The following is a 72,089-nucleotide window of genomic DNA, read 5'->3' as shown; positions in this document are numbered from 1 at the left end:
TCCAGTTCATAATGAACAAAAATCACAAACATTGCCTATAATTGTTTTAAAAGCGTGAAATAAGAGCCAAGCAAGGAAAAGGATAGGACCTTTTTGAAAAGGGGCTCTAATTTGGCAACTTTTTTTTTAACTTTCTGTCATTTAGGCATAAGGAGCATTATTATCTTTCTATCATAAACTTGACAGTTCATGTTATGGTTATTGTTATGGACTTATTTTTAAAATGAGAATCCTATTATCATAATCAAAAACCTCCAAACAAGCAGCAACCACAAACGCTCTCCAATAACTGAATAATGTAATAGTCAGTTACTAAATAAAAAGAGCAAATACCGGGAACTAATGGTGCCAGATCTCGATCCATTTCTTCAAATTTTACTTCTTATTCCACCTTTTATTTGAAATCTTCAGTCAGCTCAGGTGCCTTATGAAAATTAAGGAGAGCCCAAACAAGCTGCAACCACAAACCCTCTCCAATAACTGAATAATGTATAAAAAGAGCAAATACCGGGAACTTATGGTGCCAGATCTCGATCCATTTCTTCAAATTTTACTTCTTATTCCACCTTTAATTGGAAATCTTCAGTCAGCTCAGGTGCCTTAAGAAAATTAAGGAGAGCCCAAAGATTATGATAGTTCTTCAACCTGACATTTACCAGCAGGAGATATATTAACACAACTCTCCTAGCAAATGAAATTTGAATAAATTGTACTAGTCTACAAAATACTACTACAGTTAAAAGCTTAAAACTATAAATTGTACTTGTCTACAAAGTACTGCAGTTAAAACTGAACAGAATTTCAGTAAAACAATTCATTTCTATAATAATAAATTATTCTGGCACTACAAGTACAGAAGGATTGGCAATTTTTCATCTGTTTGAAAGAAAGAAGTCCGAAGTTCTTTATGGACGATGCCACACCAATATCAGTTCAAGATGGAACAAAATCACAAGCACATTGTTTGAAATACTTTTCAGAACATGAAAACATTCAGAAACAAGCCATGTAAGCTACCAAAAAAGATCTCTTAGTGAGGCCCAAAATTCAGCCCACATATGGAGAAAATTGTTATAGCAAAGAGACAATCACTTTTATGTATTGGACTCAATATAGCCAATTAAGTATGCAGCTCTCCTATTACAAACTAAGAAGCTTCATAAAGTGCAACTGAGTAGGCAAAACTCGCTTTCAATTTCACAACACAACACAACACCAAGACATAGCCATGAACCCATAACACATGAAAATCTGAAATGATCAAAGTGGACCCTTAATCAGCATATCACAAGTGACCATTATAAATAGCTAGGATCTTGCTAACGATCGGTCGGGGCATTAGATAACAATTTAAGATATTTCTTAAAATGGTATTAATTTAGGAATGTATGCCGAAATCACGCATCAATTGGTGTAATTTATGTTCATTTCAATTTAATATTTATGCTTCTAGTCATGTTATCTAACACCCCCAAGGCGTTAGTTAGCTTTTGCTGAATAACTAACACCAACAATTAAAACTGACCATTGGCGGTAAGTCTGATGCTTTAGAAGAAAGATGGGAAAAGCTCCATGTGAATGGGCAAGATCTATACTAGCATACTTTTCTGCCCTATAATGCATTTCTTATGAGAAAATCGGTCTGATAAGGCAGAAGACCGCCAGCCATATACTTGTTTTTCATTCAACAAAATGGCTTATGACCATTACCCATAATGACAATAAGTATATCAATTACAACTAAGATCCAGTAAACTGATCAACATAAAATACAGTTAATGATAAAGGATAGAAGATAGTACATCAAGGATTTTATTCTCAATCCTTGCACTCAACAAGATGCTGACAGCTTAAATATACGGAGTCAAGTAGTGGTATTTTTTAATCAATACAGAACAATTATTTTCTTAATCATAACATAAACACACCACTCAAAGTAAATCAGACCCAGGATCTCGTAGAAGTATAACTACGTGTCCTAAGGGAAGGACTATCATGAAAATTTTCCATGTTTTAATCCAAAGGGAAGTGTCAAACCAAATATGACTATGTGTCCCAAGTGTTGGACTATCATGAAAAATTTCCATGTTTAAATCCAAATTGATGTGTCAAAGGTCATAACAAAGTACCCATGTGGCCATGCTAGAGCATTGAGAATTAACATAGGAGATTAGGAACCTAAGGTGAAATGAAAGGTCCAAGCAACGTAGACTCCACCAGAGTAGTACAAAGTAAGTTCCAATCATAGTAAGGTTAAACTAACAAGACTATAAAATAACTCCCAATTCTAAAACTAAAATCACAACTCTTGCTTTTCTAAGTAAACAAAATCAGTCGTTACAATGAGTACTCTTAATATCAATAAAGTTCAAAATGAGAAGCCAAGTGTATGCCTTTGATTAAGCGTAGAACTTCTTAAGTTGGTCTAGATTAGTTAGGCTCCGGAATTCATTGCCATCCATGTTGACTGATTGTGGCACTCCTATACTGATCTCATCAAGTGATTACATTAATTTAATTTAGGTTTTGGATTATGTATTAGATGCACCTTCCAATTAATATAAGGATTGCAACAGCAATCTCGTTTTACATAAAGATTCAGCTAGCTTAAGTGATTAAGTCTATTACGGAGTAACCACATACATGCACACAAACTCAACAAAGCCCTGAATTGTATGTAAGTATAGGAACCTCGTTACTCAGGGGTCAAGGCCACATTATTCTTCTAGGGAGGAGGCTTGACATGCACCGTAATGTCACATTGGTTATATTACTAACATACCAATATGCATACAAACATTTGGAATCACAAATAGGGTGGAATAAATCAACCAGAAAATCAAATTAGAGCTCGGCCAGTCAATACTTCATCTCCTTTACAAAATTGATAAATAAATCACAGTTTTAACATTATAAGCCCATATCCCATATATCAAATAAATCAATATGGGCACAATAGGAGTAGTAGTCATCCCTGATCCCCACTAACTACGACCTGAAAAAACCGAATTAATACGTGATTGTGGTTCATTTTTGCCTAATCTAACAATATTAGTTAGCAATTGCCGATTCGTACCCATATAGTAATACTAGGAGATACTAGTCAGATTATAATTTTAAAACATGCTATAAATTGTTGCATAATGTTTACTAGGGTTTTGTCACATATTCACATAGATGATGTATCCGATGGAGCAGATCATCAAATGAAGGGAGAAAGTTATTTTTTTTACTTAATTATTTCAATAATCAAAATTATAATTCATCCTTCACTTCATACTACATGGTTTTTGAACTTTGATGTACTTTAAACTCAATTCAAATTGCAATTTTCACATATCTCATAAATAAATAAAGTAATGTTAATTATCTATAATTACTAATAATTTAGTGTGCTCAATAAAAGGCCAAAACTGTTTTGTAGGAAAAAGGCCATAAATTTTGGGGAAAAATAAAAGAAAAATAAAATTAAAACTCAAAAGGTAAAATTGAGGACAAAATGCCATTAAATTAACGAACCAAAACAGGGACGAAGAAAAAGGCAGTGGATTACCTCAAGCACAAATGATGAGTGAAATGGATGGCTTGTAGAAAACCGTGTAAAATGAGGAGAAATCAACCCCAATTTCTTTATATCAGACAAAATTAACAAGCAAAATGAGTTTATTTTTATCTAAGATTGTAATTTATCCCTTAAAATTTTAAGTATGATCATGGTTTAGCAGGATGACACTGCAACTACTGTGATTGTTTAGTCTTGTCAAATATCAACGCAATGCTCGAGAGCAAGGAAACACTAAATGGGCAGAAATTTTTTATGAGCCAAAGTCAAAATATTACAGTAAGTATAGGCCCATACTTAGTAAAGTCCATACCCAAATTCTTTTTATTTTTTTTTATTTATACTGTTATTATTATTTTATTTTTTTAGGAAATCATACTGTTATTATTGATTTTATATTGTTATTTTTTTATTATTTCAACGCGATGAAGGAAGAAGAAAAGAGGAAAGAGAGGATTTTTTATTATACTATTATTGTTGATTTTACACCGTTAATGTTGATTTTATACTTTTTTCGCTCCTTGGTATGCTCCATACCTGGTAGTGGTCCAACCTCGTGATATTACATTGTTACTAGAACGACAATGAGGAAAGCAGATACATTATAATACTGCAACACAATACAAATCGGACACGAAAACATCGAGTTAGTGGCAAGGGTTTCTGACATAAATAGTTAAGCAAGTCAACACAACACGACACGACATGTTTATTAAACAAGTTGGGTTAATGTTGAGGTTTCCAACCTACTCCCTCCGTTTCGCGTGTTAATCGCAACAATTTATTTTTACATCCGTTTTATATTAATTGCAACACTTCTATATTAGAAAGAACCTAACATTATTTTATAATTTCTCTCTCCCACTAACCCTACTTTCACAAATATTTTATTATTTAACTTTCCTACCAACCACACTTATACTATTATTTCTCTCTCTACCAACAATACTTTATATTATAAAAAATCCTCTTTTAGGCCCAACCCTATAAAATTTTTTTAAACTTTATAAATACCCTAGTATTGCAATTAATACGAGTGGAGTGAGTATTTAACTTCTAACACACGAAAGTAACATGACAAGTCACGTTTGCCAACTCCATTATATTCTCTCTTTCAAAAAATATACCCTGATTTGGCTGAGCACCTATGTCAATGCAGAATTTATCTAATAATATCTCATATAACTACTTTATTTCTTATAGGTAATGATATAAGACTATATGTAGCCTTATATATAACATTAAATAGACTTCTTAAAATGGTATAAAGTTGAGAATTTATGGCAAAACACACGCGTAATTTGGTGTAATTTATCTATGCTTAATCCTTTTCCTTTTAGCTTCTTATATGTTTATCATTTTTCTTTTCTTATAAATCACTGACATTATTCACTCATTTTGAAACGGAGGGAATACTCCCTTTATTTCTAAGTAACTTGAGTAGTTTACTAGTAGACGTTTATATATATATATACACGGTAAGATACGGGGGGGGTGCCCTTCCTATCACATGAGGGGTGGGGGTGAGGATCAAACCCAGGTCACTCCTAGAGGAGATGGAGGGACAAACCGTCCCTCGTGATCATCTTTCGACATCATACATACATACATATATATATATGAAAATATAAATTAAGATCAATTCAAATTTAACAGCATATTATACGATAATAATATAGTCAAGGTAATTTGAACAGGTGTTGCAAATCTTCATAATCTGCCTCATTAGGAGTTACATATAACATATCTTTTGTGTACTCCCTCCGTCTCTTATTTACATGCCTATTTCTCTTTATTATGTGAGTAATAAATGTTAGAAATAGGCATGTAAATAAAAGACGGAGGGAGTACCATCTTAGCCAAATCAAAACTATTCTACAAATGAGTAGTGTTTGATAAATACTCCCTCCGTCCCATAATATAGTTCGTGTTTGTGTTTTTTCATGGTATTTAAGAAATAGAAAAAGAAAGTGGATGAAGTACATTAATAAAAGTGAAAAGTACAATTATAGACAAAAGTTAGAAGGAGAAAGTGAAAAAAAGTATAAGGCATGTGCAAAATTCAAGGGTAATTTAGAAAGTACAACGAATAAAGTTAAAAAAGTGAGGGTATGATAGTCTTTACATACTATCCAAAAATAGAAATAGGAATAACATTTTGGATCTCCAAAATAAGAAAATAAGAACTATATTATGGGACGGAGGGATTACTAATGTATAATAATGTTTTGAGATTGAACCAAGTAATCACTATGATGCAGTATTGATGATGAATCAGTGAATACAAGCATTTATTGTAAGAAAATTGTTTTTGTGAATGCCCTTTAAAAGAGGCTACACGAGAATGTGTATAGTCTAACGCAATAGCAGAGACAAGGGTCATGAGTGTGGTGCTCTTATGGCCGGGCAGGGCAGCCTTACTGTCCCAATCTTCAACGTCTGTTCCCTGAAACAAAGAGTGAGCACGCAGTGCTTCCTCCTTCGTGATCAACCCATGCTCCATCTAGTCTTAAGCAAACACTTATACCCCCACTTGATCGAGCTTCCTTCCACACCATCATTCCTAATAGCTTCTTGATGGCTTTAACATTCTGATCTTCACTGCAAGAATGGAAGTGTCCTAAATGGCTTATCAGTGTGATTCATCGCTCTATCTAGAAATTTAGCCAATGCTCAAAAATCAGATAACACCCCATAGCAAAAACAGAGCAGTTTAGAATTCAGATTAGCTAGCAGGAAATAGAAGGAACACTCAGCATATAATATCCCACATCAATGATTGGCAAAAAGATGATAATAGCTTTGGGGGTCAATGGGTGATCAATTAGGATCATAGCTTAAGTAGTAGCCACCATTGCGCTTCAGGAGGTATGCCTATACCTCATAATCTGTGGCATCAATGGACCCGCGTTCGTGTAGACTCTGCCCCACTCCAGATACAACCTTTTTACTCTGAAACCACAACATACTGTCAAAAACATAGGTGATAGAAAAAACCATACATACTGTCATTAACTCAGAATTGCTTCAACAAAAGCTCAAGGTGAAACACAAGTTTTGACAGTTAGATAGTAAGTTGAACTAAGTATTGGTGGGGAGTGCCAGGCCCATGCAGTAGTGCAACACAGGGGCAACACTTGAGAATCCCAGCAGCAAGCTACTGTGGTGGATCCTCCCCCTTAAAAAATAAATTTAATATCGTTGTGGGTCATTGACCCACGTATCAGATATTAAACTGACAAGAACAGATACTACACTTGATCTTAGCCAAAAGGCCGAGAAAGGTATGATTTGCTAAGCTCAACAAATGTCTATTTATTTTCTGGTTGAGGCTGCTTAATGCTTCACCTATCTAATGTGGGATCACCAACTCTGGAAATCTTCCCATCTCTACCTGAACAGAACTATCGGCAGTTGGAAAAAAGCAGGATAAATAGTGCACTAAGTAAAAAAAAAAAAGCAAGGAGCATATATGGGAATGGGATAATGTTCAACTTCGGATGAAATTCATCCTCAGACAGATCTCATGTTTGTTTGCCATCTAAAGAGGAAGTCTTCAAATGTGGGTGACCTCAAGTTATGTCTCTGTCAGGATTTTCAAGGCACACCATGTCTTGAACCTAAGAGATTGCAAATGAGTTTATCATCATTAGTACTGCCTCTATCCCACTAAGATTGTCCTATTTTTTTTAATAAATGGATGTCCCATTGAATTAGCCCATTTCATTTATGGAATGTTTTTCCCAGTTGTCAAACCATGTGTGTCCACAAAAAGACAAAAAAGAACCTTCATGCCTACTCAATTGAGCTAACTCTTAAAATAGTGGGAAAAAAAGTTGGAGCAATCTTAGTGAGATAGAGGGTGTAACGGATATAGCAAGCTTCAATAGTCCTAAACTTAAATTTCTTGTAAGTAATTTTATTATCATTTGTGACAAAAAAGGCCACATATAACGATTAAACTCTTCATTAAACCATGCATTTAAGTTATAGGATTAACCATTTTACCTGTTTTGTCCAAGATGAACCTAATAACATCATCACAAAACTACTATAGTGGTAAATCAGAGCGTGAGGGTAGCTATTCCTTATGGTCAATGTATCTTTGTCCAATGTGATATTGGGCAGTGATAGGGGTTTAAAGGAAGTGTAGAACACTAGGGCCTAGTTTCAACTAAACATATTATATTAAATAAAAATCATTTCCAATTAGGAAAGTTCAGTTGTAACATCAAATATCAGACTGGTTGTTAATAGTGTGAAACAACTTTCTCATATATGGAAGTACTTCAAAACATTTGTTTTTTCACCTTTTCCAACACACCTCATTCAACCATTAATGTGTTCATTTATCTATTGGTATATAGGGTTGTTCTGGATAAGGGTTTAGGGATAGTAAGGGCCAGTAATGATCTTCTATCCAGTCTTGAGTGCCTATATAGTTAAGATACATTAACTAGTATAACTACCTTAGAAACTCGCTCAGATAGTTAAGTTATAAAGGCCTAAATGGTTCGATAGGAGTGTAAAGTGTAGAGTAAAGCTTTTTGTTATAAATGTTGTGTACCTTTGGAATGTTGTGGGCTTGTGGATTGGGTATAGGAGTCAAAAGGTAAGTGTTATGTGGTTATGGGCCCCCATGTGATTAGTAATGAAGCTAAAAGCAACTGCCCAAATGTCACATAGAAGAGATCCTTGGGACAGGCTGGTACTTGTGATCTTATAATCATTATGTAGTAATCCCGTAGATGTTGCCGCTATACTTTACGTGTGGATGTGAGTCCATATGACATCCCATACAACCAGCTACCAAAAGTGAGTGAGTGAATCTACATGGCAGGTGTGGCCACTTTGAATAATCAATTCCACTGGTTGATGGTTTCACATATCATCTAGTTATCTCACCAAGGGCGGATAAAAAAGGATACTATTACAATTAATCAGAAAAGGGAGTGCATTAGGATGATAGGTCTGTGAAGCCCACAAAGTTTTGAAGTCTGATACATAATGCGTATTTGCAGACATATGGTTTAATAAAGTATAATTACTTGTAGTGAAAAGCAAACCAGCTTGTAAAAAAAAAAAAAAAAAAAAAAAAACCCAGTCCCACGTCGTGTAATTTAAAAACGCTAAGTACAACTCTCTATACATATGCTTCACTCTGCTGCTGAATTCTCCACGCAGCCATGCAGTAAGCACAAAGCGAACTATTCTTTCGCCTTTTACTAAAGAATACCGTGTGCTTGCTGCATACAATGGCATACGTTTATTTTTGGAGGGTGTTCCTTAACTGGAGCTTCCAGCAAACTTACTCCAAGTATATAGTGCGGTCTAATTCTATTCAAAAAGATACAAAATCTATCTTTCCTGTTTAAGGCATCAGCATTGACTTTAAGGCTGAGAGAGCTAGACAACCCCAATGTTTTAGATTGAGTATAGGCTTTAACCTTATTCCAGTAGCAAATCCTATACCTCCAAACTGTCTGTAGACCTTCACAAGGACATGGCTAATTCAACTGACCTTAGTAGGCAAACAGCCCCCCATAGAGTATCACTTAATGACCAACCTCTACAGCTCCCCATCGACCTTCGTATCACTTAGTGATCAACCTCTACAGCCCTTTCCGTCCACATGAAGGAGTTGCTGCGAATAGCCTAGCTGCAAAAGTGTGAATTGCAATTCGATTTGGTAGGGCACAGTGTATATCAATCCCCCCCCTAACAAAACCTGACACCACCTTCAAGTCACACTGAAGTTCATGAGGAAAATCTAGTTGTCAAGCATCCTTTTGTCACAACAACTACAATGAGTTGAACATAGACGGTGCACTACCCATGCACCAAGAGATATTCAACCACTATTGGTCAATATAATATATCATGCAGGGGTTAGCAGCTTAGCATGCAAACCGGTAAAACATCAGAGGTCAAATGCAGTACCCATCCCCCCCCCCAATCCCCTTCCTGCCCCCGCCCTACTAAAACTAGAAATACCAACGAGCAAGACAGAGATACAAAAGAATCATCTCTGCTGTTTATAATGAAGATGCGAAGCGAGGTATCTAAGCGTAAGAACTATTTTAGATACAAGTCAATGCAATTCAGTCATCTGAATCTATTTTTTCCAAGATTTCATAAGGCACAGAATCTCTGAGCTTAAAGTAGTGATATGTATATACTCCGTAATTTCTACATTGGGTACAGAAACAATTCACAGATTGATCAATAATGAGGTACTTCTTATATAATTATTCCATTTCCAGTATTCTGTACAAGATCGGAGTGTTGATAAAATGATATAAATATGCATACATGAAAGATTAATATTCACCATATAGTTATGAAAGTCAGTTTTGTAAGGTGATATTGTCCCACATCAATTAATTAACAAGGGGCGTATGCGAAAGATGACTATAAAATAAAACTGATTATGAACAGACAAATTACTTACCTGGACGGGGTCAATGGGCAATCAAGAAGACCCATGGCCTAGGCAGGTGGCCTCCATTGCACTTTAGGAGGGGTGCCTGCTTAACATCTTCCCAAGAGGAAGAGTGTACGTCATAATTTGTGACAGAGGGGTGTATGTCATAATTTGTGACAGAGGGGGCCTGCGTCCGCGCGACCTTCATTGCGGTACTTGTCAATAGATTATCTGAAAAGAATACATAAAACCAAATAAATAAGCAATGCTTAATTACATGGGAATCAAATTGACACAGAATCAATACATCAGACACTGTTGGAATTGATTAAACTCTACTAGCTGTGTGAAAGTTAATGAAAAATCCCAGTTCCTTTTAATAATGATATAGTATAATTGAGTTACTGGTAGAATCACAAACACAGAGCAGTCGTCACACAAGTAGGACAAGTTTCAGAGTGTAGTTAGCATAAGTGACATAGTAGATTAACAAGCTCGTCTCAGCCTGTAACTACTTTGGTTTTTTAAATGATTGTATGGGAATTTCAGTCAAAAGATTCAAAACTTAAACCAGACAATTAACCAACCAGCTAGGTTGGAGAGGTAAAATCTAACAGTCCCAACAGTACACAAGCAAAGAAAAAAGATTTCAAACTATAAAGCACAAAAAGGATACTCTGATACAGGTCAACCGTCAACAACCATTTATGCGCACAAGGCCTTGAAATTTTTCATCGACAAAGGTTGGGTGTACACACTCCATTCACAACCTCAAAGAACTCATGCAAAGGAAATTCACCAAACTCACAATGCACAATTAAGTAGTCGTCCGTCTTATCATTTGTGAGCATTACATGTGAGGAGAAACTATGAAGAGTCCTATCTGGTCTCTAATTCTAAAACTCAATACTATTACTAAAAAAAAGTCCATTTGTACATAAGCATCCACCCTTCTCACTTAGCCTCATTTAAAAGGCCAAAACCAACGAAAGGGAGAAATTAGTTCACAAAATAGATTTTCTGTAGAAGACACCAGAAGAATCCCCCAACAAAGCTTTGTAATGATTCAAAATTTTCCCCAATAATGCAAACACTTCCAATCACTAAGCATATTGCATCAAGGTCCCTCTTGAAAGATGGAAAGAAATCTTGACAGCTTCACCAATTTCAACATTTTATATTTATTTCAAGCATGGCAAAGTCTTGAATAGCTAAATGAATTGAGATTCTCGGTTCAGTCTGGAATTATAGTTACCAATTAAATTCAGAGAACATCAATTGACTGTATACTAGGGAAAAACAGTGCAGTTCCCCATAGATAACTTTGGAATTAGAAAATAGTTCTGAATCCTTTCCCACATCAGTAATAAAAAGAAATACTTGGAGGGATTCAACTATAAGAGGAGCATAAAATTGACAGTATAACATACTTACCTGGACGGGGTCTATGGGCAATCAAGAAGGCTCATGGCCTAGGTTGGTAGCCTCCATTGCACTTTTGGGAGGGTGGTAGCCTAACATCTTCCAAAAGAGGAAGAGTGTACGTCATAATTTGTGTTAGTGGGGGTCTGCGTTCGCGCAACCCCTGACCAAAATTATCCCCAATTTTTTTTATAGTGCTGGTCATTAGTTGTGATGGTAGGAGCTTTTGGACATTAATCTATTTGTTTGAATCAGAAATTGACTCTAAACCAAACATAAACATGGCACGGTTACCCATATTGCCAGCTCTAATGCAACCCCTAATTAACCAATTTTATCCCCTAATCTCTAAAATATAAATGTTAGGCTTTCTTATGTGTCATACCTTTTACCATTCCTGATTTTTCCAAGTAGTAAGCTAGTAACCACAACTGTAATGTGACGTGACCGACTACACATCCATAAACTAGGTGCTAAGTTTCCATAGAACCTACTGAGTTTTTTATTTTCACATGGAACATTTATAGGAATTTCCTTTTTGTTTTTTTTGGTAAAGAAAAATTAATTGGGTTTTCATGTGCTTATTAACATGTTATACTAATGCTATAAACAGTGACTGTGTTCACTTCATGTGAATCCATTCCTTATTAGAAACACTGTTCTCACACATGCTGTAATGGAAGATCAATAGTTAAAATGTGTCATATAAAAACTCCAGGTTCTGGTGTCATTAAACACGGACTGCATGAACTATGGAATTTAAGTAGATTTTACAGATGCTATGCAGAGGGCCTGAGAAATCTCTATATCCACCATCTTTTAGTCCCCATGGCCAAGCGGTATTACAATTTCATATTAAGCTGGAAAAATTCAAATGTAAAACCATAAAAATACAGAAATGACGAGGAAGCAAAAGCCAGCAGATGATATTGAGTCTCTGAAGAATTATTCCCCATAAGACAACAAGCACATGCATTTCTTAATTTGTGTGGATCATGTTTCCATGCGTTGGAGCAAAATTATCGCAATATGATGTAAAAGACAGGCACAACCGTCCCACATCAGTCAAGAAAGATAATCTAAGCTAGGACCTTGTGGTATAAATAACGAAGCCTGTTACAGCAATAATCACGCAGCCACGCAGTGAGCACAGAGCGAACTATTCTTTCGCCTTTTACTAAAGAATACCGTGTGCTCGCTGCATTTAGTGGCATACGTTTATTTTTGGAGGGAGTTCCTAATAGGAGCTTCCAAAAAAACAAGTGCAAGTGCTTTTAAACAATAATTAACATACTATTCAAATCTGAGTATCAAAGATCAATTTGCCAAAGTGTTGAATGATATATTACACTTTAACTTATTCCACAAAACAAGCACCAAGTCCACCAACTCAATCACAGAGAATCAGATAAATGAGATATGAATTGAGTAAAAGTTGTAATCATACCTTACAGCAGTCTGAGGCATCGTGGCGCTCAAGGACTCGAGGAAGATATAGGCCCTGGTAGAATTTAACATAAGCTATACGTGACAACAATTTAAACTCTCCATATCAGGGTTAGAGAAATAAAACTGTTAGTCACGCAGTTAAATATAAAAGAGACTGCAGAAGGAGAACATAACCTGCTAAAAGGAGCCCCGAAAGTCCCAAAAAGAGAAAAAAAAAAAAGAAAAGGGACAAATGTTTGGACTGTATCTCAAGGTGGCATCATTTCTGCACACGAACCAGGATAACTGTCAGTACAACTGCATTCATTAAGATGAAAATGCACATGAAACCCCTCACACAGAAAGTAGTTTTCTATACTACTGTTACTCAGCTAGTATATAAACCACATAATAAGTCATAGTTTGTGGGTGGGAGCCTGGGCTCTTACAGACCTTACCTTAATATATCAGAATAATAAACTTGCAGTATGTATCCTCTATAGTTAAACAAAAGTTGCAAAGATGGCATTGACAGCACAAAATCTGCAGACTAAATGGACCATGTGAAAGTATAGTTATACTAACAACCTCAGTAGTGCTGGTAAAAGTGTAAGTTCCATCAATCAGGACTCAGGAGAAAACCAAACACTACAGAAGAGACAGCAAGTCCATTTTTCTAGTTCTTGCCAGCACCAAAACCTCAGCTCTAGTTGTTCGGCACATTCTTTGGTGAGTCTGGTCACTTTGAGTTCTACTGAATTGGATTGGACTGAAGAAACACCGTACATTTGTGTTATTTCCACACACAGAATACGCACGCATTCTAATTTATCACAAAAAGAATGGTGTATATGCACACAATATTTGATTTGGATAGTATATTATTAGTATGTATCAAATTGGTAAATATAACCAGAAATTTGGCAGGTTTTATTGGAGTTTCTTTGTTGGATCCTCTTGATTGAAGATGTCAATGAGTAGTTGAGCAAACTATTGTTTCACACGTTACTAAAGGATACTATCTTCTAGTTGCATTAAATGGCATAGATCAGTTGTTGAACGGGTTCCTTCAAGAAGCTTGTAACAAGCCAGTTGTCTCTGGGACTAAGGTACAAACAAATCACGAACTTTACAATTCGAACATGTATTTGCGTAGAATATTAGAGGATACATGATGTAACCTATTAACTTTTCATGAAAAATAACATTTCTTAATCCAGTATATTTTAAATCCCCTCTACGATTAGGAAAACCACAGAATCTGATCACACAATAATCAGCAGGAGATTCCTTTTTTCTTCTTCTTAATAGTCAACAGTTCCACTCCTAGCTAGACTCTTGAATGATCCAAAAAACGAAATCAATTCTAGAACTCTACAAGAATATGGAAGAGTAATAAGGAGGCAAGTTCTATGTTGTCTATCTCAAGAGTTATGACTTTACAGTAGCTGCAACCTCTATATACTAAGAATTCCCTAATACAAATAGACAATAGAATCTAGGGAGAATAACCAAAAGTTGAAGTAGGTATTTGTGGGATGCGCCAGCCCATGCAGTAGTGCAACTCATGAGCGGCGCTTAAAGACCCCAGTAGCAAGCTACTGTGATGGGACTTCCCCCTAAAAAAATAAATTTAATATCGTTGTGGATCAATGAGCCACGTATCAGATATTAAACTGATAAGAACAGATACTACACTTGATCTTAGCCAAAAGGCCGAGAAAGGTATGGATTGTTCTGTCTCATCTCCTGCTTTTTATTTCCTGAAGTTGTCGTACCCTTGCTGTTCTTCTCAATGTGGTACAGCATAACAGCAGTCTATATTTAAGAGGTCTTGTTCAGCAGACTTCAGGAAAAATTAGTATAAAGTATTCTAATGTCTGGACTCTGGAATACATCAAGAAACAATGTATTAACTATAGAGCTGAAAGTCATGATGAATTTGATGGACAAATACAGAAAGTTTGTTGGATTCAAGACTTAAAGATGGAAGTCTAGAAAGTTTCATAACACAATCGACGTCAATAATTTGGCTGTGCTTTCACCCTACAATGGCACTGCGTAATTAATTGTTCCCTCTGTTCAAGACTCAAACCAAACATGTTTTTTATGTTCCTTAAATGGCTCAAAATATCATTTCTATCTCTCAATTTTGCATTGACAATAATGCATCCATAGAGTACCTACCAACATCTAGTTTTCACAAGCACTAAACCTTATTCCCTCTGGAACATTTGGTTAGGGCATTCCATCACAAAGAGTATATAGGCAGCTTATTTCATTAAACAACCTATATGTCTCTAGCATCTCTACTTTGGATAGCAATTCATGTGCTTGCAATAGCAGTCACCAAACACCATTTTCTTTCCCTTCTATATCCACTATGGCACCTCTTCAATATATATATACCAACTTATATCTACAAAATATTTACAGCTAATTAAAAACTTTAAGGATTGACTATGATCCTTATCAAGCACATAGTGTGAATATGTATGTCATGAGCCACATCAAAGCATACCATGTCCATAAAAAATCAAGACAGCTTTAGAAATACTACATATATAGCAAGGTATGCTATTAATATTTTAAACAAAAGAGGAAGACAAACAATAAAAATTGTGAATAACAGCAGAAGCCAGAAGGGGAATAATAGAATAAAAATAAGAGCAGGAAAATAGATTTTGACCGTTTCCGGATTTTGTGTATCATCCTGTTGTAGAGGCCATGCTAATCTTCACAGTATAGTTCCAAATTATGGGATGTACCTGAAGTGACAATTAAATGGTGAAGTCAGAAAACTATTTAATGAGGGCTTTGCATATTTCAGCACCACAGTAATGTATGTTGATGTAGAATTGCAGATTTAAGTTACAATACCACAATGGATTTCCGGTAACATAATTGTCATAAGAGCCCAACAACATATCAGGAATTTGCATTGCCAACTGCCAAGACAAATCTTTTCTCATTGGATCCACCTCTTCACCAGTCACTACATGTTCCACAACTATTCAAATTGTTAACCCTAATGAAACGACAATTATTTGATCAGACAGTAACCAGACGGAGTCAATTTAACCACCTATCTTAATTGCCTGATTAAAAGTTTTACATAATGGCAAGTGGCTTTGGAGCATTTGTAACTAATAAAGAACACTTCTTGAACAATTGACCATCAAACCATGGTAACATGTTACTTAAAACAACATAAATTTGTCCATGCCATCATAGAGTACGGAATACAAGTAGATACAGTTTCAGAGATCCTGAAAAACTTTTGAGCTGAGTATTGGTGGGGTGTGCCAGGCCCATGCAGTAGTGCAACGCATGGGCGACGCTTGAAGATCCCAGTAGCAAGCTACTGTGGTGGATCTTCCCCCTTAAAAAATAAATTTAATATCGTTGTGGGCCATTGGCCCACGTATCAGATATTAAACTGATAAGAACAGATACTACACTTGATCTTAGCCAAAAGGCCGAGAAAGGTATGATTTGTTTAGTCTAATCTCCTGCCTTTTATTTCCTGAAGTTGTCGTACCCTCGTCGCATCTTTTCGATGTGGTACACCACTCCTTAACTATAGGCCAAAAGCAGGGCTAAGAGAAGGATTGGATCATAAAAGACTTGAAGAAGCCAGGATATAAAGCAAACAGCATGAGAACTCAGCTTTCAGTTCCATGGAGGAACACCATAAAAGAGAACTAAAGAAGTATGACGGTCCAAAGTAGAAGCTTCATCAAAAGACTATACATGAAGATTAAAAATGATTTTGTCAAGGAATCATATAAAATAGAGTTTCTCTTTACCTTAATTACCTAATCTTATTGTACTATATTAGACCTTATATAAGGTACTATATAACCTCATAGACCTTATTATCCCTTACCTTATCTTATCTTATATATCACCATGTGACCTGTTTTGAAGCAGAAAACCTTCAAGCTGTGTGTGACAGCTGCTGCAACAAGTCTATTTCAGAATGATCAAAAAACACCAACATCTCAAAAATGTTGTAATTTAACAAGAACCAAGTGTAACCAAGGAAAAGAGAGACCCTGTAACATATAAACAGTTCAAAATTTTCCAACAAATATGATCAAACATTTATCCTTGCACAAAGTAATCTCTGTACTGATAACAAACTGTCTGCCTACTCTTAATATATGCAATATGCTCCTTAGATAGAAATTTGATACAATGATTTGGTGAGGAGTGCCAGGCCCATGCAGTAGTGCAACGCATGGGCGACACTTGAGAATCCCAGCAGCAAGCTACTGTGGTGGATCCTCCCCCTTAAAAAAATAAATTTAATATCGTTGTGGGTCATTGACCCATGTATCAGATATTAAACTGATAAGAACAGATACTACACTTGATCTTAGCCAAAAGGCCGAGAAAGGTATGATTTGTTTTGTTTCATATCCTGCCTTTTATTACTTAACGTTACCGTACCCTCATAATGTCTTTTCGATGTGGTACAGAACTTCAGTTGATTGGGAAGTCAATATCATTCCTTATTAGGAGTTCTGTTCACAGAAAACTTTAATAATTCAAGAGTACATGATAAAGAGTGTATTAGTAATAATAACTCAGAGTACATGATAAAGAGTGTATTAGCAATAAAGACCCAAGTCCTGGAATCTTGTGGGTTTTGTGACGAAAATAAGGTTTATCACACATAAATACTCCATGCGTTCACAAATAATCTTCTTGTTAGATTTGGACATACATACATATTAAAAAAATTATTAGGTTTATCACACATAAATACTCCATGTGTTCATAAATAATCTTCCTGTTAGAGTTGGACATACATATTAAAAAAATATTAGCGTGGAGTGAGAATGTGAGAAAAATAAATGTAATAGAGGGGTCCACATCACATGGATTGATTGAGTGTAAAATTTTCCATTTTCAGGAAGATTATTTGTGGACATCCTAAAAAGAATGCTGGAAAAATCATTTGTGAATAGAGGGAGTAGTATATAAGAGTAGGTTAGCCGCTAATGTGCATTTCCAAACTTCCATCATGAGCAAATGAAGAAAGGTTTATTACAAAATCATCCTTCGGTTTTATAGTCATTGTACTATTTACATAATCCAACTTTGTCCATAAGTTTACTTCCTTCATTTCTTTTTAGTTATTCTACATTCCTATTTGGAATGTTTGGAAATAGTTATTCCATTTCATTTTTTTGGTAATTTTAATTTCCATAAATTGACCTACTTTCTCTTACCTATGATACAAATCCATACAATGTTGCACCATATTTTGATGAAGAAACGAAAGAGATCAAACAATTCCCTGTCTTCATAAGACTCGTATCTGAGGAGGGATTAAAGGATTTGGCATTTACTGATTTTGTCCCATACGTCGATACATTCAAAAGAATGTCTTGACGAATTTTCTAAAAATCATATAAAATGTCTAAGAATATTCCTTTGGCACACTCTACATTTTCACACCTCTTTAACAAGATTAAAGAGACGATCCAATTTTTTTTTTTTTTTTTTTTAAGATTGATCATAATAATCCCAACTTTTGATGGTTCGTGAATAAAAGTCTCACCTTTCCATGATTTTCTAATAATCCGAACTTTTGAAATTTGAACTCATACTGATTTATTAGTCCCAACAGTTAAAAAAAAAAAAAAAAAAAAATATTGTAGGCTTGTAGCACATTATCTATCCAAGTGTCACAACTAATTAGTGTAATTTGTTTTATCAATAATTATTCAAAAAAAAAAACCTCCCCACCACCGCCGACCTCCTTTCCCACCCCCCACCCCCCCCCCCCACACCATTGCCGACCACATTCTTCTCCACCACCTGACCTAAACTCTCCTCCCCCCTCCACCAGCAACCTAATACCTAAAACCAACACCCCTCTCTAAAAAAAGAAAGGTAACTTGGGAAGTCACGTGATTAAGTGACTTAGATTTATGTTCCAAAAATTAACCTCATAACAGGGTAACCACTTTCTCCCTCTACCCACCCTCTCTCTACTTCAACAACAACATGCAAGTTAAGACACGTAACAGATATTCAACTGATAAGAACAGATACTACACTTGATATTAGCCAAAAGGGCGAGAAAGTTATGGTTTTCTTAGTACAAGTTACCTTTTTTTTTTTCATGTGGTAGTGACCTTTTCCTTCCACCTTTCTGATGCAGCATAATCAAACTTGAAATTGTCCGCATGGATACCTGGAGAAATTCACAGTCAGCAATTAAGATGATTATACAAAAGTAGATAACTCACAGAAGGAGAAGTATTTGTTACAAGTCAAAATGTGAGGTCACAAAATATCTCCAACTGATCAGTTTCATCTTTAGCAATGGTTCATTCTCAGTTTCTCACACAAATCTCATTTTATTTGCCATAACTATTCCAATTTAACCGGATGTATTTCAGATAGCCCAAGATAGATAGAGACCATATGAAAGTAGAATAAGGATCTCATGATCTGCCTGTTGGGTGAAATAGCACTCAAGATGAAGAATCCAGTGACCTCACCTTGTTACTCTGCAAGTAGAGTTAGTAATATCTTGCCTACTAAAAAAAGTCCTATGCAACTGTTGCATATGCCAGGTGGTACAATCCACCTTTTCTTAACCAATAAAAAAGAAAACTTTATTTTTGAAAGAAAAAAAATTGCAACCCCCCTATTTTTCCCCTTTTGCAAGAAGACAATCAAATCACAATAGAGTGCTAATTTCATAGTAGAGAGCATGTAATGCAGTCCACAGCAAAAGAACTTTATATCACTGGAGTAAAAAACATTTAGAAGCAAAACACATATTAAAAGCAAGGGCTTTAGGTTAAAAAAAATTTGGACCATTTCTCGATTTGTGCGTGTCATCCTTGCGCAGGGGCCATGCTAATCTTCTCTGTATCGTTCCAATTTTATCAGATGTCTCCGAAGAGACAATCTCTGTCTAGAAGCCAGGCTTAATAAAAGAAGCAGTAGCTTTGTATATAACCAATGTGGGACTAGAGAATAAAGCATTTGACTTGTAACCAAGTAGCAACCATGAAAGATCTCCAATAACCTACAGTACTGTAAGTTTTCTCTAGGGAGGGGACAGCAAAATAGAAATATATACAAAGCATATGAACAACACCGGCAAGGCGACAACCTCCTTTATTTTGGTTCTCACCCAAGTTGTGTCAACTTTGATTTATTATCTGAGGCAATAAAGCAGTAAGGCTATGGATAACACAACACAAGAAAATAGGATTGATCCACCTTAGAGGGGATATTTGGCAATAAGGCTCAACAGCTTGCGAAGATAACTCCCCATTTGACTTTGTTTGAAGTGTTTAAAACAAAGATGGATAATTTTTTTTTTAAAACTCTGAGGTTTAATGTGAACCAAATTTACACACATGTTGCTAGAATTTCATTCCAAAACTTTGATTTTCTATTACCATACTAACAACTCATATATATCCATCTATAAACTCTATTAATTATCAATTTAGATTAAATTTTTGACAAGGTATACTTAGGAAGCACTCTCTATGCTCTTTAAAATTCTTCTTTCATACTTCAAGTGTAGTAGTAGTTAAGGACCCTAACTAAAGCATTAAGCATACATAGTCCTGCCATTGAGAAAAACAGTTGTTTATACAACATACACTGGTGATGTCAAATTTGCTAGAGTAAATTTTAACAGCCTAACACCTTTAAAACTGTTTTCCAAGCCCTGAGTCTTAGGGGTGTATTTAAGCCTGTGTAGTAATGTGATTCACAGGCAATGCTCTAAGATCCAGGTAAGCAAGCTACAATTATGGAGCCTCCCCTTGAATTAATTTAACATCATTGTGGGTGAATGACCCACAAATCAACTATTCTGCTGAAGTGCTGATAAAAACTTAATAACAGATACTAAAATTGATCTTACCACCAACAGAGAAAGAAAGCCATAACATTATGCTTTCTTTAACCTTACAATCCTCTATCGAATTTCTGATCATTCCAGCCTCAACCATCGCCTGCCTGTGAGAGACAGAGTCAATATCAAAGATTAAGCCTGTAATTCAACATAAACAATTTTAAGATGATTTCAGACACAATCTTATCAGATACAAATTAAACAGCAGCAGCTAGTGCCTTTCAACACACACATGCGTAGTTAGGAGCCTACTTGTTTTTCATGAAGTAAAGGATTAAGAGCAGATACATGGAACAAAAACTAGAGACAAAATTTATTGCCAGTAAGCACTGTCCAAAAAAAAAAAAAAATCACTCATCAAGATTCAAGAACTAGCAAAGGTTAGTGAACAACTACCACAATAGATAAGCTTTATCTTTGACAAAATTCCCAGTACAAAGCATTATCTTCATTTAATTAAGTATTTAAGTGAGTAATTGGCAAATGTTCTGATGGATGCACTAATAGTAAATGACAAAGAATGACACACAAAGTCACTAAGTTATGTAGTTCACTAATAATGTGTTAGCTAAATTTAAAGGCACAGGGGAGAACAATCTCACCCCATTACGTCATCCAGTTCATTGCAACTACAGCTGATTAATCCTTATGGCATATTACAAGCCTACAGCCTACTAAGGCATAAATCATGTTTCTTTGTAACCATATATCATCATTTGTTCAAATTGTAAGAAAAGATAAAACCAAATATCATTAGACCGGAAGCTAAGAATAAAAGCATCCTCAAACAAGCTAGGATAATTTATATTATATACTTTGTACTAGTCCCAACAAATGGTAAAGAATGATACCCTTATTATAGCAATAGCCTTACCACCAGTTACAAATAAAACATGTCTCCACAAAAGCCAAAATCTTCAGTTTATCCAAGTGTCAAAGAATTGAGAAATTAGAATAAACTGTAAGATAACTAAAATAAGTAATAGCATAATCACAACATTTTTTTTCTTTACAAGCAATAATCATCTAAAGTACTTCTACTCTCTAAAATACCACCGAAATAGGAACCAGAAGCTGAGCTGGCTGAATAAAAAAAAAAGGATATAGATGATATGATTCTGTACTCTCTTCAAAAACAAAAGCAGACCATCAACAGCTTTCAAACTATAATAACTTCAATAAGATCTAGCTTGTTAAACTTTTACAACTGAACAACCTCAGTATGTAATGCCATCGAACATAACCACATTGACTTTCAATTCAGTAACTATTACTGATCTTACCTAGCATAGTCTTCTCAATTTAACAGAGCACATAATATTAAGCCCCTGTCAAAGCAAAGAAGAACTGTAACATGTTTATGTGGTTCTCTCACTTTTCTGTATAATGCAAGCACTCAAATTATATTTATGAAAGAAATCAAAGAAAAACAACAGTGGCAAACACACATACAAACTTTAACGTAAAAGAACAATCTCCTCACCACACAAAAATCCCATTTACAAGCCTCCCTGAACACAAAAATCCCAGAACCAAATACCATCAATAATGTGAAATCTAAACAGCTTTCCAAGAACCATCCACTAAAGATCCTCTTACAAGTAGATAGTATTTCTCTCTTGTATAAAAGCAATTAGTATAGAGGAAATAAACTAGAATAAATAAACTCTTAACAAAAGAAAGCTATATAGATTATTCACAATATCAGCAGTTCTATCTTCAGAGCATCAGACACAAGTACCACCCCATGACCCAGCCACAGACCAGGTACCAAATGGTCGACGGGGTTTTGAACTCGGTTCCTCTACTCCATACTTGTCTAAACACCATAATGGACCACTACATTAATGTCATTGGCTTGTAACTTTTATCAGTGTAGACAGGTAGAATTTTGTAGATCATATGGTAAAGTCTAGCTAGGAAATTAGTTACAGCTATGTCTAAATGGCCATGTAAGCTAAATTCAATGCCAAAAGCACCTTGTTGACTTTTATATGGTTATACCAACTATATTGTCCCATTTTGAGGTTTTTCAGCAAAGTTTTAGGAAATTTGTTTATTGTCCCACATCAATGAAATAACAGAAATGTAAAGAGCATCATAGATATAAAATGAAAGCGTAGAACATGAATAAACATACTTACCTGGACGGGGTCAATGGGCGATCAAGAAGGCTCATGGCCTAGGTTGGTGGCCTCCATTGCACATTAGGAGGGGTGCTAGCCTAACATCTTCCCAAGAGGAAGAGTGTACGTCATAATTTGTGATAGTGGGGGTCTGCGTTCGCGCAACCCCTGACCAATTCTACTTCCAAAATTATAATGCATGTTGTAATTTGTGTTATTGAGAGACTGCTTACTCAGATGATAAACAACACATTCTGCTCACTCCTGATTTTCATATAAAAACAAGCAATAAGTCCAAATAGGCAATTGTAATGTAGATAGCCCAACATATATTATACTCATTATGTCCACAAATAATCTTTCCCGTATACCTTTTCAGGATGTTTGCAAAAAAAATTCCTATTACTTGAAAAAGAAAATTTTCTCACTCAAATCATGTAAAGTAGATCCCTCTACAAACTCTCTTTCTCTTACTTTCACCCTACTAAATTCCTTAATGTGCGCCGAAGCCTAACAAAAAGATTTTCTCAATGTAACCATAGCACAAACTCTAGCAATCTAGAGGAACCAGATGAATCTCTTTATTCACCGTTTTTCAGCCCAGATGGCCTGAAGCCCTGAAGTATATCAAGGTTCCATTCAGCAGAAAAACTCAAAAGTAAAACAAAAGGTTCAGAACTTCAGATATATTGAATATCTCCTCTTAGGATAAAAAAGGAAAAAAAAAAAGTGTTTGGATACATATCTAGGAAAGTAGGAAGTAACATTCAACAAGTGGCATTGTCACTCGGTAGAGTCCTCTCACTTAAGAAAGCAAGAGAAGAAATCTTTTTCTTTGTCGAAAAGTCACAATAGTTACATTCCTACTCTCTGAGATTATTTTTCACAGATCACAAAAAGATACAAGGGAAAGTCACAAAAGTCCCACATCAGTCAAGAAAGAAGATCAAAGCTCGGACTTTACGGTATAAATAACAAAGCCTGTTAGAACAAACTTCACGCAGCCACGCAGTGAGCACAGAGCGAACTATTCTTTCGCCTTTTACTAAAGAATACCGTGTGCTCGCTGCATTTGGTGGCATACGTTTATTTTTGGAGGGAGTTCCTTAAAGGAACTTCCCACAAGCCAAGTGCAAACTAGCTCTCTACCTTATTAGTTGTCAAAGATAAAGAGGTGAATTTACATACAAGCACCAACTCAAACATAGAAAATCAGAGTTATAAGCTTAATTTGATACTTGCTGAAAACCTGAAGTGATAAGCTTTTTTTGTGATACTTAGCAACAGTCTCTGAGGAATGGTGCTCGCTCAGGGAACTACAGGACCCTGGTGAAAAGAATGAGAGCCGTGTAAAGTAATAATAATGTATCAAAAAACTAGAGCTGATTTAAGTTACCCATCTACATTAAGAAGGGAAAATAAAAATTAAAGTGACAGTTATTCAGAAAATAGGCTTCAAGGTTGGTGAAGGAAACATAAAAATTCCAGAGAGAATAGGGACACATATATGAACTAAGTCTCTTTTTTTTCTGGTATCATTTCTGTGTAGGAGCCATGTTATTCTTCCATTTCCCAGCCTCATTCTGTTCAATGTCATCGGATCCTCCTCCCTTTAGATTTATTTTTCCTATCCAATCTTCTAAGTACACCCCAGCCAAGTAACTTCCAAAGGTGTGCCAATTCTAGAGCAAACCTCACAGATTACTTTGACATGGCAATTAAAGGAAGTATTGAATAATTTACCATCTAACATGCCGGACCACTTCTAGCAAATATGATCAAGTCAGAATCATACATAAGGATGCCACATTGCCACAACAATTCAAGTTCGGAAGGAGCACAAGTAACAAAACAACAAGAAAATGCTTGAGAGTGCTTGGCTCATGCAGTATTGCAATGCGTGGCATCATGATCATCTAAGATTCAGATGTTTATCTTATAGCTCCAAAAGGAAAGGCATTGGCTGATAGTAGATTAAGGACCGTCATTTTTCTTTTCTTTTTTTTCTTGAGTAAACAACGATGTCAGATGAAAGACATCAAAAAAAGTGGAAGTATAAAGCCACTGAGTACTGGCCTAGACGATGGAGCAGTTTCCAGAAGAGGAATTTTTTTCCATAGATTTGAACAGAAACAATTTTAGCCTATCCAACAATTTACACTGATTGATAGGGTAGTTAAGTCTAATGGCTTCTAGAGCAAAAAGAGGAGAGGCTTAAATGGAACAAGAAAGATCTTTACAAACACACTTTTTTACCCTATAATGCATCGATGTCATGCTCTTTCGAGAAAATCGTTTAAGAGTTAAGACTACAAAACACACTTAATTTAAAATCAACATAATGGCATATGGCCATCATCTCTTTAGCATAATAGCGATCGCAGTTAAGGGCTCAGTAATTCTGCTATTCATGCAGTTACTGATGGCTGCTGAAGGTTTGAAGGAAGTAGGTTGAAGTTATCTTCACAGTCCCCAGTTTGCACTTAACAAAGATTCTGACAGCTTGATATATGAAAGATATCTGATTTTCCTGAGGGGTGGGGCGTAATGCAGATTGCCGAAGCGAGAGTAGCTATCATTAAGCGGGAAAGATGTGCTTAGGAAGAGACAAAGAGTAGCTCGACCAGGAAAAAGAAAACTCCCTGAAACCAAGGAACTTTCATTACACAGCAAATGAGGGAAGAAAGAAAAGAAATTCACTTAGCCGGGAAAAGGCAGTTTTTGTCAGGCAAAAGAAAGATATAAGGCCAAGGGAAAATACACGGGATTCTGGGAACAGGCCGCCAACTTGGCAACTTCTATGATCAGCTATTGAAATGATTCACTAGACCAGCTGCAATTTTTTGGTTTCTCATCCAAAATTTAACCCTTTGATTAATAGTCTGAGGTAATGCATAAAAATAAAAAAATAAAATAAATTTATGATCTTATGAAGAAAAATGTATTAGTGGAAGAAATCCAAAATACCAACAACAAAGTAACATTACAGAGAACGGCTTTATGCAGCCCAGCTCTTACTAAAAGCTACATCATTCAGAACGTGCTACACTTATCTCAATCACACACCAAGTGCTACGATATCAATAAAAAAAAATGCAAAAAAGTATGTAAAGTGAAAAGAACATGGGCATCATTCTGTTTAATCTCCCCCTATTAGCAGCCCTTAACGTATATGACAAGGCAGAACTCAAATCCTAGCCTGGATTCTATGCTATAGTTATAAGTTCTCAAATTCGGGCAGATATCCTATGAAGTGTAGACACAAGCTTGGACAAAAGAAGAAGGCTGCGGTAGACATATGACAGGCAGTGCATAAAATATGTATTACATTTATGATCATGAGCGAAGTGTAGACAATTATCCAATAAAATTTCTCAGGAAAAATACAATATTCTGGTTCCTGTACCTGTCAAGAAAACTCGATTGGCCAAGAGACATTCCCCAAACCATAAGTGATTGGGATTCGAAAGCTTCAAATTATAAGCATTGTCCAACAAAGCACGATATCATATACCACCAGAACTGGTGTTTATAAGTGTTTATTGGCTAATGGTGGTAAAGGCAAAGATTACAGAACAATTACATTCTTTTCCCCAATAGATTGAGTACCAATCATAACTCATAAGCACTCTACTATTGTAACAAGTTTCGAGATTAGTTAGGATAAACTAGCAACACAAAAAACTATTTTGAACTTTGATTTCAACTTATAACTTTCTTTAATCATCACCATGAAAGGACATACTCATGTGGATAATGGAAAAATGGTTCAAAATTTTTACTTGTACAATGTAGTACAACAATTTTCTGCAAATATCAAATGCAGCATATCACTGCGAATAAAGGCATTGTATTACTTTTTACCTCATAAAAATGCAATACTTTGTATTAAGCTATTAAATTGAGCAATTTCACTTGATTCCAAATTTCCAATTACTTTTACAACTCGAATTCATATAAGTCCACTAACATCTCATTCAAATTGCAATTTCCATCAATCTAAAAGTAATACTTTGTATTTCCAATTATCATAAAATAAACAATATTTCCATGGTCACATATATTAGAGCCTAGGCAAAAGGGGTAGTTCAAAACCAACCTTTCTTTTTTCTTTGATTTTCAATTAAGATGTATATGAACAACTAAACTTCTGTAGTTATAATTTAAACTTGAATAACCCTAATTTTGCGTTATCTAACTCATTTCTTCTAAACTTATTTTATACGAGCTATTTTTATTTTTTTTCCTAAAATAAACAGAAATAAGATGAACTAAACACGACTTAAACCATCGGACCTCTCAAATTCTAACTACTACTCCCATATACGCGTAACTTTTTATTTAAAACTACTCCGTAGTATAATCACATTAAAATAAGTAAAATGTACGAAAGTATATACAATTAGGAGAAAATGTAACGCATCAAAACCATATATCACGATTATAAGCTTAAAAACTCGGCCATTTCACGATCTTCTATCTTTAATAAAATAATCAACTATAACTGCATCCCATAATTTCACAAACTATGAAAACGGTATAATTAAAACAACATAAAAAATAAAAACAGGAGAAGCAAAGCGATGGATTACCTAAGTCCGCAAGCACCAAATGATACGTGATAGTCCTGTTACACAGTAGAGTAATTGAGAGGAAATTAACCCCAAATTTTGATTTAGTTAAATTACCAGAGTACTAGTTTACCTTGAAGTTGAACAAAAAAATGGGCATCATTTTTTTTAAGAAAATTTTGAGGATGATCGTGGTCTTGCGTGAGGGTTGACGCTGCGACTACTGTCTTGTCATGTCAAAATTGTCAATGGAAAGGTCGAAGATTTAGGAGAGAAAGGATTAAAGGAGTGCATGTAATAAAACCACAGGGCAGTAACCTACTTTTTACACCCGTTATTTTCGCCTTACACAAACTTTTGTATGTAGGTGGTCACACCGTGTGGCCAATTATTATAAGGATTACTAAGTCGGTTAGGATAACTCAGTTAGGGGTTACTCAGTCAGTTAGGGATTAGTCGGTCGGTCAGGTGTTACTCACTCGGTCAGGGATTACTCACTCAATCAGGGGTTATTAAGTCGTTTAGGGGTTACTCGATCAGAGGTTACTCATTGATTAAGGGTTCAATTGATGTGTGTCAGCTGCCCACACGGTGTGGCCAGCCGCACACAAAAGTTATTGTTCAGACAAATATTATTTTTATTGAATATTCGTATTATTTTATAAGGTAAAAAGAACATAAGCTTAAAAATACCCGTGGATATATTAGAGTATGGAGTCTTTATTTATTTGGACTTACACTTAGTTAAGTTGATGCCAATTTATTTCAATAATGATAAGATCGGATTACAAATTTTAGAATAGATTCTATCAACACTTTTTTAGACATTTGTTTTCTAGTTATTTATACCAATAATTTATGGTCTGTTTGGTATGATGGTATCATTATAGTTTTCTCTTTTTAGGTTTTTTGTTTTTCAAAATATATGATATATTACCTCTGTTTTTTCAGTTGATGCGTATTCATTTTTGGAAAGTTTTTTTTATTTGACACGTATTCTTTTTTTGGAAAGTTTGTTTTTAGTTGACCCCACTATAAACTTGATTAAATAAGCTAAATCGCATGGTCTACCCACTTGCTTTAACATACTCTATCCTCTCCTTAGGAAGTTTGTTTTTAGAAACATAAAGTGTGTGCCTAAATTGAATGTATCATCTAAATATATATGGAGGAAGTATGTCATATAATGAATAAAAAAATTGGCCAATCTTATTAACATCATGATAATTTTGAAAACTAACAACAAAAAGTGTAAACATTTTTTTTTTTTTCTTAGATTTTGGTTATTTGTTTTCAAAAAAACGATGCCAGTAATTTTGTAAAACATATTACTCCTTCCATTCTAAAATAGGTTGCATTAGCAAATGAAAGATTTTAGACCTATTAGCTTTTGTAATGTTTTAGACAAAATCATTTCGAAGACCCTAACTAATAGGCTAAAACCATTCTTGAACACCATCATCTCTGCAAACCAGAGTGCTTTTATACCAGGGCGCCTAATTACAGATAATGCCACCATTGCTTTTGAGATCTTTCATACTATGAAGAGAGGAGGGGAGGGGAGATCGGGGAACTTGGCTTTGAAGTGGATATGAGCAAAGCTTATGATAGAGTGGAATGGGTGTTTCTGGAGAGAGTAATGAGGAAAATGGGTTTTTTCCGATGGGTGGTGTAAAAGGGTGATGGACTGTATCTCTACGGTGTCTTTTTCTTTCAAGCTGAATAATGAGATCTATGGCTTTGTTATTCCTTCGAGGGGATTGAGACAAGGCGATCCTATATCCTCGTATTTGTTTTTACTATGCGCTGATGTCTTTTCTTGCTTGTTAACTAAGGCTGCCAGGAATAACAAAATACATGGGGCGAAAGTTTGCAGGCTGCTCCCAGAACTTCTCATCTGCTCTTTGCAGATGATAGCATACTGTTTACAAGAGCTACTTTACAGGAATGCTCTGAAATTGCTGATATTATCAGGAATTGGAGAGCTGCTATTGTTGATATGCTCGGAGTCAAGGAAATTGATAAGCACGAAAAATATTTGGGCCTACCCACAATTATCGAAAAATCAAAGAAGGCCATCTTTGGGGGAGTTTGTGACAGGATACGTAAGAAGCTTAGTTGTTGGAAGGATAAGCTTCTCTCGAAGCCAGGGAAAGAGGTGCTTCTAAAAGCGGTGATCCAGGCTATGCCTACATATATAATGAGTCTGTTTAGGATTCCAGATAGCATAATTGAGGAAATTCATAAACTGATGAACAAATTTTGGTGGGGTTCCTCGGAATTGAAGCGCAAAATCCACTGGCAGGCATGGGATAAATTATGTACTCCAAAAGGCATCGGTGGGATGGGCTTTCGAGACCTGAAGGACTTTAACTAAGCACTCCTCACAAAGCAATGCTGGCGATTACTAACCAATCTGGATTCTCTGGTCCATGCTGTAATCAGGGCTCGATACTTCAAACAGTCCGGGGTGTTAGATGCTTACAGGGGTTATGACCCGAGCTATTTGTGGAGAAGCTTGTGGGGGGAAAAAGGTGTTCTCCATGATGACCTAGGGTGGAAGATTGGCAATGGTAGAGGGGTAAGGGTTTGGCAGGACCCCTAGTTGTTCCGGGAAGGGGCTAGGGTGGTTCCACAAAGGGGAAGTCAATTTGTGAATGAAGAGCTAACTGTGGCAAAACTAATGAGTGATGCTCTTGGACAATGGAATGAGCAGCTTGTGAGAGATGCTTTAGGTGTTGATGCGGACTTAGCTCTTGCGCAACCTTTGCCTTTCACGAATGAGGAGGACCAAGCTTACTGGAGGCTTACAAAAAATGGTCAGTTCACTTTTAGATCTTGTTATTGGATGTTAAGGATGGGTGGTCTTTCTAACAACAATACGAAGACATCTGGAAATCGGTGTGGCATTTGAATGCTCCCCCAAAGCTCAAGCATTTTATTTGGAATGCTTCGAAGGGTAATATGGCTGTAAAATTGAGGCTGTACCAACGACACATTGTCACTAATAGTAGCTGTAATATATGCGGTTCATCTGAGGAGTCTATTATGCACACTCTGTTTTTCTGTACAGCTGCAGTAGCGATTTGGAGGAGGAGCAATTTTGAAGGCCTAATTGTTGAGGCCCCTATGTCTTCCTTTGTAGATTGTTGCCAATGGATAAAGAATAAGGTATCTAAGGAAACCTTAACTATGATGGCAACCTTGATGTGGGCGGCATGGCGATGTGGAAACATCAAGGTGTTTGAGAATGCAGATCCTGATGCAGTACAGATAGCGGTGGGTTGCTGCAATTATGTGGCTAACTATACGGGATTTTCTGGGAGAGTCTATGAAAAGGAAGCAATCCCCCTACAACGTTCTGCTACCAAATAGAAGTGCCCTGATATGGGGTGCGTGAAAATTAATGTGGATGCACACCTATGTGAACAGAATCTGGCAGCCATGGGGGTGGTAGGCAGAGACCATAATGGCCAACTGATTTTCACGGCTACGAGACGAGTTCCACTATCCTTCCCTGAATGTGTAGAGGCCCAAGCTGTAAGGTATGCTCTCCTGCTTGCTCAAAGGTTTGGCTATAGGAAAATTTGGGTGGAATCTAATGTGCAAAACGTGATAACATCGATTACGTCCTCAATTAGGGGTAGAGCGCCTATTTTCTCTATTTACAGGAATATCACTGTACTCAAAGCCTCTTTTGATCAATGTCTCTTCTCTCGTGTGAAAAGGGTGGGTAACACTGTGGCCCATTTAGTGGCTAGAAGTGATGTGGGTAGTGCACCGGAAGTAGTTCGTTTTGCCCCTTTCTCGCAAAGTTTTGTAACTCTTGCGACATTGGATTTATCCTCTTAATATATGATTATAAGCTTCATTCAAAAAAAAAAAAAAAGGTTACATGTGTAAAATTTCAATGACCTCAAAACACACACATTTGCCAGATATTTTGTCTAAAATTCATATTAACCAACCTGATGATATTGGTTTTGACTTTGAAACTCAAAAACATTGAAAATAATCGATATTACCCAACCTAAACAACACATTCTAGATCATGCTCTAATATTATTACTTTATTAGTAGTAATATTTAACAGAAAATTAGCCAAAACTATCCAACTTAAAAATGAGCATTTTAACGGGTCTAATATTGAAAGCATATAGTTAGACTTTAAAAGTCAATTTTGTACTCCCTCTATTGCACAATATAGTTCTCATGCTACACTTCCTCTTGTTGCATACTATAGTTCTCATGCTACAAAAAATACTTATATATCGACAACTCCTTACTAATAGGCGGCAACCGCCAAAATCAACCATAAATTATAGACGATTTAGAGCCATCAGCCCGTCGCAAATTAATAACCGCCTTAAACACGACTTGGTCATCGGTAATTTTTTTTTTTTTAAAATAAAATTATTAGTCTTACCGACGACTTTAAGATTGATGTATAAACTTAACTAATTTTCTATTATTAAAGCAATCATGTGATACACCTTCTTTTCCCCTTTGTAATTGCAAATCTAATTTAGTATCAATTTCCGATTTAGCTTATAATCATAGACTTCGTTAGGGTAGTAAAGAGTGCGGTTTAGACTGTACCAAATCGCAATTTTGCGATTTGGTGCGATTTGCGGTTTGAAAATTGTGGTGCGGTTTTGAAAATGACCAAATCGCGGTTTGCGGTGGTGTGGTTTTCAAAAATATTTAGACCAAACCGCACTTTAATGCAGTTTGCAGTATTTATACTTTATTTTTATTAAAAAAATATAAAGAACTAAAATATACAAGTATAAGATAATCTTTGACTACTTGTTAATTAAAGGTTAAAAAAAGTTTAATATTTGAATTATAAATTAATAATTACAAAGTAAAATAAAAGTTTTGTTTAAAAATAAATAATTATAATTTTAAAAAAATATTGTTAAACCGCAAACCGCACCATATCAAACCGCATTTTGCGGTGCGGTTTGACAAAATTACAAACCGCAATTTTGCGGTTTGGTGCAGTTCAGGATCCAAACCGCACCGCGAATACTCCTAGACTCCATAACAAAAAATTATTCTCATAACCGTAGGCTTCCTATCTCATTGTTGATACTTAGGCCTTGTTTGGTAATTAGTTGGTAGCTAATTGATATAGTTGGTTATAGTAATTGGCTTTACTAATCGGTTTGATTAATTAGTTGTCAATAGCTGGTTGTGTAAAAACGTTGGTAAATAACTGTAATTATTAGTTATTTTAGTGCATATAATAACTAAAAAGCTAAATATTTAATAAGCTAGTTTTAAAAAGGGAAAAATACACTTTATAATCCCAATTACTGGCAATTTACTTTTAATAATCCCAACTAAGGTTTATTATCTAATAATCCCAACTATGGGGTTAGTTTGCCTGTAGTATTCCCAACCGGTCAACAAGCTCTTATTACAGGTTACCAAAATACGTGTCAACACGTGATTTGTCAAAAAAAAAAAAAAAAATTATAAAAAAATATAAAAATCAAACACCCTTCCCCACGCCAGCCACCCTACTGCCACCCACGCCAACCTAACCTCTCCTGCTCCCCAGTGCCAGCCGGAGCCCAGATCCCTCTTCCCCTGGTCGTCGGTGCCAGCCATACCCCCTTCCCTAACCACCGTGCATGTAACCCCTCTCTCCTCTTGAAAAACCCCTTATAACTTCTCTCCGATGTCGAAAACACCCAGCCACTCACTCTCCCAGCCCCCAACACAGATTTCCGACAACTCCTTCCTTACCCCAACCTCGGAAAACCTACCCACACCACTGATTTTTGACGTGGTATAGTGAATGGGAGTGACAGTTTCAGCAGTGGGATTGGGGTTGGGGGGCTGATTTCCGACGTGGGGGTAAGGGAAGGAGGCCGAAAATCAGTGGAGAAGAAGTTATGGTATCTTAGGGGTAGTAGGGAGGCCGGCCAGGCCGGCCAGCCGTTTTTGGGGGTTAAAGGGGGGGGGGGGGTCGGCCTGTTTCCAGCGGGTTTAGAGGTGGGCTTGGGTTCACGCTGGGGTTAGGGTGGCTGGGATTGGTTTTTTTAATTTTTTTTTATCTTTTAAATTTGGAGCAACCAATTACCGACACTGCACGTGACTTTTTAAAAAAAAAAAAAAAATTATCCTCAGGTTACCGATTATTGGGACTAGTGGAGGCAAACTGACTCATAGTTGGGTTTATTAGATAATAACATTAGTTGAGATTATTAGAAGTAAATCGCCAATAGTTGGGATTATTAAAGTATAATTTTCCTTTAAAAAGTGCAGCTCGTATTTTGAGTTTTTTAAGCTCAAAAAGTTCTTTCAATAAGTTATTTACTAAACAGTCAAATTAGCTTTTTCTTTTAATCAAACATGGTCTAAAATATTTTAAAAGGTCAAACATGATCTCTATAAACTTCACACTAATTTTGAATCTCAAATGTAAGTCCCTACTTTGGATATCCTCATACTTTTCCAAAAAGCCATCACATATACGGAGTACATAATATTTCTTAAGTATTCACTAATTTTTTTCTCCTATTTACATTCAAATGTTTTTTTTTTTTTGACAATATTTTTTTTATTTGATAAAGTATTTTGTTTTACATACTATTACGTCAATTACTTACAAATAACTTATATACCTTTTAAACAAAAAATGAATCAATTTAACACAATCTTCTTTTTTTATTTTTAATAAAATCAACTCTATAACAAATTAGCAAGCAATTACACTATCTTTTTTTTTCAAATGTTTTTTTTTTTTAATTTACAATGTTGTTTTTTAATTTTCATCACCCTAGAGTGAAAAGCTAAACGACGCCCTTATTTAACCAGGTAACGCCCGTATTTAACTATAAATGGACAAACATACCCTCGCGTGTATTCCATGCTTTTTTTCCTAGCTTCTAACGCAATTTAACATTCTCTCCTGATCCCAACAAATTAAACCACCATCGATCGAGAGCAAGGTCATCGGACACATCACGGAGCTAAGTCGTTTTTTTTAGTGGAGGTCAAACGCCTAATTTTTTCAAAACTCTAGGGGAGAAACGCCTAGAATTTTCAAAAGTCCCTAGGAGATTCGAAAATTCTAGGCGTTTCTCCCCCCCTAGAATTTTCCAGCTTTTTTGCGTTTTTTGTTTTTAACATAACTTTTGATCCCAAACTCGAATTAAGACAAATAATATATCGTTGTAAAGCTCTGGAAGTCTAATTTTCAACCAAATTAGAATCAAGTCAATATCATTTCTAAATCTTAAGATATGGTCGAAATAGTACAAGGGTGTTGGTTTTGGACCAAACTTAGTATTTTAAGCATATCTTAAGATATAGAATTTATATTGATCTGATTTTAATTGGGTTGAAAAGAAGACTTTTAGAGCTTTCCAACAATATATTATTTGTGTTAATCCGAGTTCAGGATCAAAAGTTATGATAAAAACAAAAAGTGCAAAAAAATTGAAAAATCTAGGGAGAGAAACGCCTAGAATTTTCGAATCGCCTAGGGACGTTTCAAAATTCTAGGCGTTTCTCCCCTAGAGTTTTGAAAAAAATAGGCGTTTGGCCTCCACCCAAAAAAAAAACGGTTTTAAGTCCGGTGATATGTTCGATGACCTTGCCCTGGATTTGTTGAGAAGAGAATGTTAGATTAAGTTAGAGATCAGGGAAGAAAAACATGGAATCATAAAAATTAATATTTAAATGCTGGTGTTACCTGATAAAATAAAAGCGTTGTTTAACGATTTTTTTTTACTGTGTTGTCTTTTACTTTTTTTTCAACATAACTGCCTGAAAAAAATTAAAACAAAAAAATTTGAACCTAAAATTGATAAGAGCGACTTCAAATTCCATTTAATTCCGCGCCTAATCCATCATCTATAAACAGGGACCTCCCGGAGCACCGAAGAGCGAAACCACTCATCAGTCATCACAATTACAATTTCTCTATTTCTCTCTCTAAAAACCTCAATCTCTCTCTCTAAAATCGCACTTCCTTCAAAATCCGTCGGAGTTTTATCTCTATAATGCCAGAAATGTACGCACTCAAGTAAGTTTTCTTCTAGAATTTGCAACTGGAAATTCGCTTCATAATGATCTGAAGATCTTTTTATGTTTATGAATTTTTGTATTTTTGAATTTCGATGCAGATCTGAAGAACAGAGCCAGCAGTTGCAGCTTGTTCAACGAGAAGAACTCGAAGATGAAGAGGACTTGTTCGAAGCTATTGATAAATGTAATGCTCTCTCTCTCTAAATTTATAGTTAGTTACTTGTATTTGGCATTAATTTTGAATTTCAAAAGAAATTGCTCAAGAATTCCACTTGCATAAGTTTGGAAAGCTGAATTGATACTCTGTTTTTCTAGCTGTTATTGTTAGATTTGATTGAAACCTAGCTTAATTGCTTAATTCATATAGATTTTTCTCTGATTTTAATGAAATTTTATGTTTCTACTTTCGATTGCTTAAATAATCTTTGGTATGAAATGCTTTATATTTTCTTCCTATTTCGCCTAATTTTTAAATTCTCATGCTGAACGGTTATATATCATAGCGCATACTCCGTATTGAACTTCCTTTGATTTTTCTCTTGAAATGCATAAAATTCAAATTTCCTAGAACTCAAATTATGCGCTTCAATAGTTGATTTGTCGTAAAGCTGAAATGTTTTTCGCGCTAAACGCTAAAAACTCGTATGATTACAGTCGCATAGATTTTGAAATCAGAATCGACAATCCAGACTTAATTAGTTTGCTTGATACTTCCTCAAATTTTTCCTTCAATTTTTTAGTAAATTCCAGAGTTCTACTCTTTAATCGCTTAATCTTAGTTAAGCTGGAATGATAACTATTGCGCCGATATGCTTAGTTCGTCAGATTTTTTTTGGCGAGTTCGTCTAATTTAAAAAATAATCGCGATGAATGCTTAATTTGTCCAAAATATTCGCAATTTTTGGCGCATAACACTTAACATTCAGAAATCATCTTTCACTAGTGATTGCACATGGAATCAATGTTGGAGATGTTAAGAAGCTTCAAGATGCTGGAATATACACTTGTAATGGCTTGATGATGCAGACGAAGAAGGTTTTCCATCAATATATTTATTTATTTATTTATTTCCTCCTTTCAATCTGAATTCAGAATTATACTATTTCCTTTGAAATTTCTTAATATATCTTTCCTTATTTATTTTTTTTTATTTTTTTTTTATTTTTTTTTGTGTGTGGGAAGAATTTGACTGGTATTAAAGGATTGTCTGAGGCTAAAGTTGATAAGATATGCGAAGCTGCTGAGAAGATTGTGGTAAGCTATCTGCAATCTGATACCTCAATTATTCGGTCTATCGGATTGGTTTTGAAGCTAATCAATTAATAATGTTATGTTTTAATCTATCCAGAATTATGGTTACATTACAGGAAGTGATGCTTTGCTCAAAGTAAGATCCTGTTCTCTATTAATATTTAAGAATCATAAATCAAACTGTGTAGTTTTAGCTGTTTTACTACTTCTAATTCTATCTTAATTGTTATTTACAATAGAGAAAGTCTGTGATTCGCATAACCACCGGAAGCCAGTCATTAGACGAGTTATTAGGAGGTAACTATGTGCTCTTTTGATCAGTATAAGTCATTTTATTCTTATTCAAATTACTAGCACATTGGCATATATTAGAGTTCATTTGTATGTTCACACTCTTATTATGCTTCATTGGAAAAGGTGGAATCGAAACATCAGCAATTACGGAAACATTTGGAGAATTCCGGTGAGGACCCCTAACAGTATCTTGATTCTCCTTGTTGGCTGTATTACACTATTACTTGTTCTTATAGATTTAAGTTTATAATTTAAGAAATTTATGCTCTTAATTCCCCATCTTACTGTTGTGGCAACATTTCCGAGGGTTGTATGTATGTTGAATCATTTTTTGCTCGGAAAATGACTAGCTGACTAATTTTCAAAATTTTTTACTTCTCTTCTTGGTTTTAATGGCTTACCGACTACATTTTTTAGGCTTTGTGATTGATTATAAACTTAGCATAAGCAAATTTAATTATGTTGACTGGTTTACCTATCTACTTTTTCTGACCTCATGGCTTGATAATGATTTATGATTCTGCTCAGCTCTGGAAAAACTCAGCTAGCACATACTCTATGCGTCTCAACTCAGGTAACTTTTATTGTATGCCAGATTCATGATAAAAAATAGCTAATTTTGGTAGGCAGTAATTTTATCAGCATACTAACAAGAAATAATCACTAGTTTAGACCATATTTTGGTTAGGATTGCAATATGATAGATGGAAGTAGAAAAGTGCTTACAACCTCTGACCTGTATGGTTGTTAATAGTCAGGTTTTACTGTTTCAGTTATTATGCTACTTTAGTCGAACATATCAACCGTAGAATCAGATTTTCAGGAAACTGAAGGGCGTTTACTGACAAATTAGGAGGATAGTGTACTTGTATTACTGAGTTTGTAAGTTGGCGACACATTACCTTAGTTGCTTTTTTAAGAGTAAGAAATGGTTTTACATGTTCTATTAATGAAGGATATATTGTCCATGCCTGTGTTTGATGTAAACATGTGTTTTGATTTCCTTGAGAGTAGAAGTCTCAAATTTAACGGGTCAATTTTACTTGTTTGCAATGCTTACATGTAGCTTCCGACTAGCATGAGAGGAGGAAACGGGAAGGTTGCCTACATTGACACTGAAGGAACTTTGTATCCTCTCGTCATTTTATTTAATTTTGGAGTACTGAAACAGATTGAAAATTCTGCAAATGAAGTACATTTATAAATAGTTTTCTCTTCACTATCTACACTACAGTCGACCTGATCGTATTGTGCCAATTGCTGAAAGGTTTGGGATGGATGCTGCTGCTGTCCTAGACAATGTAAAATACAACCAGACCACTTAATTTTGTGTCTGAATTTTATAACACACGATGATTTATTTTTATCTTCCAATCTTATAGATCATATATGCACGTGCATATACGTATGAACATCAGTACAACCTCCTCCTTGGCTTGGCTGCAAAAATGGCTGAGGAACCCTTCCGATTACTGGTGAGTACTCACAATTTCTCAAGAAAAATCCTGTCATAAAATTTTTGGCTAACATCATTTTTTCTTTGAATTTTTTTAGATTGTAGATTCTGTCATTGCTCTATTCCGAGTGGATTTCTCTGGAAGAGGAGAGCTTGCAGACCGACAGGTAATTTGTTGAAAGATTTGAAACAATATCCTCTATTGAGCACTCTCCAGGATACAACTTAAATAATGTATGAACTCTGGAAGGTCTCCTTGATGCAGTGATTTTCTCAATTGTTTTTTGCTTAGTTCTATATCATGACTGGAATTTAATTGCATTTTCAGCAAAAACTGGCCCAAATGCTGTCTCGTTTGATGAAGATTGCTGAAGAGTTCAACATTGCTGTATATCTTACTAATCAAGGTAGTAATCTATCTATCTTCTGGTAATTCTCTTCCGAAAAATCCGTAACCAATCTGACTTGGATAATCATGAGTAGAGATTTATTTAAATAATTATTAATCAAATCCTTTAACTCTAGCTAACTAGTCAAATGTTGCTGCAGTTATTGCTGACCCAGCAGGCGGAGTTTTTGTTACGGACCCAAAGAAGCCAGCAGGCGGTCATGTCTTAGCCCATGCATCAACAATAAGGTTGATGTTCAGGAAGGGAAAAGGTGAACAGCGTATCTGCAAGGTGTTTGATGCCCCAAATCTGCCAGAGGCCGAAGCTATATCCTATTTCTATTGACACTTGCGCTACTATTTAATGCAAATTGAAACATTCTGCATCACCACAAATGTTCATTCATCACAGTAATATACTATGTTAACACCTTGACACCAGCACGTATTTCAGATTACACCAGGTGGAATAGCGGATGCAAAGGACTGAAGCTAGCAGACAATCAAATCAATTTATCTGATACCAGAAAGAGCAAAGGAAAAGTTGCCTGGTTTTCTACTGCCATTATTTAGCATTAAGACATAGTTATCTACGGCTAGGAATGCATTATACTTGTACATATTACTAGGTGAAAACTTTGTACAACTTAAGCAGCCACACAGAGAGCAAACTATTCTTTCGCTTTTTACTAAAGAATACCTTGTGCTCGCTGCATTCACTGGCATATGTTTAATTGTAATTGCAGTCTGACATGTTGTCTGCTACTAACATAAGTATTTTGGTGTAGGATTAATTTCATAGAATAAACAAAATACTCAGTAAATGAGTAAGGATAATTTTGAGCTCTATCTTTCTTTCGGGGTAACGATTTGGTTGGCTGTGCTAGGAATATGCAGTAGTGCAACAAATGGGCAAACACCCAACCAAAGTTAGGTAAGTCATGAATAGCTAGAGTATATTAGTCCATGTCTTTCAGAGATGTATAAAATAGAAGAAAGAACAGACTACTAGAGGAAATGCAATAAACCAGCAGGGAGAGGCAGATAATTTAACACCAGCAGTGTAGAATATTTTATTTTGTTTTGGAAAGGTTTTGCTAAGGTATTTACTATTTAGATGCATAAAAATTAAATACTATACAAATATCAGATAGATCAATTGAGAATTCCGGTCAAATAGACATTTTGTACATTGTAGCAGAGTTTTACGAAGTATTATCTTGTTATGTAAGCAACCTGCAAGAGATATGATAAAACTCTTATTTAGACCATCAAAATAAAAGTGGTAATTAGTAACAAGGTGCATCTTTCTATATATCAATTGATTTCAGTACATAAGCTGTTGAAAGATCGACCTATTTTAAAGCAAAAAAAAAAAAAAAAAAAAAAAAAAAAAAAAAAAAACATCAAGTTGTGTGACAGATGCTGTATCAATTAAGTCCATTTCAAAATAATCCAACATAAAATATCTCAAAAATGTTGTAATGTCAATGTTACTACACAAGAAACAAGTCTAAACAGGGAAAAGATAGACCCCCTAACATATAAACAGCTTAAAACTTCCTAAACAAATGTGATCAAACCATATATGCTAAGAAATTTGATGTAATGATTTGGTGAGGAGTGCCAGGCCCGTGCAGTAGTGCAACGCATGGGCGACACTTGAGAATCCCAGCAGCAAGCTACTGTGGTGGATTCCCCCTTTCAAAAAATAAATTTAATATCATTGTGAGTCATTGACCCACGTATCAGATATTAAACTGATAAGAACAGATACTACACTTGATCTTAGCCAAAAGGCCGAGAAAGGTATGATTTGTTGAGTCTCAAATCCTGCGTTTTATATCCTGAAGTTGCTGTATCCTCTTCGTTTGTTTCGATGTGGAACATCTCTTTTTTAATGTGGGGGGGGGGGGGGGGGGGAGAGATGTCCACAGCAGCACCCTTCAGGATCTCAGAACTCGGTAACACCATTGTGATGTCTAAAGTACATAAATTAATGTATTACTGAGTAACAATAAAATATAGAGTAGAAGTTATATAATCTAGTGGTTTATCACACATAATTAGTGTCTAGAATAAAGGCTATGTACACCTACAAACTTTCAACCATCACCAATTAGGCAATTACGAGTACTTCTCTATAGTCAATTTATTAGCTATGACTTACAGATTTGGATTTAGAAAAAATAGGCTGACATGTATTTTGAACTATTAGTAGCTCTGGTTGCGGTCAATAACAGATATGCAAGGGTATTGCTGATGTAATCTTTGCTTCAGACATTCAAGGGTATTGCTGACTTTGCTGATGTAATGTTTGCTTATTTTTTGAAGAATTTTACAAACCAAGCTAATATTTTTTCAATTAGAACATATGGTTAACTATATGCAATTAGACAGAAACTCACAAATTTTCCCACTGTATTACAGATGCATGAGACTTCAATAAGCAAATCAATTACTTTGAAAATTATTCAGAGCAATGCGTTATGACTTACTACTCCAGACATCCAGTGAAGTCGACACCAGGAACTCTGGTAATGATATGATATGATCATATGTCATTATCATTCAGAATAATATGCTTTCATCAATCTTTAGTAACAGAGCATTGTCAGGGCCAAAAAAGTTAAAATAATTTAGATCATTTCTCAAATTGTGCGTGTCAGGGCCATGCTAATCTTCTCAACATCAATCGAATTCTATCCGCCACATTATTTAAAGAAAGCAGTGTTTTAAAATCTTCGATGTGGGACAAAAAGAGAGTATACATCTAACAGAGCCCACACATACTTTACCATAATGCCCAAAGAATTCCAGCTTATGAAGGTACCAAATTGAAGCCAAATCTCATCAGATCTTACCCAATCTTTCGAAACACTAACATCAATTTCATGAATTACTTTGACAATTCTATGATATGAACAAATTAGCAATGCTTTTTACTACTAACCCTTCCAGCTTAGGCCTCCATCCCATGCATATAGTTAGCGTACTTGTTTCTGTTGATTGTTCCTTTAGATTTTCATTTACATTTCCTCCCTTAAAAGTTCAAACCCCATACTTTCTCGTTTCTTTCTTTGATCCACATTTTTTTCCCTTCTCTCCAAACTCCTAAAAATTTCTCTGTTTTACTCCTCTTGACACGAATGTCTATGTCACTGAACTGAATAAGTCGATTATTTTTCACCTCTACTTAATTATATTACGGAGTATCTCATAAAATTCTGATCACTCATCCATAATTAACATAAACAAATATGCATAAGATAAATTAAGACAAATAATGAAACAAAACAAAACAAAAACCAGCTAAAAAAGCCTAATGTTTACCTCAAACCAAATTAATTGCCCTTGGTAGTTGAAAAACGGAAAATTTTATCATTCAACAGTTTTGCACTAGCTATGCTTGTGATTACTGATAATCTGCCTTATTCTACTGTTTGAATTTGTAAAAATATTGTACGTATATGTAGGTCAGGGTTTGTTGAAAGATTAAAGATTATGTAAAACTTTAAAAGAAAAAAAAAAAAAAAAAAGAGAGAGTATGTAAAGAAAAAACAAAAATAACAGCGGGTTTTATATTCAGTGTGAAGTTTGCGATGTGAGAGAAGAGAAATATATCATGATTATTGGTTTTCAAATCATCAACATGTAATGGCAAAATAATACTCACATTCTATTATACTTATAAAATAAAGTAGCATATATTTTGGTGAAAATAAATAAACTAGTGATCATAAAACCGGCAAAAAATACAGTAAATTAACATTTACATCCAATTTGGCATAAATAAGAATAATAGTAATAATAATATCTAAACACAACTTTAAAGTTTAAACAAATAATATCATAGGCAACAGTGATAAACATAATCATGTGGGATCTTGTTTGAATCGTCTTAATGTATATTTTATTAATATCCACTTTTCATAATTTTACAATGTTGATAATGGGAAATATAACTCGTGAAAATTGTGCGTTGGGGCGTTGGCAAACGTGATAAAAAAAACATGTCATTTAATTAGGAAAGGAGGAAGTATATAATAAGTGACAATCAACTATATTAAAATAAATTAAAATAAATAAAATTTGACATGAATAATTTGCATTGCAAGTACTTTGATGTGAGAATCACACGTTGTTGAATTGCAGTTAGAACAAATACAGAGTATATATCTTAGGTCTAATTTGCGTAAGAACGGCCATGAAGTAAACAAAGATAGGATGACAACAAATCACTCTATGACATCAACAACAAAGATAATATGCGTACAATACAATTATAAGTAAATGAAACTAATATAACAAAACTACAAAATTAAACTTACATGATAGTCTTTGTTGAGTTTAATTCCCCTTGTTATTTTTCCTGGTGATTGCAATTTCTTTGCACTTATCTTTAATTCGATGATAATAAATGATGGTGCCGATAACGTATTACGAAAACAGAGAGAAGGAATGAAAAATAGAGGGAAGGGAGAGGGAAGGTAAAATATCAAAATATATATATATATATATATATATATATATATATATATATATATATATATATATATATATATATATATATATATATATATATATATGACCAGGTTATAATGAGAATCAATCCTATAATAGGAATTAGGAATTAATCAGAACCGTGCTAGATCGACCGCTGGGATCTATTCAGATGCGAATTCTCTCTCCTCCGTTCTTTTCTCTTTCATTCTCACAGACGCCATTTTCGTTCTCCTCCACCATTTTCGTTCTCCCTTACCTCAATTAACAACTCGATTTTATGGAATTTGCTACAATTTACATATTGTTTCGATAATTTGCTGGATTCGTTGCAAAATTTCTCAATAATTGAGGTAAGAATTGTGAATTTTTCCAACAATAATCATGTCATATTATATATCCTATCTTGGATTTTCTTTGTATTCCAGAAAATTTGTCCCTATATTTGTTATAATTTGTCAATATTTTACTGAAATTCACTTGAGATGCAAATTGAGTTCAAAATAGGTGTAATTATAAAAATTTGATGTTGTTTAATTGTTTACTGCAAAAATTACGATATATGATTGTGAATTATGTGTTGTTTAATTTAATTTGTCGATTTTTTTTGCTCAAATATATGTGAAATTCGGAGAGTTTGCAAACGAATATGATTGAGTTTGAGTTAATTCTTGTATGAATTTCTTATGATTGAGTATGTGTTATTTTTGGAACTATTTTGGGTGATTTTTTTTTTCCTTTTACATTCAGCAAAGTTTGATACTACGTATTTTTCTAGTTTTTCATTGCACATCTGTTTGAACTTTGAATGCATCAATGAGTAAATTTAAAATGACATTGAAAAGTAAACTACATTCCTCGAAAAGTAAGCTAGATATGTTTAAATGTAACACTCTGCGGAAGTAACTGAAGAAATGGAGAGGTGCAGAGAGTCTGCCCTTGAGAGGAGGAAGGCCATTGAGTAAGAAAAGGAATGTTTTCAAAAAGCTGTTTTGTTGTTCAGGACATGCTGAATACCAGAGAGGGCAAACAAGATGATTAGTAACATCTCTTTCATAGACCTTTATCAGTTTATCATGTCTAACTATGATCATTGTTATTTCATAGACCTTTGTACTCATTAGTCACTTCCTGCTTCTTCTGCTGTGCAGGACTTGGTTTGTTTCTTCCGGCTATTTGTATGATTTATGCAGGTAGTTGGAATTATGTAATGGGGAAGGGGGGGGGGGGGGGGTAGAATCTTGTGTTGGGCTGGGTGAGAACTACACAGACGGGAAATTTTTGTACATCATTCTGATTGCATTTCTTTATTTATTAGGTGTAATGATCATGGAGAACCACTCCCTCCTGATTATCAAAAATATGTTATTGACAATGTGCTGAACTACCATCCTGATGAACGGCTAAAATTGGGGCTGAAGTTGATTTTATTATGGTATGCTATACATAGCTCTTGCTATTGAAATCCTTTTTTATTATTTTTATGAAGTCTAAATAACTTCTAAAATCTTTTCATGTTGCTATATGCAGGTTAAAAAGCATAGCAACTTCCAAGAAAGTCGTTGCTTTTATGTCGTTTTAATGGATGGGCATAATGTGGACTTCTCATACATCAAGTGCTTGGAGACTTGTGTTAAGGGAAAGTACCAATTAGTTGCTGAGTCCTTCATGTCCAAGTATTTTAGAAGGCCTTGTTCAGGAGGTAATCCCTCGCCTGCAAGCCCCCCACCACCAAGTCTAAAAGTAGATTGAAATTAGTTAAAGTAATTAAGATAATTCTAATAGTAGATTGAAATTAGTTAAAGTAAATAAGATATCTCCAAAAATAGATTGAAACGAGATCCACCTTCTCTGCTTCCAGTTTAGGTTCAGTTGTAAGAAATTTTGGTGCTCTTGGGTTAAATTCTCGCTCTTCTTTAATGTCCTCATCAGCTTGCTGCATCTCAAAAATCTCTTTAATTTGTTGCAGCTGTCCAAGAGCTCTAGTTGCTATCAAATCCTCTTTCGTGGGAAATGTGTTTTCTGGCCTCTTGTATATTGATTCTGATGACAAGTGCAATTGCTTCTTTTGTCCTATGGTATTCTTGTGATTCTGATTTTCCTACATTATCAACATTACTTATTTACATCTGATTAAAGCTCTACTTTATCAAAATACATATGTTTGCGCCCTTGATACCCAATAAAGCTTGTTGATAAGATAGTGTCTTTAATAATTTACAAAGACTACGTTACTGCTAACACTGATGTTGATAAGCCTGAAATTATGATAATGGTTGTACGAATAGTAAACTCAACTTGAATTGTGTTGCTCCTTGTACTCCTGACTCTTCATTTGATGAAAGATGTTTATGTTGATTCATCCTGATTCTAATGCTGGTAATTGAATCGAAAACTCAAATGAAAATCAAAAAATGCTAATTGAATTAAAAACGCAAGTCTTAATTAAGTAAGAAAACAACAAAGAAAAAAACAGGCAAATCCTAATTGAATACAACCAACAACGTAAACACTTATTTCAAAAAAAAAAAAAAGAAAAAAAAACCCGTAAACACTTGATAGAATCAAAAATTACAAAATCAAAACACTTACCTCTCCAACAACAATCGAAAAACTTGATACACCAAATCAAAGTTTTGAGACGTGAAATCGAAGTAGTAAAATCGCAGCAGAGAGAATTCAAGAGAAGAGAGGGAAAGCAGGAAGAAGAGAGAGAAAGTGAAAAACGCAGGAGGTAGTCATTCAAAATACCAAATTTACTAATTTGCCATTAATGAAGCGGGTGAAATCTCGGCCGTTAAATTAAGTGCGATCAACGGTCCTGATGAGTTCCTAGTTCTTATTATTCACCTTGGTTTTCACACGATCTCAATTCTATATATACACACACACACACACACAAAAGTAACTACCAAGTGATAATGAACTGACACCATTTTACAACAGATTGAGAATATAAAGATTGCTTTGATACACTTTGGGATATTGAAAAGCATAAATAATATAACACAATTTTTTGTATGCAGCCTACTGTACCGTGCGGCAGGGGTTACTTGAGTTACTTGGTCAGGGGTCACTCAAGTTGGCGGGGTTACTCGAGTTTTTCGATCAGGGGTTACTCGAGTTACTTGGTCAGGGGTTACTCGAGTTGTCGGGGTTACTCAAGCTATTCGGTCAGGGGTTACTTGAGTTACTCCTGACCGAGTAACCCCTCGAGTAATCCATGACCAAACCCCCCGATTAACTCGAGTAACCCCTGACCGAGTAACTCGAGTAACCCTTGACCGAGTGAACCCCTCGAATAACCCCTGTCCGAAACCCATCAAGTAACCCCAGACCGAGTAACTCGAATAACCCCGGACTGAATAATTCGGGTAACCCCTAACAAAATAACTCAGGTAACCCCTGCCACACGGTGTGGCCTGCTGCACCAAAAAGTTGCTGATAATATAATTATGCATTTGTTTCACTTTGTGCGGGTAAAGTACATGATTAATGGTGCATTATATACATAGATATTTAGAAATCAATCAATCATTAATAATCTATAACTATAACAAAAACAATTACCGCTGACATCATTACTATCCACATGTCAACCTCTAATAAAATATTTTCCTGCCAAAACTAATAGTAACATCATTATTTTTTTCAACATAAATAAAAGTTTGAAAATGGTTTAATTATACACTTCCTAACAGATTTTATATTTAAATTGACTAATTAAACAATTTTCAATGGATCGGGGTTAAAAAAAAAAGGTGGTTGGACTATTTTATTTTCCTATAGACATTATCTTTCATTCTACTTCGTATATTTTATACAGATTATATGAATTGGGGTTGATTTATTAATTTATCAATTTATTATTTTTTACTTAAATAATTTATACTACGTTTCTTCAAATAAAAAAATAAGTATATTACGTATTACACACAAATAAGCCAAAAGATTATTGTTAAAATTGTGCATCGCACGAGTCTAACCTAGTATATGCTAAAAGACACACAAGATACATGTCATCTCTCGGTATGTCCTTAGTTTTTTTTTTTTTTACAAAAAAAGATATTACACTATAATGATAGCTATTTTAGTATACTCCGTATTTTTTAATATACAATAATGACAACTATAAATAAAAAAAAGTATTCCGTAATCAGATTTTACTATTTTAGACGTATTTTGTGATAGGTTGTACTACCAGAAATATATTATAATTGATAGGATGTAACTAAATATTTATCTAATTAATCAATAATACTAAAAGTGTCCTCTTCTGGTAAGTACTAAGTTTTTTATTTTATCTAATCAATCAATAATACCAACAGGCAATTGGTGAATAACCTTATTTCATTGTTAAACTAGATTAGGTCCTGTGCTATACATAATAATTTTCAATACTATTTTTTAAAATTAACATTATATTAAATTTTCCGACTTTCATATGTTATAGTCAACAACAAATATTATTGAAGTATTATTGAAGTATCCATAGTAATTATCGATTATTGATTGATTAAAATTCTAATCATAAATTATATATTTAAGGAAATAACAAAAGTATCATTTGTTGATTTGATATGTAGCTTCCATCACACAATTATAATATATATATATATATATATATATATATATATATATATATATATATATATATATATATATATATATATATATAGGATCATGTGAGAACCCAACCCTTAAGTGAGAACCTTCTTAAAATAAGAACCAATCTTACACCATCAATTTTGAGATTATGGATGGCTGAGATTAATTATCACTTTCCCATGCATTTTCTTGGGAACACGCATTTCAGTCATTGGTACATGTTTTTTAATTTTTTTTTCCTTATTTTCTGCATTGAAACACCGATTTATGTACTATAAAACCAAGAGATTCAGCCATTGAAGAGAGAGAAAATGGAAAATCTGGTTTCATTTTAATTTAACCATTGAAGAGAGAGAAATGAAGGCAGATTTCAAATGAAGATTTCTCTCTCATAAAGAAAGCTTTTGAAGCGATTTTTTTTTTAATTTGATTATTTTTTTGTGTGGAATAAGCATACAAAATTTCATAATTTTTGGAGTTTGTTTGATATTTTTTTGGGTAGAATTTTCGAAGTAGTGCAAAAAAGGAGCAAATCTGGAAAGACAGATTTCAAATGAAGATTTCTCTCTCATTAAAAACCCTTTTGAAGCGATTCTTTTTTTGAATCTGCTTATTTTTTGTGTAGAATAAGCATACAAAATTTCAAAATTTTTGGAATTAGTTTGTTATTTTTTTGATAGAATTTTCGAAGCAGTGCAAAAAAAGAGCAAATCTGTATGTGGTACAATAGTTGAAAATTCTGGAACGACATAATTAAAATTCAAAAACTAGGGGCATATCATGTAATTGGAACACTAGTTCTTATATATGGAACAATATATAATATTTATGTGACAATAATTCATATTTCTAGAACAATATAAATTGTATTGACAATAACGGGCATATCATTCTATTGGAACACTAGTTCCTGTCTATGGAACAATAGACCATATGTATGTACAATAGTACAAATTTCTAAAACAACATAATTAAAATTCGAGAATTATGGACATATCATGTAATTGGAACACTAATTCTTATGTATGGAACAATATATAATATTTATGGGACAACAGTTCATATTTCGGAACAATATACATACTATTCGACAATAATGGGCATATCATCCAATTAGAACACTAGTTCATGTCTATGGAACAATAGACCATATGTGTGGTACAGTAGTTCAAATTTCTGGAACAACATAATTAAAATTCGAGAACTATGGGCATATCATGTAATTGGAACACTAATTCTTATGTATGGAACAATATATAATATGTATGGGACAATAGTTCATATTTTTGGAACAATATTGATACTATTCGACAATAATGGGCATATCATCCAATAACATTAATGCAAATATTTGGAACAATAAATTAGATATATGAACGATGGACATAATATTCTATAACAGTAGGTATAATGGTCTAGAACAATAGTTTTTGAATGTGAAACAATACAGTTTATAGGAAAATTACTGTAATAATTGTGCTTGAACAGTAGACATAATAATATGGAACAGTAGTTCAAGTGTGTGGAACAATATTTCAAATGAATGGAACTATAGTGTAATATTTAGAACAATAATTTAAATATGTGAAACAATAGAAATAGTATTATGTAACAGTAGGCATAATATTTGGAACAATAGTTCAAATGTGGTACAATACAATTTATAGGGAAATCACAGGAATGGTAATATGGAACAATATAAATGATAGATGGAACAGTAGTTCAAGTAGTGGAATAGTAGTTATTATAGAACAATGGGCATACTGTGTGGAACAATTGGTCAAATATGCGGAACAATAGTGCAAATATATGGAACAATACAGTAATAATAACAAGCAGTTGGAATAGTAGACCAATTATTTGGAACTACGCAATTATTATAATGTTATTATTGTTTTTTATTATTGAATTTTGGTACAGTAGGAATATATATCAGAAACAATAAGTATAACAATTAAGAACAATACATGTTTGAGAACCAATAGGAATATATACACAACAATAAATGTCCATAGTTCTCGAATTTTAATTATGTTGTTCCAAAAATTTGAACTACTGTACCACACATATGCTCTATTGTTCCATATATATTAACTAGTGTTCCAATGACATGATATACCCATTATTCTCAAATATTATTTATATTGTTTCAGAAATATAAACTATTATGTTGCTCTATTGTTCTATTGTTCCATTTTTATGAACTAGTGTTCCAATTACATGATAAGCCCATAGTTCTCGAATTTTAATTATGTTGTTCCAGACATTTGAAATACTGTATCACACATATGGTCTATTGTTCCATAGACATGAACTAGTGTTCCAATTGGATGATATGCCCATTATTGTCGAATAGTATTTATATTGTTCCAAAAATATGAACTATTGTCCCATAAATATTATATATTATTCCATATATAAAAATTAGTGTTCCAATTACATTAATGCCCATAGCTCTCGAATTGTAATTATGTCGTTCCAGAAATTTGAACTACTGTACCATATACAGAGTTGCTCTTTTTCTTCAAAAATTCTACCAAAAAAATATCAAAGGAACTCCAAAAATTCTGAAATTTTGTATTCTTATTCTACACAAAAAAATAAGCAAATTCAAAAAAAGAATCGCTTCAAAAGGGTTTTTTATGAGAGAGAAATCTTCATTTGAAATCTGTCTTTCCAGATTTGCTCCTTTTTTGCACTACTTCGAAAATTCTACCCAAAAAATATCAAACGAACTCCAAAAATTATGAAATTTTGTATGCTTATTTTACACAAAAAAAATAATCAAATTTAAAAAAAATCGCTTCAAAAGCTTTCTTTATGAGAGAGAAATCTTCATTTGAAATCTGCCTTCATTTCTCTCTCTTCAATGGCTAAATTAAAATGAAACCAGATTTTCCATTTTCTCTCTCTTCAATGGCTGAATCTCTTGGTTTTATAGTACACAAATCGGTGTTTCAATGCAGAAAATAAGGAAAAAAAATTAAAAAGCATGTACCAATGACTGAAATGCGTGTTCCCAAGAAAATGCATGGAAAAGTGATAATTAATCTCAGCCATCCATAATCTCAAAATTGATGGTGTAAGACTGGTTCTTATTTTAAGAGGGTTCTCACCTAAGGGGTGCGTTCTCACATGATCCCACACACACACACACACACACACACACACACACATATATATATATATATATATATGTATATATATATATATATATATTGTTGTAATAAACATAGTATACATAATATGTCTTTCCCAAAAAAAAAAAATACTCATATGGTCACAAATTATGTAAGGAATTTTTTATTTATTTATTTATTTATTTATTTATTTACATAAGTTTATAATTGTCAAATATATTTTTTTTTATTTTTTTTTTTGGAAGGAAACCTCAAATCCTTTTTTTTTTTCCGAAGAAAAAACATCAACTCTTTTATCTTTTATTACTCTCTCTCTCTCTCTCTCTCTATAGTGGTGATTGGGGCTACACTTGGTAGGGAGGATCGCGTGTTCGATCCCCCGCAACAACAGTTGGAAGGGGAGTGAAATCTAACCACCCAAAACTGATCCTCGAATCCGGATTAGCCCAAAGGATGAATCGGGTGGAACACAAAAAAAAAATGATTATTTCTAGTAGGAAAATTTCTAATAAGAACTTTTGGAAATTTTCCAAATAAAGAGGAATACAATAATGGGATATAAAATTGGTGAAATGAGAAGGATGAACTCTTTATTATTCATCCTTCTCATTTCACCAATTGCTACTCTTGAGGAGAAATTTAACAATATTATTTTTCATCCAAATTTAGACATCATACTTTAAACTTAAATAACTTTCTTTTATTTTTTTATTTCAAAGGCATTAAACTTAGATAACTTACTTTTTTATTATTTTTGACATAGATAACTTACTATTTTTATTATTAGATAGAACTATTTTTGAACTTTTGATGAAGCAATTCACGAATCATGTAGAAGTTATAAAAATACTTTTCAAACAAGCCTATATGAGGGGTGAAAAGTGCCACAACCACTATATACCTACCATCCGCGTCTGAACTTAGTGTAATGTATGTTTGACCATCATATTTGAGCCCATTTATGCCGATAAATTTGGGCCCACCCCATTCATAACAAGGTAATCTAGTCCAAGAAGTTATTGTGAGGTTTGGACAAACAGAACTATGTGGCCCACGAATAATAGTCGTTAGATCTGGGTGTGATTCCACACAATCAATAGCTGATATTAGATACTCGATATCATTCAGTTTGCTGATTGCCTCATGAATCTTACTCGCACCATACCACAATGGTTTGCATGTAACATCTCCTTTCTTTTCTACACAAGTTGCATAAAAAAGGATGTTTCCGCAGTATTCCTGTGGTATTTTCATGCAAACCATACATGCACTGCGCCACACATGCACTGCGCCACACGTGTGCAGCTTGCACCTCAAATGTACTTAGCTTGTAATCTGTTACTTCTTGAGATGTTGCTTGTAGTTTTATGGTGTCCATTTGGTCTTTAGTGAGCTTGAACGTACACTCAGTTGTCGTCACCATCTCACCTAAAAGAAAAAAAATTTAATTTAGAAATTGAAACAAAAAGAGCATAATGTATACTCAATATCATTATATTAAATAAATATAAAAAAGTTGACTGATTTCCTTTTAAGTATGATTTAATTTTGTGACAAAATGTCTATATTCTTTATTTTTAATAAGAATTTCAATTTTCTAAGAGGACATGTAACTAATGTTTTTTTCACTTTTGTTCTGTTCTCTCACTTATTTTCATGGGACACTTTGATTCATAATTCAATTTCTATTTAATTTTATTTTGTTTATATAAAAGAGATCTCTTATTCACTTCACTCCAAAAATAGATTACCCACAAGGCACTATATGAAGTAAAATAATCTCCCTACTTAATATTACACGATAAAATAAGAAGTTAATTAATGTGATTAAAACTATATGTTAGTCAAATTATGTGAATTAAATAGGGACGAAAGAAGTAATAAAGTATGTCAATTGATATTAAGTTACTAAGCTAATTAATTGTATATCAATGAGAAAGTCATGCATGCATTTATGTATGATAATATACTCACTTGATAACCCCTTGAATGGTAATAAGGATGGGAGGGACGGCTCATACTCAAAGTGACGAAACTTAACTAGCGGAGGGTCACGAGGAGCAAGGTAATTAGCTCTATCATGAACAGGATAAACATCGAGTTCGAGCCCTTTGGCTAGCCTTGCCCATGAGTTGTTAAAGTGCAACCACGAAGCTCCATCCGCTACATGGTGATGTTGCGCAAATCCAAGGCATACACTCCCGCAACTAAAGCGAGTGACTTGCACTAGTAGAAGAGGAAACGACGAGAGCCCATCAAATAGTCGCATATTGGAAACACCACCTTCCTAAGTTCGGAATTAGGACTCAAGTAATCCCCAAAATCAGCAAGAGCATGTGTTGATTCTGCCTCGATAAACAAGGCTCCCTTTGCATTGCAATCAATCTCATAACGACCATTAGTGTCGTTAAAATCTAACCTTCCCGCCATCGGATAAAATGGCACTAAGGCTCTGCCTAGAGCCTCCTTCAAAATATTGGTGTCAAAATTTTTTGTAGTAGTACGTAGATATATTATTAGGAGAAAAGAGGTAGAGAACATTAGTATGTGAGTAATGAGTACGTATCATCATGTCTAGCTTTCAGAGCGAAAGACTACCTTTTGGAGTCTCATTAGTTGGGCATACCATGCTTGATTTCTTCACTTTGATTATGCTCATTATTATTCTATAGTTTTGATGAATAACTCTTAATTTCAAAGGAGGTATGTATTGAAATGACCACAGGGGGTATTTTATAGCCTTTTAAATAAATAAATAAATAATTATTTAAAAAAAACACACATCCTTCTATTATGGACTAGAGGTGTTTATAATCCTTTGGGATTTGGATTTTTGAAAGTCTACCATTTGACTGATATCTAACAAGATGCATCTTCCTATTTAAGGAGCTTATATGTTAAGATACTCTACAGTTATGCATGCTTAGCTGGGAGTAATATTAGAATAGGTCTTTGACTATTATCTGAAATCTTATTGAATTTAATTTAAACTATACTGGTACACAATTTTGAAATAGGATTGATAACTCATATTTGAACTTGTTAGCCTTTATCTGAGCAAATTTCTAAATCTTCATTATATACTCCCTCCGTGTTTAAATAAATGAAACGTTTTTTTTTACTTTCACGGAGTTTTAGGAAGGTTAGTTGAATTTATTAAAATAATAGGTAGTGGGGTAAGTTTGAGGAGAGAGAAGAGAGTAAAAGGTTTTGTGGGGACCATTAGTTAGTAGAATATTATTAAAAAAATAGAGAGAAGTTACTAAAAAAAGGAAAACGTTTCATTTATTTAAACACGGAGGGAGTATATATTACTCTGTGTAATAATTAGTAATTCACAAATTCTTAATTGTGGCTAGCCACAGGGTGTGACCTACCATTTCACATATAAGCAATTAATTAAGCAATGGGGGTTACATCGATGATCAAATGAGGTTACCTTGACAGATAATAGGTTATCGTAATGAGAAACAAGTGGAGTAGCTGTTTTAATAATCAAAATAAAGAAGAGGGGTTGTTACTCGAATGAAAAAATGGACTTACTTATTTTTTTAAAATTAATTGATGTTAATCGTATAATAAATTAGGGTTAGTCTATGAATAAAATAAGGTTACCCATAGAACTCCCCCAGCCCAATCCTCATTCGACAGCTCCGTCTTGAATAATTGAGGTCATTTATATTAACGAATAATAATTATTTTTATAAACAACAATGATCACGCCACGTAGTTGGCCACACACAAGACATACGGTTAATAATAATACGTAGTAATAATAATAATAATTTCCTCTCAAAAGATTTTAAGGCATTTTTGTTTCAGGCTAATATTTTAAGATGAAAAAACAGACATTCGTCAATAAGTCAAGCCCGTATTTTGGGCATGGATGAGATGGGTTGTCACCCAAGGCCCCCCCGTATTTTGGGCATGGATGAGATGGGCATGATTATTACTCCAATACTCCGTATTTGTTATGTAGCAACCAGCAAGAGACAAGATAAAACTCTTAGTTAGGCCATCAAAATAAAAGGGGTATTTGGTAATACTAATATATCACCATTTGACCTGTTTTGAAGCACAAAAACCATCATGATTTGTGTGACAGCTGCTGCATCAAGTCCATTTCAGAATGATCTAACACACCAAAATCTAAAAAATGTTGTAACTTAACAAAAGATTTATCCTTGCATATAGATTTATCAAAAATGTTGTCTACCCAAGGAAAAATAGACCCCCTAACATATAAACAGATATGATCAAACATTTATCCTCGCACAAGGTAATCTCTTCATTGATTACACGCGCTATCTGCCTGCTTTTAACATATGCAATATGCTCAGTAAGAAATTTGATACAATGATTTGATGGGGAGTGCCAGGCCCGTGCAGCAGTGCAACGCATGGGCGACACTTGAGATTCCCAGCAGCAAGCTACTGTGATGGATTCTCCCCCTCAAAAAATAAATTTAATATCGTTGTGAGTCATTGACCCACGTATCAGATATTAAACTGATAAGAACAGATACTACACTTGATCTTAGCCAAAAGGCCGAGAAAGGTATGATTTGTTTAGTCTCACATCCTGCATTTTATATCCTAAAGTTGCCATATCCTCTTCGTTTGTTTCGATGTGGAACTTCACTTCTATTTTAAGGAGCATTGTCCATAGCAGCACTGCAGCACCCTTCAGGGTCTCAGAACTCGGTAAAATCATTCTGATGTCTGAGTATACTTCGTATAAATTAATGTATCAGGGAGGAACAGTAAAATATAGAGCTAGAAGTTATGTAATCTAGTAGTTTATTATACATTAAGTGTCTGGAAGAAAGGCTATGTACATCTGAAAACTTCCAACCATACCAATTACGAGTGCTATTTAATATTCAGTTTATCAGCTATCAGCTGTGACGAAAAGATTTGGATTTAGAAAATTGACCTGACACATTTCTATATCCATGAAATTATGGTATATAGTGGAGTAATCTTAGACATAAGCTAAGGGCTTTTTCATTAGAATTCTGAATTAATCTCTACCATAGTATAGTGTGGAAAAAAAAAAAAAAAAAAATTGGTCACAGACTCACAGTTGATAAATTTTGACCAGATTAGGAGTTCTACTAGTGATGTGATCACTGATCTAATCTCAAATAGATATGATTATGCAGCACTTTCCGGGTTTACCGAGGCTTGTAATTTTATCTCTGTACTCTTAACAGCAAATCAGATTAGTATACTCTAAAAGAGTATAAGCATAGAAAGATTTCATGTGTGTCTTCAATACCAGAACAGAGCAGTCAGGGGCAAAGAGGAAAAAAAAATTTGGACCATTTCTCGATTTGTGCGTGTCATCCTTGCGCAGGGGCCATGCTAATCTTCTCTGTATCGTTCCAATTTTATCAGATGTCTCCGAAGAGACAACCATTGATAGACGCCAGAATATATAAAGATAGTAGTACTGTCGAAATCTTTCAATGTGGGACAAAAAGAGAGTGTATATCTAACAGAACACGAAGTATATTTTAGTATTTTACCACAATGCCCAAAGAATTCCACCTTCTGAGGGTACCAAATTGAAGCCAAATCTCATCAGATCTTTACCCAATCTTATGAAAACACTAACATTAATTTCACGATTTTCCCGTCAAAAGTTAAATTCACGATTTTCCTGTGATAATTCTCTGATATGTCACAAATTAGCAATACAACTACTACCTACCTCTACTCCTCTAGGCCTCCCAAGAGTCCCAACCCTTATATTTTGCATACTTGTTTTAATCAATTGTCTCAAATTAATTGCACACTTGAAGTTATCACTTACATTTTCTCTCTTTAATTTAGAAACCTCACTTTTCTTGTTTCTTTCTTAGACCATATCCCTTAAATTTCAGCTCTTTTACTCCCCTTGACATATACATACATGGTCGAAACCAAATAACTCGTCTACCACCTCTACATACATTATCTTCAAGACTTCTGATCCCTCATTCCATTATTTAACAAAAATAGACACCGATGCAAAAGATAGATCAGGACTAATAACGACAGAAAGCAAAACAAGAGTCAAATTAAACGTAGAGTTCGAATACTCAGTTACTCATGCAACCGGGGTTGGAAAGTAAAGGGAATCAAAGATTAGTGTTAGTGACAAAACACAACTTTTTGTGCTACAAAAACAAGATATAAGCAATTGGAAAAATATGAAAGATTCACAGAAATATTTGAATAAAAAGAAAATTTTGTTTAGAAATGAATAGAAGAGAGCCTCAAACACAAAACATTAGCAGTATGGGTAGTTGACTACTGTAGTTGTTTCAGATGAAATAAAAGCATTGTCAGGCCCATATCTGGGCTAATGGGCTATCGTGAAAGACCCAAAACATGAGCCCAAGGTATGCTTTCAATATTTCAAGTTCACATTGTTTTTATTTCCTTTCCTTTACAACATTAAACTTCACATCATATCATAAATGTTGTCAGTATTCCTTTTTTTTTAGTGCGTCTTCCTTAATTTCTTTCATACTATACCTTATTCATAAATCATACGAGTAATCATGTTGTCAAAAAAAAAACAAAAAAAAAAAAAACAATTTTTGTTTATTTGATTTACTATTATCTTAAACTCTATTTCGTACTTCCTAGTTCCTACCTTTACGCTTTATATACTTGTGAGCTTTAGAGCAGGTTTATCTTCTAAGGTATAGATTATCTAAGTTTCCATGATAATGCAATTTTTTCTTGTTGTGAACTATACAAAATTTTTAAACCTCCAAATTTCAGGGTAAGATACCATAGGAGGAGATGTAATGAATAATTTTGAAACATCTTTATATTTGGTATATTATTATATACTTCGTAGTTCGTATAGTAACAAAATCATACAAGTACTATGCTAATATATAAATGGATAAAAAAAAAAGAATAAAAATTAGCCCATACATTTGCTAGGAAATGGAAAAGGTGTTTATAAAAGAAAAAAAAGAAAACCTTGCTATAACTGAATAAGGCTTGTTGCTATAAGGCAAATGAATTATGAAAAGAATAGCATGTGGACAAAAGACAATTGCAAAAATCTTCTAATTAGCAATTCACTTCATATGATTTACTGCTGAACAATTAGAAGGCAAATGTTGCATAAAATTTAGTGGGGCAAGCAAAGAAGAATCAATTTCTTGCAGTCACAAAGCATAATAGATGGTATAACATTGTATTGCTTAATCATCAACAAATTTATCATATGAAAGGGATAATACACGTCCAAGTGACAAAAGTAAAGGACTAGTAGACCAGTCCAACTATAACTCCAACATAGAAAACTGTAAGAAACTAGTCAATATATTAGCAGGCTGAATTCTACAACTAATTTGATTACAAACGGTCGGATACTGAGTATGTGGTAATAGCTCACATCACAAGAACTTGCCATGAAAACTAACCGATGCAGCAAAATCCTCGCAACTGTAGTCTTGAACATCCCGTGTAAGGCGGCTAGACTCTGGTGATCTGGTCATTCTTTTTCTTATTCAAACCCTTTCTAAGTGCCACTTCCATATTGTTTATATACATTAAACAGAGGAAGACAACAAAAAGCCTTGACCACCATCATCTAACAACCACAAATATCTCTATGATTTCTCTTTTGCAACATCTGATGTCAACTAGTTTGACAAAAGAAGTAGAGGACAAGAAATCCTCCAATTGAATTCAATGAAAATTGCTCTCAGCTCATTTCATTGATGATGCACGCCATCTCTTCATAACATCGAGCATGATCTCGTTCCATGTATCAATTGGTCCTGGCAAGCACCAGTGCACACAATCATTCTGAACACGTTCCTTAATCCCATCGGCAAAAGGGTTAGGATGCATGTAAGGGCCGGGGTGACCATCGGGCCTTAACATAGCCAACTTGGTGACATCTAATGCCGCTACCCTAACCTTAGGCATAGCATTATTATCAGCATTTAGTATTGTCTTAGCCTTTTCCACTTCTTCAACCTCTGCTTGCCTCATACGGGAATCCATCCAATCAAGAGATTTCTCCTCTTCCATGTATGGCTTTGTCTTAGAGCAAGCTCCAAACTGATCCCATTCCCCTTCAAAATGATGTGGAGAAAATGTAGTCACAATAACATCAATACCATTCCCTTCCGACTTTGATTTCCTTTCAATAATCGCCTTTAGGCTGGTGTTAAAAGCCTTGCCAAACACATCATAGAACTCGACATCAGTACAATTCATACTATCAAGAGCATGGCACCCGAGCTCAACTTCCCCATCGCGATATATAGCAGGATGCAAATACCAATGACCAATCGACAGAACCACCATATCAATCGAATCCAGCTCAGAACCCCACCTCTCATCAACCGAATCAAAGAACAATTGATTGTAATTTATAGTCCCATCACTTGATTTCTCAATCCCATTAACAAGAAAAGGTGACCAATACACAGAAACATTAACATTATGAGAAGGGAAATGCCATCTCCTGAACTTATTATCATCCCCATTCGAGTAAATCAGATTCGGGGGCGAAACCGAGCTTAACATACACAACAAAGACTCTAACTGATTCCTTGCCATGGAATCCCCAACAAAAGCCAAATGTTTTCCTTCAAGAATTTGCAAAAACAATTGAGGGTCAAACCTATCAAGATTGCATTCTTTTGGCTGCCATTTCCAATAAAGATAATCCATATCAGGTCTTCCATGATTCATGCAATTTTGCCCATCTTTAATTGTTCCACAACTTGAGCCATTATACAAAGGTCCTTTCTTTTCTTGGACCCATTTTCCATTTGTATAATCACAAACTGATGCAATTTCTTTACTTTCTTCTTCTGCTAAAATTAAAAAGGAGATTTTTTATGAATATAATTAATTAATATACCAGAAAATCAAATCAGGTAATGTCTACAATAAAGATCATGAGAAAAAGAAATCTAACCTTTTGGGGGTGGTGTAGATGAAATTAGAATCTCATTCACATTTTCCTTTTCTGTTCAATAAAATATAAATACATATTCTATCATTTCTCAAGTCAATTTTGGGTCTAAATATAAACAAATCCAGAAATTAAATTTGGCAAGTTTATTAACATAAATAAACTAAGAAAATCAGACCTTTTTCTGCTCAATATACAAAACCCAGAACTTTAAAAGTTGTAATCAAGCATTAAATATCCAAAAACAAGCTAAAAAAACTCACCTTTAGGAGGTTCTGACACTGAATCCAAAACCCCATTTCCAGTTTTTTCCGCTGTAAAAAAAACATAACACATAATAATCAGCAATTACACAAAACCCAGAAACTTAAATAAGCTAAGAAAATACAAAAATCAAATTAAATTAAAAAAAAAATTACCTTTAGAAATGGGATTAAGATTAGAAAATTGATCTTTAATAACAGAAGAAGAATCTAGAAGAGGAGGAGGAGAAGGGTAAAGGTAAAAATGGAGGAGAGCTAATGGAAGTATTGCATAAAGTACATAAGGTAACAATTTCCTGGTTAAAGATTGTTGATGAGATTGTTGCGTTTTCCAAAGATTTCCCATTTTTTTTGGTTTCTTGATTTTCTTTCTTCTCTGTTTTACTTTCTCTCTCTAACTTTTTTTGCAGCACAAAAAAGCTCCAACATAATATGAAAAATGGTGATTTACTGGAAATAAAAACGAAGTTGTGGAGTATTATTTATATCTAATTGTAATTATTTATATTTTTAGCTTTGATTTGTTTATTTGAATTGGCATTTTGAAGGAGACAATTTGACAGGGAGAAAGTGGAGGGCAAATAAGGAAAATATTGAGATTAAAGAGTATAAAGAGAGAGTGAAAAAGAGATCTGATTAAGTCAAAATTTAAAAAACACCAAGAATTTAGGTGGGTTAGGCCAACTAATCTATTTCTCTCATGTGTAAATTTAGGTCTTTCAAGGAGAGAATTTTATTGTGAGTTAAAGGAAATAAAGAGAACTGAAAAAAAAATAAAAAATTACTCGTATTAAGTTGTCACGTGATATTTTTATACATCTCAAACCCTATATTTTTCAAGTGTAAAAGCAACTCTAATGGTTATAGTTAGCAATGTGCTTGCTATTTTCAAAAATCCTTAGTTATATTAACTTGGCCATTGGAGCCATAGAATAAAATTAACCTGGCCAAACAAATGCAAGCTAATTTGTTTTAGAAAAAGTTTTATAATATGGGAGATTGATATATTAATAAAATTAAAACTAATAATGTGTCAAAAAATAAAAATTAAAACTAATATAATAAGTTAATTGAGGAAGTGGGAGTGTGGGACACATTAATATCAAGCTAATATCTAATCGTTAGGGACAAACTAGCTATAAATGGGGTTAATTTGGAATCATATGTGAAGTCATTATAAAAATCTTTAGATAGCAAAACTATTCGAAGATCTAACTGGACAAGTAAGGAAATCCGATAGGATATAAATTCATATTAGATATCCAATCCAAAATTTTCAGATTTCGAATACCTATTTGGATATCCAATATTCATATCCAAACTAAGTTAGATTTTAGATAACGGATATCCAATCCAAAAATCCAAAAAATTGGATGTTATTTACTAAAACCTGTAATGGTGGTGCCTAACTAAAAACCGCTAATCAAAAAATAATAAATATACAATTCGTCCAAATTTTTTTATTTTATTTTTTTTAGTGAAAAGATAATTGTATATTTATTATTTTTCGGTTACTAAAATTCATAAACAATACTCCCTCTATCGCTATTTTTTTTGCCGCATTTGACTTTTCACGGTCTCCAATGCACATCTTAGAACGCATTTAACTTCATTTTTATATGCGTAATCATTAAAGATTTTTGATATTAATTAAAACAAAACAGTGAGACGAATCAAGTAATATCCCACTTGACTATATTATCTCTTATAAATTATTGAGAATTTACAGTCAAAAATTTTAAAGTTTAACTCAATTATTTGGTATAGGGCAAAAAAAATAGAAATAGAGAGTGTAAAAATTAAACTCTAACTTTAAAGTTATAAGGTGAAATTCCTACTATATACATCGAAAACTATCTGGTTTAGCCACTATTGACATGGTGTCAAATATTGACTTCGGAATTTCAAGTGTATGTATGACATTGTTTCGTTGTATGGTATGCTTGATGCTAAACTGCTAACTATGATTGTAAGGAAAAACAACAACAAAAGGCAGGTTCATTAGTATGAGTAATTGAGTACTCGATCGTAAAGATGTTAATAATAATCATTATTGAAGTTTAATGATATTTTTTAGCAGTTGACGACAGTATGTATTTTGTACGAAAAGTCGAAAATGTTATATTGAGGCAAGACAGCCAACAACGTGCTACATAGCCGTGTTGTTAGCTGGATTGTCAGTTGTCACTTGTCTGTTTTTTTTTTTTTTTTTTTTTTTGTAAAATAATTTTTTTTAAATATTCAATTCCGCCGTCGGTTTTTTTTTTGGAAGATACTAATGACTACTCCCTCTGTCCCTTATTTTTTGCCTCAATTGACTTTTTACGGTTTTCAAGACGCGTGTTCAAACGTATATATCTTAATTTCTATACGCATAAAAATTATAAAAGTTTGATATTAATAAAATATACAATGAGATGATTCTAACAAGACCCCACATGAATATATTATCACTTATAGATTATCGGGAATTTATGGTCAAAGTTTTATAAGTTTGACCCATAAAATTGCAATGGAGCAAAAAATAAGGGACGGAGGGAGTAATGTGTTAGATTGATTTTAGTCCATACTCCCACATAATTTTTTATTTTTTATTTATTTTTTTTATACTCCTTTCGAGTTTTAATAAGTTTTACATTTTGATTGTCACATAATTTTCACAATTTTTTGTATGCGATCTGTTATACCGTGCAACAGGGATTACTTGAGTTACTTGGTCAAGGGTTACTCGAGTTGCCGAGGTTACTCGAATTTTTCGATCAGAGGTTGTCGGGGTTACTCAAGTTACTCGGTCAAGGGTTATTTGAGTTACTCCTGACTAAGTAGCCCCTCGAGTAATCCATAACCGAACCCCTCGAGTAACCCCTGACTGAGTAACCCCTCAAGTAACCCCAGACCGAGTAAGCCCTCAATTAACCCCTGACCGAGTAACCCCTAACCGAACTCCTTAAGTAACCCCTGACCGAATTACTCGAGTAACCCCTGACCGAATTACTCGAGTAACCCCTGACCGAACTCCTTAAATAACTCCTAACCGAGTAATTCGAGTAATCCCTGACTGAATAACTCAGGTAACCCCTGTCACACGGTGTGGTCTGCTGCACCAAAAAGTTGCTGCATAATTTTAGGCAATTTAATTGACTTGAATAAAATAAGAGGTACGTAGGGTAGTTGGAGTATTAAAAAATTGTATAAGAAATATAATGAAGTTAATAGTTTAATTTATTGAAAAATAATAAATGAGAGAGGAAAGAAATAATTAAAAAAAAGATAGTAGTGGGTTTTGGTGGAACCATGAAAGGAAAAAGATATAATATTAAAATGTAGTTTTTTTGTAAAAAAAAAAAGTGTATCACTTTTTAAAACACAGAAGGAGTATATAGTATTTTGAATGATATTATCTTTATACATTTTGCTACAAATATTATAATATTTTTTTAATTGATAAGGAACAACTCTACTATATCAAAATCTCTTACATGCTAGTCAATCCAAGTACGTAGGTTAATGCTTGAAAGTAGGATATAAAGGAAGGTAAAAGAAATCTCTACTCCAAAGCAAATGTAGATGATAGGGCTTGAACTTGTGACCTTAAGGTGAGCTTCCCGCCACCTCATGAATATTATAATGTTATTTGGAAAAATACAATATCAATCATAAACCTAAACTAAAGGCAAATCTCATATGACACGAATTTCATTCCTAGCACGCAAAGAAATTCCAGTCATGTAAACTAATTTTGAGAGATACTTAAAACGAAAATCATTCAATTTCAAATCTTACTACGAGTAAAGCCCCGTTCATTTCACCTTCTTTTTGCTGAACTGAAATTATTTTAAATGTCTGAATTTAAATTATTTTTTTTGAACTAAAATTAATTTTACAGAACTGAAATTATTTTTGTTGAACTGAAGTTATTTTTACTGATTTTCTATTATATTTCTTCTTTATAATTACTGAATTTTACTGAACTTATTTTTATTAAATTGAAATTATTTTTACTTAATATTTCTTTTTTTAAAGTGGAGTGAAGATTTTCTAATCACTAAAAAGCAATATCAAATAAGCATCAATTTGAAAGTGAAGAGTAAAAAGAACTAGTCAGAAGTGTAGATCTATAAATCATCACCGCAAAACATGCCAATTATTTTTCCTCCAAATTATGGCGTGATATGATTGTGGAGTAAACTAACTCACCAAATCTCATTGGAGTAAAGACAAGTAGACAACACAAAAACACATGATATTGCTGAAAACAAAATAAAGTCCAAATATAAATTAAGTTTTTTTTTTTAATTTTATTTAACTACATTTAATTTCTACACCTTATTAAAAATTGAGATTTGGTCATCACTATTAATTAATTTTCTATAAACACAAGCACGTGATATGAAGTTACGAACCAACATAGAATTTACGTAACATGGATAGTTAGTTGTGTACAATTCATAGTTTACAATTTATTGATATTTTAATTCATTAACTATAACTAGTAATTACCGCTGACATCATTGTTATCCACTTATCAATCTCTCATAAAAAAAATTTCCCGCTAAAACTAATAACGACATCATTTTTTTTTTCAACATAAATAATAGTTTGAAAATGGTAAATTAATTATACATTTCTCTAACATATTTTATATTTAAATTGACTAATTACACTATTCCAATGAAGTTAAAAAAAATAGGTACTTGGACTATTTCATTTTCCAATAAACATTATCTTTCCTATAATCCTATATATTTTCTACAGATTATATAAAATGGGGTTTCCACTCTTTATTAACTTATCAATTTATAAGATTTTGCTTAAATTATCTATACTATATATTACACACAAATAAGCCAAAAAATTATTATTAAAATCATGCATCGCACGAGCCTAACCTAGTACTCATATATAATGGTGGCAAAAAATTAATCATAAAGGTGTTGATTTTTCTCCCATCCAATTGTTGATTGCCAATTGCAACTTTCCTGTCCAAGTACATAAGTGGGAAATATGGGAGTGAGGGATTAAGATCGAATCCACCGACAAAAAGAAAAAATTAAAAATTAAAAATTAAAATATTGTGAATTTACTACCTTCGTTAATATTATTTATAACGATTTATATATTCTCCTCATGCTTTATGTCAAATCATTACGACTAATATAAAATGGAGGTAGTTAGTTGTTATGGTGAGGAATTCAAGTGATAACAGTTAACAACCAATGAACATGAACCAATGTCTCTTGTCATCTGATCTACATCTATATTGTGCCAATTTGTACTCTTTCTTGAGTCTTGACATGATCTAAAAAGTTTTGTATAGCACACATTATAATCTAGCACAAGTTGAGTCGAACACTTAGGCCTACGACGGCTATAGGCCCACAACGATTGTGGCTCAATTTATCACGAATTGGTAGTAGCCCATGAATGATTCACAACCCATCCTCAATCTCTGTTTTATTTTATTTGGTGACTTTTGCACAATTCATATCTTCTTCTTCTAATTGTATTTTATGATTTACTACCTGCGTTTCTAAATAATAAACACGTATGTCTTTTTTTCATTATTTATGTACTAACTTTGACAATTGTTTTTAAATAACATTTTTTTTAAAAAAAATCTCATCAAATATATTGGGATAATTTGCCAATTGCAGCCATTTAAAGTTTGTATTTTACAAATTGCAGCCGTTTAAAAAAAATGCAAATTGCAGTCCAAAAGTTTTTATAAATTGTAAATTGCAACCCAATTAACTTTTTCATTAATTTGCGTGTCGAAAAATAGTTGACTAAGGTTTTAGGGACCGTTTTAGTTCTTAAGGGACTGAATTGAGCACGAAATTAGCAAATAAATAACGTAAGTGCCTCGTTTTGCGTAACAAAAATGTATCGGTTTGTGGGCAACTATTTTTTGCTGTAAAAACGAGGCACTTACGGTAATTTTTTGCCAATTCCGAGCTCAATTTTGTTCCTTAAGGACAAAAATGGCTGCTAAACCTTAACCAAACATTTTTCGACACGCAAACCGATGAAACAATTGAATTAGGTTGCAATTTACAATTTATAACAACTTTTGGGCTGCAATTTGTAATTATTTTTTAAAATGGCTGCAATTTGCAAAATACTAACTTTAAATGATTGTAATTTGCAAATTTTCTAATATATTGTTAACCAGTTCATAGCTTTGCAGGTTTTTGTATAAAGTTTCATAATATCAACCTTTTCATATTTTTCTTTACTAAAATTTAATCATATACATCTAAGGTCAAACTAGTGCATTGACATGTGTGTCAAGTTTAAATGTGTTAGTTATTCAGGAACGAAAGGGAGTATATGTAAGAAAAAACATAATCACGTAGGATTAGGTTAGAATCGTCTCATTAAATACAATATCAATTTTTTATAAACTTTATTCATCAAGAATCAAATATATTGATAGCAAAAGTTATGCATTGACAAACGTATAAATAAAGCCGAGCATCGTGTCGTGTCGGGCCTCCGCGGACCGTGCCTCGCCGTGCTAGGGGGTGGGGCGGGCCATGTACTGCCTAGGTGCTTGCGGACCGTGTCGTTCCCGTCCACCAAATGGCACACCCTAACCGACAGCACGGCCTACGTGCCTGGCGTGCCATGCCGGGCCAGGCCCGGGCAGCCCTTAATTTTTTTTTTTTTAAAAAAATCGATATATTATTTAAATAATTTAATTAATTTATATTTATGTTCTTTTTATTATTAAATTATTATAGTTCTTTTTATTATTCTTATTTTTATTATTATTTATGTTATTTTTATAATTATTATTTTTTTTATTATTATTTTACTTCTTTATTATTATTTAGCAATAACAACAATGCATATATTTAAAAAATTTATGAGTGCGATAACACAATTATTGATGAATAACTTATTTTATTAAACGCGGCACGATAAATCGATAATACAATAATCGATAATGATAAAAAATCGTACAATAATTGATGAATAACTTATTTTATTATACGGGGTACGATAATAAAAAAAATTAGCTATAATTAATCTTCTTCTTCAAGTTCATCGGCTAATTGAATTGATTGAGAACTGTTAGAACCCGACGTTCCTTCTTCATCGTCGTTTTGTGCAAAAGTACGATCTTGCGAGCGACTTTCAGCATCCAACCAATCCTTAAAACACGCACATATTTCAAGTGTTTCGGGTTTTAGACTTGGTCTTCTATCGTCTAAAACCCTACATGACGCACTAAAAACTCTTTCAGAGGCAACGGAGGAGACTTGGATAGCGAAAATATCACGTGCCATTGCCGCCAAAATTGAATGTTTCGTGCTTTGTGTTTTCCACCAATCAAGGATGTCGAGGCCGTACTTCTCTTCTACGTCCATTCCTTTCATGAAGTCGTAACTTAAGTACATTTGCAACTCCGAAACATCGCTTTATGTTCTCTGAAATGATTATTCACTACTTGAAAACTTAGACATCATGTTAGCAGCTTGCGTAAATAAACCTTTGGCCCTTTTACTTACGTTTTTGAATAATTGAGATGGAGTAAATCAAGAAACGGTTCCATATTTAGATTCATAAACTCTATATAATGCAAAAAATTGATCGGTCACATTAGCTTTATGATATGTTCATTTTATATAGTGTTTTACCCCCGTCCCTTGGACATAGTTAGGAGTATTTTTGGCTCTTTAGAGCCACTTTTGTTACTAATATGCGTTTTCTAGTGTTCTCGAAGTCTTGGTATTATTTTATAGGAAATTGCGGATTTGGAGCATTTTCCCGGACTTATTTGAGCCACTACGAGCATTGGAGTAGGATCGCATTCATATGACCACATTCCGAATCCTAAGGCCACGTTGGAGCAATCAAACCGGTGATTAAGGGCTCGGCAAAGAAGAGACCGAGGCAATGGACCAAGTATTCAAGACCCAAGGTGGAAACCCATAATTGGGCCAAGAAAGTGGTCCAATCGAAGTCCATGTTCGCCCGAGAGCTCGCCCGATCGGGAAGGCCCTCGCTCTGAGGCGCGCCCGGTCGGGCGAGGAAGAAGGAAGAGAGTAGCTCTCTGCCTGGAGGCGCGCCCGACCGGGCGCGAGCGGAGGTTCCCCTATCAAAAAGGCGGGCCCGGTCGGGCGAGATGGCACTCGACTGGGCGTGTGTTTTTGTGGGATGTTTTGCGAATTTTAATCTTCTTTTAAGTTTAGGATTTAGAGCTTAAGTATAAATACGCTTTTCTAAGCAAGTGACAGACGTCTTTTTCATTAGTTAATTTCCAAATTTTAGTTTTAAGCTTTTGGTTAATACTCATGTTTTTTCTCTCTACACTTTGAGTTTATGCAATTCAATATTTCCGTTTATTTTGGTAACAATTCCTTTCCCTTTTATTTTTAGTAATTTAATTGCTTTGATTAATTATGTCTTGTTTATTTGCTTTGCTTAGTTTAGATTTAAATATGTGTGAGTAGTTTTATTTCTAGGGTTGTGGGGATCCATAAATAATATGAAGGGGTAATTTATTATTGTTGATTGTCAATGCTTTGGTTAATTTCCTATCGATTGATTTAATGTAATGCAATTAGATTAGGCCTGGTTTAATTGTATGAGTTATGCAATATTGATTCGAGATTCGAGAGATGAGAATTGATGTTTAGGCTTAGTTTCAATAGGCAGGTTAATTTATAAATGGTTAAGTTAAGATTTGAGAGATGCGATTTAATACTGGTAGATTAATTCTGTGATTGTAATACGTAGCGAAAGCCCTTTATGATCTGATTAATTGATGCATTGATGATTGATTATTGTGTTTTACCCTGGAATATTATTTATTGGTGAACTTGTACCCTAGGCTTTGATTTATTGATTTCTCCCTTATTTAATTTGCTTTACTTTAATTATTCTCCTGAGTTTAATTCCCATAAAAATAATTTGGTTACTTGATAACCTAGATTATATTAATTATTTAGGAATAGAAAGACTTGTTTCCCTGTGGATTCGACCCTACTTTCCTATTTGCTTTAGTTAGAGGACTTAGGTAATTTTTTTGATTAGGTGATACGACTTTAGTCTGTCACTTTATGCATTTAAACTAGATATCAACTAATAAAAAAGTGTCATCATACTTTTTCCTTGGATCTAATATAGAAGCAAAAATATAAATCATAGGAAGATTAGTGTAATATTTACACCATTTTTCCTCCATTGATGGAAGATATTCATCATAATCGTGTTGGGATCGATTTTCGTCGACAAGTTGGGCAAGTAAACATGCATTGCTGAGAAAAGAATGAGCACAAGGATTATAAACAGAAAAAAAACAATGTGTCATACTATATAATAATTGTAAAACTACATATATTTTTCTCAATTAGAGAAATCATCATCTAGTAAAGCAAATTGTGGAAATTTTTTATTCTAAAAAATTGTTAGTGGAACCTTGTACTTGATTGCCTTACTCAACATTTCATAGGTGGAGTTCAACCTAGTTGGACAATCCGTTTTGATTTTGATTCCCTTTATCTTTTGCTGCCTAAGAGAACTTTTCCATTCCTAAAATCTCATGTTAGAGCTATTAATAAACATAATAGCATTTTTAATTTTGTGATAAAATGGACCAATTACATGAGTTCTGTTTGGGGTAAAATTACCCCGTGCCACGTGGCCCAATAAGAAGCTGACACGTGTCAGCCCCCCAGAAAGGCCCAATGGGATCCAATCGGATGCTAACACGTGGCACTGTAACCCTAATAAGGGAACATATATTCTTCTACTATAAATAGAGAAAACTCCTCATTTATATTCATTCAGAAACACTCATAAATACAAACACAAAAACCGAGCAATCTTAATTGCAGAATTCTCTCTGAATAAGAGAGAATCCATTTACTTTCCGCACTTTTATACATCTGGAAACGTTCTAACTTGATCGTCGGAGGCGGAACTCCACTCAACCGGAGTTTCTTGGTTTTGCAGGTACAGACGGTTGCGCATATTCCCAGAAGTGTAACTCTCCCGAGGGACTCCAAAAACCTAGAAATTGGTGCCGTCTGTGGGGAGAGTACTTCTGAGATGACATCTGATTCTGTACCGCCTGGTGAGGGAAGACGGCCTACGGCCGAGCCTGAGGTCCATAAGGACCAGGATAGTGGTGACGACCATGAGGTCGACACCTATGTGGCCCCAGACGGGTCATTTCAAATAAGGCGCACCCGTTCTAAAGAAACAAGGGAACGGGGCGAAGACAAAGTTGGTCCCAACAACCCAGCCGACAAACCTGTTGGGCAACCCTAGGCGGCGGAGGGCACAACCCCTGTCACCAGAGACGAGCTGAGATCATGAAATTCATGATAAGTTTCAAGGGGGAAATCAAAGACATAATCAAGAATTCAATTGGCTCAAACGAGGGTCAGTCGGCCAAGAAGCCTTCTCCCTCCGGGAAGAAGCACCTCAAAGATCAGGTGCTTACTCCTCACCCTAAACCAAAGGGGATGGATAGGCCCCTGATCGACCTCTCCAGACTTCGTTTCCCTTAATCAGGGCAAAGGAAGGCCATCCGGCAAGTTCAGCCGTATGGGTCAAAAACGACTTACTCTGATGCCCGGATGTTCATCAAGGAGAAGAGAAGTCAACAAATGTCTGAGTCGGCCTCAACGTCGACTTACCCAGATAGTTTCCACAATACTTTAATGAAGCATTCGGAGACAAACCAAGAGAGTCAATCATGCGGCATGTCCGCATGTACTGGCCCTCAGATTATCCAGCCGGCTCCATATGTGCCCCAACAGCCATACATGCCGTATGGAGCACCAGACATGCAGCCGGCCCTCTTCGGGGGTCCGACGACACAGCAGGTCCAGCCTACGGACTGGCAGCTCCGGCTGCTTAACCTTGGGGAACAGCCGTCGGCGTTCTCTAGGGAGATAATCGAGGTGGTTCAGCCGACCAAGGTTAAGAACGTGTTGGTTGGTACCTACGACGGTACCACCAACCCAGAAGACCACCTAATGGCTTACACCAACCTCATGTACCTATAGGGGTTGGAGGACGCCGCCTGGTGCCGATGCTTCCCGGCGACATTGAAGGGCATAACCAATGATGGTTTGGAAATCTGCCAGCCAGGTGCATCAACAACTTTAAGACGCTTACATACCTGTTTGCGTCCAACTTCTCCATGAACATCCCTGCCAAAATGATAAGTCTCGACCTAGGGGCTATTCAGCAGGGAGACAAGGAGGGACTACGGTCCTATGTCAGGCAGTTCAATCTGATGAGAATTCAGATTCAGGGGCTGTCTGACGAAGTTGCATACACAGACTTCTTTAAGGGTCTAAAGGACGAGTCGATCTTTAAGTTCGACCTGGTTCGCAAGAGGGTTGCTACCCTCCAAGAGGCGTTGATGGAAGCCGAGGCCTATATACAGGCGACAGAGCTCTGTGCCATCAAGCACTCGTCGGAACCTAGAAGGTCCGACAAGAAAGAGTGTCGGTCTACTCAGCCGGCCAAAAAAGAAGAGAGCAAGAAAAGAAAAGAAGTCTGGGCGGCGGATCGCTTTGGTCAGCCGTCCCAGAAGAAACAGAGAAAGTTGGAGCCGTACGTCCCCAAGTACAAGTTCAACAAGGACTGCTCCTCCATCCTCATGGAGATCAAAGACCGGCTAACAATTGAAAAACCGGCAGCAATGAAGAGTTCCATCAAGAGCCGGGACAAGAGCAAGTACTGTCAGTTCCATGAGGATGTCGGCCATGACACCAGTGGTTGTTATAGACTCAGG

General features: G+C 34.5%; 3 protein-coding genes and 2 long non-coding RNA genes across 11 annotated transcripts in view; 2 read left to right on the top strand and 3 right to left on the bottom strand.

Moving 5' to 3' along the window:
* Window positions 1-23,674, bottom strand: part of LOC110708135 — a 26,917-nt gene extending 3,243 nt beyond the window's left edge. The window contains exons 1-2 of one of the 2 annotated variants that reach the window (XR_002508645.1): window positions 22,884-23,674; window positions 334-645 (exon numbers count right to left, since the gene is read on the bottom strand). This is a non-coding gene — a long non-coding RNA (uncharacterized LOC110708135). Of the gene's footprint in view, window positions 1-333; window positions 646-3,553; window positions 3,779-22,883 lie in introns of those variants that run through there. The other variant, XR_002508644.1, reaches the window with a different exon arrangement.
* Window positions 23,675-34,876: 11,202 nt separating this feature from the next.
* LOC110708125 (meiotic recombination protein DMC1 homolog) lies at window positions 34,877-39,709 on the top strand. Its single transcript, XM_021886236.1, has 14 exons — window positions 34,877-35,480; window positions 35,581-35,666; window positions 36,426-36,517; window positions 36,665-36,736; window positions 36,831-36,869; window positions 36,973-37,030; window positions 37,151-37,196; window positions 37,556-37,601; window positions 38,094-38,155; window positions 38,262-38,328; window positions 38,410-38,502; window positions 38,582-38,650; window positions 38,812-38,890; window positions 39,033-39,709. The coding sequence occupies exons 1-14, from the start codon at window positions 35,458-35,460 to the stop codon at window positions 39,215-39,217; spliced, it is 1,017 nt and encodes a 338-aa protein (XP_021741928.1). The 5' UTR covers window positions 34,877-35,457; the 3' UTR covers window positions 39,218-39,709.
* A 3,741-nt stretch (window positions 39,710-43,450) lies between these two features.
* On the top strand, window positions 43,451-46,073 carry LOC110708110. Of its 5 annotated transcripts, none has more exons than XR_002508642.1 (4): window positions 43,451-43,727; window positions 44,526-44,567; window positions 44,693-44,809; window positions 44,905-46,073. It is a non-coding gene; the product is annotated as an uncharacterized LOC110708110 (long non-coding RNA). The 5 variants fall into 5 exon arrangements; XR_002508643.1 differs by having other exon boundaries at window positions 43,451-44,415; XR_002508641.1 differs by having other exon boundaries at window positions 43,451-44,567; window positions 44,905-45,076; window positions 45,344-46,073.
* A 5,832-nt stretch (window positions 46,074-51,905) lies between these two features.
* LOC110707500 (hydroxycinnamoyltransferase 1-like) lies at window positions 51,906-53,391 on the bottom strand. The gene is made up of 3 exons (XM_021885513.1): window positions 53,097-53,391; window positions 52,446-52,550; window positions 51,906-52,321 (listed from the first exon to the last, which is right to left on the bottom strand). The coding sequence occupies exons 1-3, from the start codon at window positions 53,389-53,391 to the stop codon at window positions 51,906-51,908; spliced, it is 816 nt and encodes a 271-aa protein (XP_021741205.1).
* A 4,887-nt stretch (window positions 53,392-58,278) lies between these two features.
* On the bottom strand, window positions 58,279-61,013 carry LOC110708098 (protein ALTERED XYLOGLUCAN 4-like). 2 transcript variants are annotated; one of them, XM_021886210.1, is made up of 4 exons: window positions 60,485-61,013; window positions 60,329-60,379; window positions 60,069-60,119; window positions 58,279-59,964 (listed from the first exon to the last, which is right to left on the bottom strand). In XM_021886210.1, the coding sequence occupies exons 1-4, from the start codon at window positions 60,672-60,674 to the stop codon at window positions 58,844-58,846; spliced, it is 1,413 nt and encodes a 470-aa protein (XP_021741902.1). In that variant the 5' UTR covers window positions 60,675-61,013; the 3' UTR covers window positions 58,279-58,843. The 2 variants fall into 2 exon arrangements, with proteins under 2 accessions (XP_021741902.1, XP_021741906.1); XM_021886214.1 differs by having other exon boundaries at window positions 58,279-59,961; window positions 60,485-61,011.
* Window positions 61,014-72,089: the final 11,076 nt, after the last annotated feature.

Source organism: Chenopodium quinoa, unplaced genomic scaffold, assembly GCF_001683475.1.
Source record: "Chenopodium quinoa cultivar QQ74 unplaced genomic scaffold, ASM168347v1, whole genome shotgun sequence".
NCBI classification, from domain to species: domain Eukaryota; kingdom Viridiplantae; phylum Streptophyta; class Magnoliopsida; order Caryophyllales; family Amaranthaceae; genus Chenopodium; species Chenopodium quinoa.
Note: the sequence above shows the minus strand (reverse complement) of the source record. Positions and strands in the feature narration are given on the sequence as shown.

Coding starts and splice junctions, on each gene's coding strand:
- LOC110708125 (XM_021886236.1), top strand. CDS start 35,458: ATGCCAGAAATGTACGCACTCAA. Junction 35,481..35,580: donor CCAGAAATGTACGCACTCAA/GTAAGTTTTCTT, acceptor ATTTCGATGCAG/ATCTGAAGAACAGAGCCAGC. Junction 36,518..36,664: donor TGATGATGCAGACGAAGAAG/GTTTTCCATCAA, acceptor GTGTGTGGGAAG/AATTTGACTGGTATTAAAGG.
- LOC110708098 (XM_021886210.1), bottom strand. CDS start 60,674: ATGGGAAATCTTTGGAAAACGCAACAATCTCATCAACAATCTTTAACC. Junction 60,380..60,484: donor TCTTAATCCCATTTCTAAAG/GTAATTTTTTTT, acceptor TTTTTTTTACAG/CGGAAAAAACTGGAAATGGG. Junction 60,120..60,328: donor AGTGTCAGAACCTCCTAAAG/GTGAGTTTTTTT, acceptor TTTATTGAACAG/AAAAGGAAAATGTGAATGAG.
- LOC110707500 (XM_021885513.1), bottom strand. CDS start 53,391: ATGCGACTATTTGATGGGCTCTCGTCGTTTCCTCTTCTACTAGTGCAA. Junction 52,551..53,096: donor ACCATTCAAGGGGTTATCAA/GTGAGTATATTA, acceptor TTTTTCTTTTAG/GTGAGATGGTGACGACAACT. Junction 52,322..52,445: donor AGTAACAGATTACAAGCTAA/GTACATTTGAGG, acceptor CAACTTGTGTAG/AAAAGAAAGGAGATGTTACA.